Raw genomic sequence first — 72,089 nt, forward strand, 5'->3', positions numbered from 1 at the left:
TGTTAAGTGAGTTTTATCCCACTTTATGACCTTTCCTTCCACAGTTGCTAAGTGAATCACTGCAGCCATCAAGTTAGTAACACGGCTGTTAAGTGAATCTGGCTTCTCCACTGACTTTGCTTGTCAGAAGGTGGCAGAAGAGGATCAAAGGACCTTGGGAAAGCAGCAACAGTCATAAATAGGAACCAAGCTTCTGCATTTTGATCATTAGTCCATGGAGATGCTGCAACGGTTGTAAGTGTGAAAAATGGTCATAAGTCACTTTTTGCAGGGGCTTTGTAACTTTGAATAGTCGTTAAACAAATGGTTGTAAGTGGAGGACTACCTGTATTGGCACAGCCAGGGAGGCTACATAACAATGGGTAATATATAGACCAGGAAAAACAACAAGATCCTGGTCTTTGGAGCATTCATACGAGCAAATGTTTGAAAGAGAACTTTATATTTTCTGGCATTATATGAATAGCATATAAGTAAGATTGGGCATCATTATTCAGAAGATATATGAGGTATATCTGCAAGATGGCTGGTGTGAATTGCAATCAAAAGTACTGTCCATTTGTTAGGGTGTGTGTGACATTAAAGTAGGATTTTAATCCTGGTGCCCAACTGGCCATCTTGCAGAGTTGACCCCTTCTCTTCATTGGTTAGCAGTGGAAGTTCTTTGGACCTCATATGCAAGTGAGACCAGCAGTTCCCTGCTGAGCATTAAAGTAGTCGTGTCTATTTTCAGGATTGCATGAAAGTCTGAAAAAAAAGGCGCAGCTACTTCAAGGAGTTGAGTCATTAATATTTTTTGAGGCACAAACAGAAGATAAGATGGAAGGGGATAGAAGTAGGATCCAAGTGTGTTCTGAGGCCAAGGCTATCCTAGCTAGAACTGATTGATCATTGGTAGATAGGTTCTCTATTTAAAGTAATAAAGCAATCTAATTGTGTTTATAATTTTTTTATTCTTTAAGCAATATCACTCTCCATCACTAATTAGTGACATTCTATAACTAACAGTAACATATTGAATTAAAAAAATGACAATATACAATTATCACCATCTACATCTAAGTTTCAGATAACTCCTCAATATATTGAAATAAAGCACACATTTCAGTATTAATTTCATCCAACATGCAACATAAGGGTTGCCAAATCTCTCCAATAGGATAGGAATGTTTCAAATTGGTTAACACTTTGGGCAATGTTCCTATTGTAATCTACCAGAAGCTAAGCTACATATAGCGAACCAGAGCTGTCCATGAGAAAGACAATTGTGTCATCATTTCATGATACAAATAACATGACTTGAAAACTTGCATCAGATATTGTGACAAAATTTTTACTGTTGTATCTTTTATGTGTTGATAAGACACACATCTTTATTTTGCTGTTAGCATGGTTTACTGCAGCAGCTGTAGCATCTGAAAAACTTAAAATTACATGGAAAACTAGTTTTTCTTATTGAAGGAGTATATGATAAAGAAGTTTCTGGTTTCATTTGTTTCTGCTCACCCTTCCCAAACACCATTTTGGAAATCTCACTGAAGAGAATCTTGCGAGTATAAAACAATGTGAAGACTCAGGTGTTTCCATGTTTTTATATACAGCTTTTCTCAGAATTATGTGCGGTATGAATTTGATTAATTTCTTTTTCTTAAAATATGGCAGCCATATCTGTCTATAATGATTTGTTAATCATTAATTTGATGGTAGGAAGTTGATTAACATGCCATCACTGGGGTCATTACCTATGGCCAGATGATCTGTCAAAATATGAAAGGAATGGCAACAATAAAAATATTTCCTTCCTTATTATTATAGACATTTTTCAATTTCACTGTGGTAATTAAGTGGATATTATTATACAGTTTCATAATTTGATGGCAGTAGAGTTAGTTGCATCTGGAATTTTCTTTTGTTTTTATTTGTATCCTATTATGTGATACATATCCATACTCAAGTAGGACATATTTTTCAATTGAAAAGAGCAGATTCCCACCCTAGATGGCTGTCCCTTCACAACAAAAGATGGGCCAAAGTTTACTTCTTCCAATGAAGAAAGTGAAGTTGAAATGACATTGCATTAAAATTACTACTACATCCAAAGGTACTTGCGTCTTACTTGTTCACCTCATGTATTTATTTAGTTAATAAATTTTTAGGCTGCTCATCTCACATTCATGACTCAACTAAATGTGTTACTAATTCCTGTGGTAACTAGATCTGTATGAATTTGTGGTACTACACTTTGACAATGTGGCCTGCAATTTGAAGGCAAAGCCATTTTCCTCAGGGAAAGAAACAAGTGTCACAGGTCTTCTCAAGAAGATTTAGGCCCCTCAAATCTGAACGTTGTTTTAATAGCAGTTCCTCCTTCTGATTTTCAAGATTCTCTACTCCCTACAGCAATTATTTTATTATGGGTTAAATGTGAAAGAAAGGGTACATAACTTCGGAAAGCCACACAAAGTTTAGTGAAAGCAAAGTTCACCTTTTTAAAGCTTGCGTGGTCTGCGCAATAAGCTCCTTAGGAAATGATCCTACGTGCACAATTAACAATTAAAAAGGACAGAGCTATCTTATCACACACATAATGTACCAAAAGCTTAAAGTTTGAATGAAACAGAAAGTTGAGTGAGAATAATTACAGGTCATTAATGATTTAATTAAATATCTAATCCTTAAGGAGGATCATGTGTTATGGAAAATATTTTAAGTCTTGGAAAATAAATCTCTGGGTTTTAATGACGCATTAGCAAAAGCCAAAGGTTTTTTATTTGCCAGCTATTATGTATTGCATGGTATAAAGATGTGTATATATTGTTGCAGAAAATTAAGGGACTCAGACTTCGGGATCAGGAGAAGTGGCTTTATTGATATCAAGGTTCAGACCAAGCTATGCAAGACAGCCATATGAACATCTGAACAACAACTTATAGAAAAGACAGTTCTTATATACCGTGTTTCCTCGAAAATAAGACAGGGTCTTTATTTTCTTTTGCCCGCCGAAATAAGCACTTGGGGGAGTGGGGGAGGTCTTATTATTTTTGAGGTGCAGATGGCAGCGTGGTCACCTCATGGCTGCTGCTGTGTTGCAATATTTTCAGGGATGGCTTATTTTTGGGGAGGGCTTATTTTAGCGCATGCATTCAAAAGCCCGATTGAACTTATTATGCAGGAGGATCTTATTTCCAGGGAAACAGGGTATCTTTCAAAAGCAGCAGAACACGGGAATGTAACATGTTCCTGTTACTAAATATCTTGCCTAAGCTTTTCCAGTAACTTTCTGTGGCTAGCTTGTACTCTTGCGGTTAGGCTTTTAACATTTCCTGTTCTTGTACATGTCTTAAAAGCAAGTCTTTATTCCTTCTTTCTGTCATGTCTTACTTTTATATCCTGATTCACTTTATGTCCTGCCTCATTCCGATATAAATATAATAATAGCAACTCAAATGGAATTGTGTCACTGAAGAAGTGAGCTAAATAGAATAAAAGAGTTTTTTAAAAATCTCTGAAGCATCTCCTCAGTAAAGCTGATACTTAAATTATGACTTTATAGAAAATGGCATCGTAATATTGCAGCTTTCCTCACAGCCTGAAAATCAGGCTTAATCTCTCATTCTCTGTGTCATTATTTCTTAGTTGAATTTATGATAGCCCATGAGCCTGCTTTTTTTGTTCCTAAGGTTACCCCCTTTTTTTTTGTTCCTGAATTCTAGGTGAAATTGGCATCATTTATAACTGAGAAATGCTTTTGCTCTACAGACAGGGTTTTGAGGTTCAGCTTGAGCTTGTAACTTTTGAAGAAGAATGCCTAAGTGAAACTTTCTTACAATTGAAATAAGTTGTATTGTTCAGCAGAATATGGATCTGGTTTGAGTTTACCACCACCAGCAACTATAGACTTAGATTCAAAGAGCTTGGAAGCAGCTCTTCATCCTCATGATCATTGTATTCAACCCTGAGTTGCTCTATGACAGAATGGGCTGACGATTAAAAATCAGCAATTTCATCTCTTTTCCTTGTATTCTGAAAAGACCTTCCTCTCCTCAATGGCCCCTCTTCTACTGTCCACAGTGCCAGACTAAAGAAGATTTTAGAGGTGTATATATGCATAAAGACCAAGCAGGCTTTCTGCCAAAAAGACAGTTAAGAGATAATGTGAGGGCTATCTTAAATATCATATTTACAATATCATAATGAGAATACAGCTGTCTTAATCTTTTTAGATGCAGAGAAGGCCTTTGAGAATCTAAATTGGGGCTTTATGTTTAATGTGCTGGAAGAATTAGACTTTGGGGTGAATTTTATTCAAGGAATTAAAGTGATTTACATGTCACAGAATGCAAAAATTGTCATAAATGGAATTTTGGATATAATGTGATGCTTAAGCAATGGGAAAATATGTGGACAAAGGGTAATTTACATTCTACTATAATTTAAAAGAGAATTTCTATAAGATGATGTATCGTTGGGATTTAACACCAGATAAGTTATCTAAGATGTATAAAGGTATATCAAATGTATGTTGGAAGTGTAAAAATAATGAAAGGACTTTTTACCATCTGCAGTGGACATGTGACAAATTAAAAAAAATTGGACTGTGATTCATATTTTAATACAGAAAATCCTGAAAATGTAGATAAAAATTACACCAGAACTTTTCCTCTTGGGTCTAATGGAAAAAGAACTGGAGAAAAAAAATGGAACTTTGTTACTATGTATGTTGAAAACAGCATGACTATTGTATGTGCAAAAATGGAAGCACATGTCAATTCCTACTATGGAAAAATGGTTGCAGAAGTTGATGGAGTTGGCCGAAATGGCAAAATGGCTTCCTTGATTAAAGAAAAGAACATAAGTACTTTAGTTTCACATGGAAACCATTTCTGAACTTCATGCTTGATGTGGAAAAGAATGAAACTTTGATCTTGGGTTTTACAGATTAAATTTATAGATCTTTATAGAAATGACTTGTTCATACTATTATGGAAAAGCAAAAAGCTGTGATTTGATGTTAATGCCTTATTCTACTGTAGCAGAGAGAGTCCAAAGTCAATGCTTTTTTTTCTTGTTTCCCTATGTTTCCTCACTTTTCCCCCCCTTCTCCCTCATTGTCCTCTTATTTACTTTTGTATTTTGTGTATTACAATACTTTATAACTGAATTAAAAATGTGAAATGATTTTATTTGTTATTGGAGATGCAGTGAAATTTAGATTTAATTTTTTTTAACTTGACAAAGAAAATAGACCTGGAATCAAAAGACTTATTGTTCAGCACCAGAAATGCAAACATGACTCCCAAAAATTCATTACTATAGATCAGCTATTGATTACGATATGTCAGCTATGGATGTATGCAATGAATTATGCCATCAATTTATTGTTTGTAAATATAAATCTTGTATGTGGTTTCTTCTGTTTTACCTTTTTTTTAAAAATGTGTATGTTTGTTGCATTCAGGTAATAATAATTTTTAAAAAGTAGTTGATCCTACTGTTGGTCATCCATACTTCTCTAATTTGGTGTGGGTTGGACTGGACAGTATTTTTATTATGAGGTCTCAGCACAATGAATAGCTATCACATTTATCACACAAACTAGCTAAACAGCAGTCTAGATTGTTGCATAAGGCCACCCTCTGTTATTAAGATTCAGCATGTTGGATGGATTAAATAATGCCTTCATCATGACTCACCTTAACACAGGAATGCTTTCCATTTAAATGCTCAATACAGATGCTCCCTAAACATAAGAGATTTTCTGTCATTTATTCTGATAATCCAAAAGGCTCTGCTGTGGACAGAAAAACAGGAAGAAAAGTACACTGTATCACAGTAATAATGGCCATGCAATCTATTGCAGTTTATATATCAACAGCCCAGGCAGAAAATAAAGGGCCGTTGCTATTCAGTTTGAATATTGTGTTTGTCTTGAAGGTTTTTTCCCCCAAGAGTAAAATGCAAGTACAATATAGTGGAGCAAGAGCCTTACTGTAGTTTACTCTGCCAAGCACAGAAATCTCTCCAGTTCTCTCCTCTGCACCATTTTTCTTTCTAAATTGTGCATATTTCTCCAGAGATCTCCCTGCTTTCTTAAGTTCCATTAATTTTTCTATGGCATTTTTCTTGTTAGCTAATCCTCTGATCCCACCAAACTCATCAACAGGATTTTGTACTGACATTGTTGCCAATATTGAAAAATATTGAATAACAAAACTCTGAGTAGTCTTCATTCAGCCCATCAGTTTACTTGGCTTTTCCTTTGTGAGGTGCTGCTTCATGATGGTGCTGGGAGGTAGATGAGCTCACAAAGGAGAAATAAATAAAATCTTTGGGTGGGCTGAATGAAACTTGCTCACTAATGAGTTTTAATCTGTGTGCACGTTGACTAGTGGTAGTTTAGATCAGATTTTGGCTTTATTTAACTTTTCAGTGTTTATTTGTTTGCTTACTTATTTTATTTAATATACTTATTTAGATTCATTTACACACATTTATTTGTTATTTATTATATTTACTTATCTTTATTTATTATATTTATTTATTTATCTATTCTATTTATTTATTATATTTATAGTTAATATATTTCATTTAGGATTAGTGTAGTTTAGCGCATTAGGGATGGAGACTTTCCTATTCTATGCAGGGAAACTCCTCTTTGAGGTAAGAGATCCTCTGTTTTATTTATTTATTTACTTGCCAACTTGCATGTGTAACTATGATTAGTTCAGGATTCAAAATTCTATCTGCTTCTTTGGCAATTTCTTTATTGAAATTGTTGAAAAAGTGGTGGGGCTCAAGACTTGGGCAGAAAGAGCACTGGTTGCCCCTGGTGGATGGTTGGGGAAGTGCACCTTTCTTGGTTCCTTTACATTTCTAGGGGCTTCAAAACGGAGATCACTTCCGGTCACTGAAGGCAATGGACGTTGTACGCAGTTCGTCTCTCTGGTGGGCTCCTTTTAGGAGCACAGGGGGCCTCGGAGGGGCCACCTGCCGCACAGTTGCTTGCTGGAACCCCCGCTGGATTCGGCGGCAGCCGGCGGGAGTGTTTCCAGCCTCGCCTCAGGAGCCGGAGAGCGGAGGGGTGGCATGGAGCAGCATCTGGCTGTCTGCCCTTTTGCTGAATGGGCTCCGGGAGGAAGGAGTTAATTAAGGAGGAGCGGCTGGAATGCTGGTGGGGGGAGATCCGCCTAATCTCCTTAATCATCGTTAATGGATAAGCAACAGACTATTGTAAATTCGTGTTCAATCTATTTGAAGCTGGAAGGTTAGAGGGGGGTTTTCTTTCTCTTTACCCCCTTGGATAAAGCAGCATTTGAATTATCTCTCTCTACATCAGAATGGAGAGAGAATAAAGGCTGACTTGTCACCTGTATTAACTATGTGAGAAAGATTCATATCACAACTGCAAGAGGTGATTGCTGAGCTGTTTTCTTAAAGGGAAAAAAAACTTTATGGAAACCTTTGTTCTTCTCCCTGTGAAAGGAGGAGCCAAGATGGTTCCCCTCCGTCTTCATCTTTGTACTTACAAATGAAGTCTGCATTTTGAAACTACAGTTGAAAAAATTGCTGGCATTGTATTATTACCCCCCCCCCCCGAAGGACCCCTGGACCTCTCCTGTTATATCTCCTCGATATTGACTATTTGATTTTCCCCTTTCTGGTGTGCCTCCGTGCCTTGGAACTGTGATGCAGAACTAACTTTTCACTTTCGGATTTGCCTGCCTCCTTGGATCGGCATAGCTGTGTACTCCACTGACGCCATTTCTTTTGTCAAAGATTTATACCATCTCTGAACGCAGATAAATGGGGCCCAAAAAAACCACCAAAGGGCAAGTCATTCTCGGCTCTCACATCTTCCACCTCCAGGCCAAGTATGCATCAGATGAAAATTACTTCATTGTTACAACAAGAAGGGGCTGGAGAGAACTCAAAAGACCTCAAATGTTTCAGGAAATTATGAGGGGTCAAAATGAGTTGAAAAAGGAGGTGTCAGATCTCAAAGAAGAACTCGGAGGTGTACAATACCATATAACAGAAAACAAACAAAGAATTAAGGTGTTGGAGGAGGGGGCGGCTGGGCTGGGGGAGGAGGTTAAGGCAGTCCAGAAGGGGAATTTAGAATTGGAAAATTTTATGGCAAAAATAGAACTTGAAAGAATGTCCTTTTTTCTCAGATTCCAGAACCTACCAGAGACAGAAAATGAAGACCTTAAGGATATTATGAGTACAATTTTAGCAGAATATATTAAGAGAGACAAAGAACAGTTGTGGTGGGATATGGATCTGGTTTACAGGATTAATTCAGCATATGCCAGAACACATAATGTTCCAAGGGAGGTACATGTTAAATTTCTTAGGAGGACTATGAGGGATGAGGTGCTAGGGGCTCAAAGGGGGGGACCACTAAAATATAAAGACAAAGAAATTACCATTCTTAAGCAAATTCCAAAAAAATGAGAGAAAAGGAGGAAGTAGTCTTCATTATCAAAGAAAGTATATAATAAAGGAGTTTGGTTTAGATGGTTATTGCCAGAGAGAATGCTGATCTTTTGGGAGGGAAACAGAGTTAGAATTAATACAGTGGGGGAGGCAGAATCCTTCATTAAAAACACAGTTCTCTCCTAGATGATGAAAATATGGGAGGCAGTGAAAAAGGTAGTAATGTTCAAGATATGAAGGAGGGAGGGGATGTGGCTCCATCTGGGGACAGGGAGGAGGGAGCAATATCGAAAAGGCTCAGGTCACAAAAATAAATGCATTTGAAATATTATTGTAATTGTTGATATACTAGAAAGTGACAAAAAAGTGATGATTGAACATCATAGTTGATATAATGTAGAACAAGATTCTGTTTTTGCTTATCTTTTATACGTTGTCTTTAACATTGTAAAAATTGTGAGTTTTGGAGGGATTTCTACCACTAGCACGGGAGCTGCCAAAATTTTCTAAGTACCCTTTTACCTTTCTCCATAAATGTTTAAAAACCAATAAAATTCTTCCAAAAAAAATATTATTCACCAAAACATCCAGAATGCTTGAGAGCAACTTGTAATGATTCTGCTGCTTCCTGAGTGGATGATGATTGGAAATAAAGGAGGAGAGAAGTTATCCAGTGCCTGCTCACTTGAGTACATGAAGCTGTTTAGGGGAAGTCATCCCTCAGTTTTGGATGTAGGATCACTGCTATTCTGAGGAAAACCAAGTGCGCTGAGATGTGCCAGGGGTATGGTGAAAGTCCTGACCGAGGGTTTGGGGCTATTAGGCTCTAAATGAAGCAGCTGAGATAGGGCGTTGGTACTTACCTGATAAGCCTCTTCTGATAAGGTGGAGATAGCATCCATGTATGGGCTAACACTGTTCTTACTCTTATTGGACTGAGTCTGATTACTAATTAATTAGTGAGCCTTATAGCCCCCTCCTGGAGTGGCTCCACCCAGTTTTCGACGAAGGAAATAAAGACAGACTCAGGTGTTATCCAACCACAACTTTAGTAAATAACTCTGAAAATGTACAAAGAAGTCATAGAAACTGCAAAACAGGAAGAAACAGTACCCAACACAAGGACCCAGCTAGAACAGCACCCGATGGGAGGGGCTGGATGCTATCTCCACCTTATTAGAAGAGGCGTATCAGGTAAGTACCAACACCCTTTCTCAATAAGGGTGGAGATAGCATTCATGTATGGGACATACCCAAGCCAAAACAATCTCAAGGGTGGGATTCAGACTGTTCTAGCCTGTGACCTTCTGCCCTAACCACCTGCAAGACCCTGCGTCCAAAGGCTGCATCTGCTGAAGCGAATTTATCCAATTTGTAGTGTCTAATAAAGGGCAAAGGGGACACCCACGCTGCAGCTCTGCAGATCTCCTCCAACGAGGCTTGAGTAGCCCATGCTGTGGTGGAAGTGGCACTCCTCTTGGAATGAGCTGTGGTACCAATTGGAACCGCCTCCCCCACAATTCATATGCCAACCCAATGCAATGCCTGACCCACCTGCCAATGTAAGGCACAGACACCTTCTGACCAAGTGATGGTCCATGAAAAGAGATAAAAAGGGTCTCCGTTCATCGTAGCGGAGACGTGCGATCTATGTAGATTTTAAGTGCTAGGCGCACATCTAGATTGTGCCAAAGGTTCTCCAAGGGGTGAGTTGGAGCGGCATAAAAATCAGGCAACACAATTTCCTGGGCACGCTGAAACCAGGATCCCACCTTTGGCGCTGTCTGCTGGGATCCCGAAATCTGAGGCCTTGGCCTTAGTTAACAACGGCTTGAATAGAGCAGGGGGAAATAAGCCTGCACATGTGGGCTTCTCAGGGCCCGTGTCTTCCCCGTCAGACAGGTCGGCATCTCTGATTTCCCCCTCCTCAGAGACGGGGGCAGGATTGTGGAGTGGTTCGGTCAGGGACAAGTGGGCAGATGGCTCTGTAGTCACCCCTGCTCATGGTGTGACCCGGGGCCCCCCCGACTGCGCCCCCTGGGATCTCTACTGGAGGCCCGCCACAATGCCCTGCCTGATGGCCTTGACGATGAAGTCTTGGATGCCTGGAGTCATCGAATGGCATAATCGGCATCTGACAGGCCAAGGGCGTGATGGTCCACTGACCCTCAGGTCTGAGACCAGCCGCAGTCGGGGTGAAGGTGGCCTCTGCTAGCTTGCTCTGTGGTCTGGAGACTGCGCTGCCCCAAAGCCCGGATGTATCTATTGGCAGCATCAGGCTAAAAGGCTGATCTCAAGTTGAAGAGGTTGCAAGGGGCTGGGGTAACCCACTGGGGTGGGTAAATTGTCCAGGTGCTGTGGTGTAGGCTCAGATGCCTCCCGATGAGAGGATTTGGAGCCCAATTTGGATGCTTTCTTGGCTTTGACCCCTTAGTACAGCGATGGCGAACCTTTTTTGGCTCGCGTGCCATAAGTGGGGGGAGCGCAGGGGGGTCGTGTGTGGGTGTGCCACACCCATAATGCAATGTGCGACCCCCAGTGCACATGTGCGCACTACAGGTGCTCACTCTACCATTTTTACATGCTTTTTTCGCCCTCCCCAGGCTCCAGAGGATTTATAGGAGCCTGGGGAGGGCGAAAACAGCCTCCCCCGCCCCCCAGATGCCCTCCGGAGGCATCAGGGAAGCCTCCGGACTGTCCTTGAAGCCTTCGGAGAGCTCAAAACGACTCTCCAAGCAAACCGGAAGTGACTCCGGTTTGCTTGGAGGGTCGTTTTAAGCATTCCGAAGGATAACCCGACTGTCCCAGAGTGGACTGAGTTGGAAACTGGGTGGAGCCACTCCAGAAGGGGGTTATAAGGCTCACTAATTAATTAGTAATCAGACTCGGTCCAATCAGAGTCAGGACAGTGTCAGCCAATACATGGATGCAATCTCCACCCTTATTGAGAATGAATCTATGTTGTTTGTCAATTTAACTTCACTATACACAACAGTGGAACCAGAACAGTAGATGTAGCAATGTCTTCTCTGATAATTGTATCGGAGGGAAGATGGATAGAAGCTGGCTCAGGCTGACTGATTTAATAGCACTTTTATATTGTTGGCTCCATAGGAAGTCTTGACAATTTACAAACAGCTGCATAACATCCATACAACTAGTAATTACAAGGCTCAGAATCACCTTACGCTAATCTAGAGATGGGAGGATCCCAGCTTCAGACCATGTTGTCATCAACATTATCTTAGAAGCCCTATCAATTGTTTGTACAGCAATGTTTATGCTGGAAGAAGAGTGCCATTAAAACATCACTTTGACAGAAGAGCGACTAAAGGCAGCTTCAGCTGTCCCTGCAGTTGGCTAGAGGGGAAATTCAGGTGATGTCATGTGGGTTGTTGCTTAATAATGGTTAGTGAGGGTCTTCAGGCTATAGTTAGAGGGACAAGAGGATCAACTAGCTGAGTTGATTCCTCTCTCTAAATAAGATTAGGATACAGGATCCAATGGAACTTTTTTTCCTGTTAATCTATTTTCCATAATTGGGAAATTCTACTATATGTGTATTTTTAAAAATACAAGTGGCTTTCTCTGTCCAGAATCTTTTTATTTTCAAAATTGAGTTGACTTGCTGTGACCATCAGAAGAAAAGCCTTGGAAGTATAATTTCCCAGAATTATTATATTTCTCAGATTTAAAAAAATCAGAACGAAGACATTTGCCAACCATTGATTTGTGCTATCACAAAAATTAATGAAAGCATGGATATAGTCACTAGGGGGTCTCACTCTCTCCCCCCCTCCCCATCTTCACTAACTAGGGCAGTATATATCAACCTTGACCACTTGAAGATGTGTGGATTTTTACTCCCAGAATCTTCTTGCCAGCATGAATTCTGGGAGTTGAAGTCTACATTTCTTCAGGTGGCCAAGGTTGAGAAACACTGAGCTAGTCATGCTAAATTTGGCCCTAATTATGAGACAGGGTTTTATAAGAATGAGAAATATTATGAGGCAATGCTTGCTTTTCTGCTCTAGAAATGTTGCACAATCTTATTAGGCAGAACAGAGTTTGCATTTATGTATCCATATTAGTTACCATCTTAGACCAAGCCAAGTCCAAAAACATGAGAGAATTCCTGGAAGCCTGTCACTCAAACTGGCCCTCAAGAGGCACATGAACATAAACAACATCAACACACTGTGCAAAAAAGACAATCAACAAGCAATTGCAGCCAGTGTGACTGTATCCACACTATGATTTATAATACTCGGTAAATTTGCCTCCTCCAGTTGGTTTGTCCTCAGGTGTTGAAAATGTCTTCTTTTGGCAGGTGTGTCTAGAGAAATACAGACTATACCAAAGAGACCAAAGTAAGTAACCAACTATTTTGTTTGTCTGTAGCAGGAGCGGGGAGACAAAGACAATCCTCCCTCTGCATCAAACCGGACCCTTCCTATTTAATGGCCAGTCTTGAATTTCAGTGTTCTTGGTGGGTTAATATGTAATGTCCTTTGTGAATATTGGTTAAAAGCACAAGTGTCTTTCCATAAAAATGCAGAAAAGAAGCAGAAGGAAGAACCGATATTGATGAATGAAAGGGAGCTGGAGGAACACAATCTCGCTGTAAGAGCTGTAAGTCATTCATTTCCCTTACAATGCTGTTTTAAGCGCCTCTTTTAGTTCATGTATTTATATTATATGACTGATGTTTGCTTTTTGTAATTTCTACATCTTAGTTGGAAGAGATCTACCATTTATCCAGCAAAATGGCTCTCCTTATAAAGTTGAATAAGGAGCTGGAGAACAGAACAAAACACAAGATAGAAAGTGAGTATCATTTTAACTTAACATTTTAAGGAAACGAAGACAAATACAATGAAGCCAGGACAAACTGGAGAAGAGGAATTAAGGCGGCTAAACAGAAATACAAACAAAAGGTAGAGAAGTATCTGGAAGAAAATAACTCAAGACAGGTGTGGCAGGGGCTACAACACCTAACCAACTATAAGGGCAATACGAAAAAAATAGCCAATGCTAATGCCCTGCTAGTAGAGGAGCTAAATAGCTTCTTCACCCGCTTCTTCACCTGCACTGACATCTATAGTGATGAAGTGGTTTGAGAGACTGGTCCTATAACAGGAAGGTCTTCTGGACGCTTGAAGAGTCTTGATGACCTTGTCAGGAAGATTTAGGTTCCTCAGGAGCTCCCCTCATGTGCCAGATGGCTAATTGGAGTCACTGGGGATCCGGATGGCAGACGCCCCCCTGGCTGAGGGAGATCTGCTCCTGAGGAATCCTCCATGGTCTCTGGATGGAGAGGCTGACAAGGTCCGTGTACCAGGACCTCCTGGGCCAATGTGGGGCCACAAGGAGGATCTCCGCTTCTTCTGCTAGCAGTTTGGCTACTACTTGCGGAATAAATGGGAGGGGGAAAAATGTGTAGAGTAGTCCTGAGGGCACTTGCACCTCAGAGCATCCGTCCCCTCCACCTGGGGTGAGTGGTAACGGGAAAAAGAACCTTGGCAGGTGTGTGTTGGCATGAGTAGCAAATAGGCCTACTTGCAGTTGGCCGAATCTCCGAACTATCTGTTGGAAGAGCTCTGGGTGCAGACATCATTCGGAGTTGTCGATTGTCTGCCGGCTCAGCCAGTCTGCCTTCACATTGCTTGTCCCGGATATGTGGTCTGCTCTGATGGACGCTAGGTGGCATTCTGCCCACCTGCCCAGAGACTCCGCCTCTGTCATGAGTCTCCTGGAGTGGGTGCCGCCCTGCCGGTTTATGTGGGCCTTTGTTGCTACGTTGTCTATTAGTAACAGTACATGGCGGCCCACAATCTGCAACCCATGCTTGGACTCTCCAAGCAGCGCACAGGAGAACAAAGACTTCCTGATGGATCATCCACAAACAGTAAGAGTTGGGTCCTTTACATCTTCCATGCTGAAGCTCAGCACAGGCTCCCCTCAGGGCTGTGTGCTCAGCCTAGACCTGTACTCGCTGTATACATATGGCTGCATATCCTCTGATCCATCCAACATCATAATAAAGTTTGCAGATGACACAACAGTGCTGGGGTCTCATAACTGGAGGGGACGAATCAGCATACAGGGAAGAAGTCCAGAAGGTATCTGCATGGTGCTCAAGAAACAACTTACATCTAAATACTAGTAAGACAAAGGCGATGGTGCTAGATTTCCAGAAGCACAGAGAGGAGCCTGCCCCATTGTATATCGAGGGAGGCTGTGTGGAGAGGGTTTCCTCTTTTAAATTCTTGGGAGTGCTTATTAGTCAAGTTCTCACCTGGAAAAACAACACATCTCTGGTGATTGGCAAAGCCCAACAGAGACTTCATTTCCTTAGAGTCCTGCGAAAAAATCAGGTGGAACAATGGCTGATGACTTCTTTCTATCGGTCCACCATAGAAAGTGTCCTCACATATTGTATTACAGTATGGTATGCTGGTTTAACAGTTGCGGACAGGAAGGCACTACAGAGAGTGATCAATTTGGCACAAGAAACCATTGGTTGCCCTCTGACACCACTGGATGACATCGCCAGATCTCGCTGCTTTAGCAGAGTAAAGAAGATACTCAGAGATGATTCACACCCTGGTCAGTGTTTCTTTGCACTTCTACCATCAGGCAGAAGACATCAAAGTATAGCCAGACGAACAAACAGGTTTAAAGATAGTTTCTATCCTTGGGCTGTGAAACTTTTAAATACAACCACAATCACTCCATGCACACGCTAGTTTTTTTCTTTTTCTTTCTTTTTTCGTTTCTGCTATAATTTTGTACCAATGAAGTTAAAACCAATTTCGTTGTATTTAAGTACAATGACAATAAAGATTATACTTATACTTTTTTCCATTGAAATACTTATATATTTTTTCAAATTAGGAAGATCTGGTTTCTCTTCAAATGCAGTCCTCAAATACAGGATTGTAATAACATGATTCTATTCTAACCTACTTCTTCTTAATCATTTCAGTAAACTCAGTGAAACTGTACTAATTTCTGAGACTCCTTCTGTTCAGGCTTCTCTCGGGCTCGTTCTCCCTAGCAGCAGACAAGAAAATGAAGACTGTTCTTGATTGGCTGGCCATCTGACAGCTCAATATAAAACAGCTGTCAGATGGGTGTTTCGGCTACTGTTGTGTTAGTTGAAAGCTACTGGTTAGCATTCTGTGTTAGAGTTAATGAACCTGTTAGCCTTCGCTTTGCCTATTGCCTCAGTCTGTTTCCCAATGTTCTGGATACAGAATACCCTCTATTATGGCTTAATCCAATGAGGGACAACCAGGACTGGCTGGATTGCTGTGGCTAAGAGATGCAGTCATGTGGCATCACATTTTGCACCTCTTCATTTAACGACAACAGCAGGAACCTTGCTAGGTTTCGGAATTCCTGGATATTTGGAGGAAAATAACCAGGACTCATGGCTTCTGACTGAGTAACCAGGGCCAATAACAAAAATACCATATTTTTTGGACTATAAGATGCTCTGGACTATAAGACACACATTAGCTTTAGAGGAGGAAAACACGAAAAAAACATCTGCCTCTGCCTCCCAGCATCCATCTGGTATTCATCTGGCTAGCGTCCTTGCAGCAAACAGAAAACAGCCATGTCAGCTTCAGCAGATTATCGCAGCCCCAGCACATGGCTCATCAGGGTTCCACTCCGTTGTGCCCAACACCAGTCAACTGAGCTGAGTTGCTGCTGCCGCCAGGGAATGCTGGAACCTATGCTGCCAAGCAGCTGATTGACAATTTGATTTGCCTCCTGGAATACTGCCGATCAGCTGTTCTAGGTGGCGGGGATCATTGCCGCCACGGCCCATTCTCTGCTGCCATGGCTTGTTTGCCATGGCCTGTTTCCTGAGGCCCATTTGCCACAGCCTGTTTGCCACTGTCCATTTGCGGCCATGGCCCATTCACAGTGGCCCGTTCAAAGAATATCTGAAGGGTAATGAAGATGATACATTGAATATCAGGAAAGCTTACTGAGTACTAGAGAGACCAAAGAGGCTTACAAGAATGACCAAATGAAGAACAGAAAAGAGATATGGAAAGACAACATATTACATGGCCATTATATTAAATAAAACAGCACATAAAGCAGATTGTAACTAGCAACAAGCAATGACTGAGAGCAGGAAAGTTGAAGAAAGAGACAGAACTGCATAAGACCAAGCCTTAAGAGCAAATGCATATAAAGGCAGAATTAAGACTGGGGAAAAAAATCACAAAATACAAAGATCCTGCAAATAGAATTGGAATAACTGTAGTGAAAGAAAGCAGAATCTCCTGTCTTTCAGGGACAGATTTTGCTGAAGGACAGGAACTTTATATCATGAATTCATGTTACAAGAAAAAGGCTTGCAGAAAATGGACATGGAAGAGTCCGTCTGGGTACACAAATGAAATTGATTATATCAGGTCAAGTGATAAAACCATATTTTGCAATTGTGCTGTCATCAATTGCTCTAATGTTGGAAGTGACCATAGAATGGTACAAGCTAAAGTGAAGATAGACTGTTGAAAAGAGTGCATGAATATAAAGATGTCACAAAAAAACAAAAATAAAGAGTGATAAGCTGTTAGAGAAGAGCAGTGATTTTGAGATTAATTTATCAAACCACTTTGTTCTATTTCAAGTTTTGGAAAAGTTGGACATTATGGATCAAAGTGAACAAATAATCAAAAATGCCTTGAAACTGCTATATTTATAGTACCGCTAAAAAACCAGTTGCATAGTCATAAATCTCTAACGAAACTATTGATTTAATGTAAAAATGACAGGCAATTAAGAATAATGGAAGTTTCTCTAATAAACAGGAGTACATTGAACTTTCCAAGACTATCAGAAAACATATTCAAGAAGAAACATGTCAGTTTAACATGAAGCTTGTGAAAAAGGCAATTGAAGAAGAGCAAGGGACTAATACAGCAAAATGGAAGATTATAAATACAAGGAAGAAGGTTTTGGCATTAAAATGTAAAGATGGCTGTGCATAGAATAAATCAGGAAATGTTAGAAATAATTTGGAAAATTATATTCAGCACTATACAAATATCAAGATCAACTCAAAAGTAACAACACCCACGAAAGAGGAAATGCCAGAATCTTAGCAGAGGAAGTATCAAGTACCATACAATCAATGAAAAATGGCAAAGCTTCAGGAAATGACTTTACAGTTGCAATGCTGAAAACTGGTGGCCACAAGATACTAGCGAAACTATACTCAAATTGCCTCAGAGAAGAAAAAAATACTTGCTGCATGGAAAAATGCTGAAGTGATTCTTATACACAAGAAAGGAGTGCAAGATGATTTAAAGAAATATCACCCAATAAGCCTTCATTCAGTCATTTACAAAGTTTTCACCAACATAATAGCAAAAAAATATATATTGAGAACATTAAATGATGCACAGCGAAAGGAGCAGGCAGTACAATGGCTCACATGCACCTTGTTCATCAAGTCATTAAAGGCACAATGAGTATACCATGTCTCTGTGCCTGGCTTTAATTGACTATGAAAAGGCATTTGACTCAGGATTCCAACAAGCAATATAATTACTGCATTGCTCAGCTTATTGCATAGCCAGGCAATTTTGTCCTTACATTTTTCCCAATATTGAAAAATAAATAAAACTCTGAATAGCATTATTCAACCAATCGGCTTTTTATGGATTTCTTTCATCCTTCATAAGTCTTTTTAAATCTCTGACAGGGTCTGGGTGGATGTATGCCTGAAAGATATTCCATTAAACCCAAGTGGATCTATTTGCAGAATGTGTTAATTTTAAATCTATTTGGATTCCTCTTCTAACAAAATCTTGTCTGACAAGCATAAATAAAGGCCTACCACTGCTTATATGTAAGCAATGGTGTGTGCAAATACAACTCACCAGATCCATTTACAAACACATCTGAGAAAAGAAGCTCCATTGCTTTTCAAGTTGCCTATCCATTCCTTAATCTGTTCAGATGCAGGAATACAACTCTGTCTCTCAAATTTTAATCAGTGACCCTTCAACAATGATGTATACAAAACACTGGTTGGTAGGTGGGTGGCTACAGAAATTGAATGATTGCATGAATGAATGAATGAATGAATGAATGAATGAATGAATGAATGAGGCCCAAGCAATTTTTTCAGGTGTGTAAATCATTTTGCATATTTGTAAAATCAGGGAGGGGCATGTGACCTGCTTAACAAATGTCATGACTTACCTCTGTAGCTCTGGGGTCAGTTAAAGTCATAAATCGACTACCTGTATATAATAAATGTCAACATAACGGTTTTATAGCCCTATTTTCTGCACTTGTTTTCTTGTACAAAATATTAACACTCCATATATTGAGCATGAAGTAAAATACATTTTAAAATAAAATATATTATTTCATTCTTATTGAAGAAATATATTCAAATAACGATCTTTTGAAAGGGCAGGAAAGGTAACCTAATCCTGAATTCACTTTAATTCATTGCACTGCAAAAGAGGCCACAAAATAAAGTCCCAACACAGGGGAAGTTGTTTCATTAGTAATAACAACAATTCAAATTATTATTGTTATTATTATTAGCATATGGTGTTATTAACAGCAGCCAGGAGACCACAATTCTATTGCAGAGTAGTAACTTGGCTTGCCAAGGTACCAGCCCTGTTATCGGAAATGCTTGGGCACTTCCCAAGGTGCCCTACAGGAAGGCAAGCTGGCTTCTCACCATAGAGAAAGATGAGCGGCTCTTTCTGCAGCATCACACAAGACCCCCTCCCTTCCCAGAGCTGCCTCATAAAAGGGCACGGCAACCAGGAAAGTTCACAGCCACCAGGAACCTAACTGCCTGCACAGAGCACCAGCTTGTCTCTCCACCGAAGTGGTACCTATTTATCTGTTCACATAGAAAATGCTTTTTAACTGTTCGGAGGACAGAAGCTGAGGTGAGGGACAGGAGCTCCCCCTGCCACACAGATCTAGGGCTCGAACCCACCAGAGCTGAGACTGTCTCTAAAATCATTAAGACACTGAGACACCTCGCCTCCTACAATTCAAATGATCCAAACAGATATGAGTTAACAGTGTCGAAAATAGGATTAAAATATGCAAGTAACAATTAATAGCTGAAGAAATGGGAGTGGGGGTGGGGGGAGAAAGGGAGAATTGCTTCTTGAATGCATTTTTTATAAAATTCCCCTTTTTTGCTTTTTAATTTTTTAAAAGAAATTATTTAAGGATGTACATGCAATTCTTTTTTGTTTTTGTTTTGCTTTCATATCTTAGCCAATAATAGATTCTCCCCTCCCCCCCAAATCAACAGATGTTGGATTAGATCTTTTTCTTTGATTTTTAGACAAAGAAAATAGACTTACTGTTCAGGACTAGAAATACAAAAATATGACTCCAAAACATTCATAGAATTGATCATTTTAGATCAGCTATGGATGTCTGCAATGAATTATGGTTTCAATCTATTGAAATGTGTATGTCTACAAATGCGTATCTCGTGTGTTTCTCTTTCTTTTACTTTTTTCTCCCTTTTATAATTTTGTTATTTTCTGGTAGGGGTTTATTTATTTATTTATTTATTGCATTCCATTATTTTTTAAAAACTGTTCAGGCTATCATTAGTCATCCAGATTTTCCTAATTTGGTATTGGTTGGGCAACATTTTTGTTGTGAGGTCTCACCATAATAAATGTGTATTAGATGCTGTTTCACAAACTGGCTAAGAAATACAAGCCTAGATTGTTGCATGAACCTACCCCGTGTAATTAAGATTCAGTGTGTGAGATGAATTAAATAATGACATTATTGTGACTCAGTTTATCATATGAGTACAGTTAGTAAGAGCTAGTAAAATGGACACCAAAGTGTTTTCATGAAATACATATTTGATATAAAATGTATGCTATATATTTATGAAGTGGGGGAATAATCTATTGGTTCAACTTGAGCCGCCATCGATGGCAATGACATCATATTTCAAAGTACCAAACTCCATATTCGCCACGGTCCGATTGTTCCACACACGCTGCAACCACACCCCAGTGACTGCTGGTACCATGAGGCCACACCAGCCGTGACCGAAGGGCAGCATCCGAATGTAGGTGAAGTTTTGCTTTGCTTGAATGTCTTAACAAGGAATAAAAATTTAACCATTTAAATTTTTTAGATTACAGCCTTTTCAATTACAATAGATATTTTGAAATTGTTCAGCACCAGAAATGATTCTAAAAAATTGATACTATAGATCAGCTATTGATTATTATATGTCAGCTATGGATGTCTGCAATGAATTATGGCATCAATTTATTGTCTGTAAATATTCATCTTATATGTTGTTTCTTCTCTTTTAACTGTTTTAATTTTTTAATTTTGTACATTTTCCTTTGTTTTTTGCATTTAGTTAATAATAATTTTAAAAGTCCAGGTTATATCGTTGGTCATCCACATTTCTCTAATTTGGTGTGGGTTGGCCAGCATTTTTATTGTGAGGTCTCACCACAATGTATTGCGTTTGTCCCACAAACTAGCTAATAAACACAAGTCTAGATTGTTGCATAAACGCATCCTCTGTAATTAAGATTCAGTGTGTAGTATGGATTAAATAATGACATCATCACGACTCACCTTATCATAGGAATACTTTCTCTTTAAATGCTCAATACGCTGATGCTCCCTAAAGGTAATAGATTTTCTGTCACTTATTTTCATCATCCAAAAGGTTCTGCTATGGACAGAAAAACAGGAAGAAAACTGCACTGTTTCACAGTAAATAATGGCCAAGCAACACATTGCACTTTGTATATCACCAGTTCAGGCAGAAAATAAAGGGCTGTTGCTGAATTAAGTTTGAATACTGTGTGTGTCTTGAAGGTTTTTTATTCCCCAAGAGTAAAAGGCAAGTACAGTATGGTGGAGCAAGAGCCCTATTGTAGTTTACTCTGCCAAGCACATAAATCTTTCCAGTTTTCTCCTCTACACCGTTTTTCCTTCTAAATTGTGCATATTTCTCTAGAGATCGCCCTGCTTTCTTCAGTTCCACTAATTTTTCTATGGCATTTTTCTTGTTAGCTAATCCTCTGATCCCACCAAACTCATCAACGGGATTTTGAACTGACATTGTTACCAATATTGAAAAATATTGAAATATTGAATAACAAATAAAACTCTGAGTAGCCTTCATTTAGCCCATCAGTTTGCTTGGTTTTCCTTTGTGAGGTGATGCTGCATAATGGTGCTGAGAGATAGATGAGCTCACAAAGAAGAAGTAAATAAAATCTTTGGATGGGCTGAATGAAAGTTGCTCACTGACGAGTTTTACTCTGTGTGCGCGTTGACTAGTGGTAGCTTAGATCAGGTTTTGGCTTTCTTTAACTTCAGTCTTTATTTGCTTATTTATCTTATTTAATATACTTGTTTACTTAGACAATATTTATTTATTATATTTACTTACATTTATTTATTATATTTATTATATTTAATATATTTAGTTTAGGATTACTGTAGTTAAGTTCAGGGCATTAGGGATGGAAACATTCCTCTATTATGCGGGGAAACTTCTCTTTGAGGTAAAAGATACTTTGTTCTGTTTATTTATTTACTTGCCGACTTGAATGTGTAACTCTAGCATTAGTTCAGGATTCCAAATTCTATCTGGTTCTTTGGCAATTTCTTTAGGGAAATTGTTGAAAAAGTGGTGGGGCTCAAGAATTGGGCAGTAACAGCATTGGTTGCAGTGGTGGGTTTGTACCAGTTGTACTACCAGTTCGAACCAGGCCGAACCAGGAGCAACCCACTTCTGATTGATTGCCCCTGGTGGGTGACAGGCTCAGGACCTGGTTGGGAAGTGCACTTTTCTTGGGTCTTTTATATTTCTAGGGGCTTCAGTATTATTCACCAAACCATCCTGAATGCTCACAAGGGTAAGAAGTTGAGAGCAACTTGTAATGATTCTGCTGCTTCCTGAGTGGGTGATAACAGTTATTGGAAATAAGGGAGGCGAGAAGTTATCCAGTGGCTGCTCACTTGAGTACATGAAACTGCTGAGGAGAGGTTATCCCTCAGTTCTGGATGGAGGATCACTGATATTCTGAGGCAAACCAAGTGCCCTGGGATGTGCCAGGGATATGGTGAAAGTCCTGACCAAGCATTTGGGGCTGTTAGGCTCTAAATGAAGAAGCTGAGATTGAATCTTATGTTTTTTGTCAATTTAACTTCACTATACACAACAGTGGAACCAGAACAGTTCATGTAACAATGTCTTCTCTGATAACTGTATCGGAGGGAAGATGGATAGAAGCTGGCTCAGGCTGACTGATTTAATAGCACTTTTATACTGCTGGCTCCATAGGAAGTCTTGACAATTTACAAACAGCTGCATAACATCCATACAACTAGTAATTACAAGGCCCAGAATCACCTTACGCTAAACTAGAGATGGGAGGATCCCAGCTTCAGACCATGTTGTCATCAACATTATCTTAGAAGCCCTATCAATTGTTTGTACAGCAAAGTTTATCTTGGAAAAAGAGTGCCATTAAAACATCACTTTGACAGAAGAGCAACTAAAGGCAGCTTCAGCTGTCCCTGCAGTTGGCTAGAGGGGAAATTCAGGTGATGTCATGTGGGTTGTTGCTTAATAATGGTTAGTGAGGGTCTTCATGCTATAGTTAGAGGGACAAGAGGATCAACTAGCTGAGTTGATTCACTCTAACTCTCTAAATAAGATTAGGATGCGCGATCCAATGGAACTTTTTTCCTGTTAATTTATTTTCCATAATTGTGACATTCTACCATACGTGTATTTTTAAAAATACAAGTGGCTTTCTCTGTCCAGAATCTTTTTTTTTCAAAATTGAGTTGACTTGCTGTGACCCCAATAGCAAAAGACCATCTGAAGAAAAGCTTTGGAAGTGTAATTTCCCAGAATTATTATATTTCTCAGATTTTAAAAAAATCGGAAGGAAGACACATGCGAAACATTGAGTTGTAGTTCCACAAAAATTAATGAAAACATGGATATAATCAGTAGGGGGGGGTATCACTCTCTCTCCCCCCTCCCCATCTCCACTAACTAGGACAGTGTATCTCAACCTTGACTAGTTGAAGATGTGCGGATTTTTACTCCCAGAATTTTCTGCATGAATTCTGGGACTTGAAGTCTACACTTCTTCAGGCAGCCCAGGTTGAGAAATACTGAGCTAGTGATGCTAAATTTGTCCTTAATTATGAGACAGGATTGTATAAGAAAGAGAAAGATTATGAGGCAATTCTTGGTTTTCTGCCCTAGAAATGTTGCACAATCTTCTTGGGCAGGACAGTGTTTGCCTTTATGCAACCATAGTATTGACCATCTTAGACCAAGCCATCCAAAAACAGAAGAGAATTCCTGGAAGTCTAGCATTCTGATAAACTGGCCAACAAGAGACACATAGTCATAAGCAACAACTACATACTGTGCAAAAGAGACAGTCAACCAGACAAAAAAGGAACAAAAAGACCAAAACACTTCCCCATCAGAATCAACACTTAGATGAGCATAGACTAACACTAAACTTAACATTCTGCGAACAATCAAAAAGTAAACAATATCGCAATCAAGGAAGTACCAAACAAGCTAAAGTAAATAGCCCAACAAAAAATCTCCAAGACCACTCCCTCCAACAGTGACAGGACAAGCCACTAGAAAATAAATTGAGAACAAACCCCACTCCTCTCCAGCCCTGTTGATGTTACCTAGTTCAGGATATGAAATATCTGCAAGAAAGGAACCAAGCTCAGAAAGCAACAAGGACCCCTCATTTCTCATTTCTCATTATTGTCCTTTTTGCTCAAGCATGTTTCTGATGTGACTTTCAGCAGCAGTGTGCATGTTCATAAAGAAATAGGATTGGGAGTGTACTTAGAGTGACGCAATGCCAAGCGTCTCATCACGCATCTTTGGAAAACTGGGCTGCCTGACCATGTTTTGCATTTCCTCAGAAGTACAGGCCAGAGGCAGGAGGTGCGCTAGGTCTCCTTGTTCAGTTATACAGAAATAGCCTGCTATGTTCAACTCAGAAACTTTTTCTTCAACATAAGGCATCGTGTTGATTTTGACTTCTAGAAAGATGGCAAAGCAAGTAAGCAAATATGATCAGAGCAGTGGTGGGATTCTGCTGGTTTGGGCGGTTCGGGCGAACCGGTAGTAAAAATTATGGCTGGCCATGCCCACCCTGCCCCACCCCCAGTCACTCCTCATCTCGTCTGCTCAGCCGGCATAGCTGCTGCTGCTCTCTGTCTGGTCACTTGCCTCGACCACATGGTCTCAGCGGACCAGCCAGCTTGCCGGCCTTTGCCACAGCCTCCCACGTGGCCGAGATCCCTGCTGAGCCTTCCTTCGCCATTCTCCGCTGACTCTGACACAGGGCAGCTACCTGCCTGTCTGGTGAGCCTTCCTTCACCTCTTTGCCGGCACGAAACAGCCTGTTACAGGGCATTACTAGGGCTCGCCCGGCCTCTTACAGGCCGAAATGGAGGGTCCCTGGGCCCGATCCGTCTTCTCCACCCCATTTCCCATGGATTTATGGTACTTACTTTTTGAAGAGCTGCAGAAGAGGCTGAGTCACATGGCAGAGAAACCGAAGTCTTTTATTCAGAAGCCGGTGGAGCTGTAAGAACGTGAGATGTAAGAAAAACAGCTTTCCCCATCTGAATAAAAGTCTTCAGCTTCTCTGCCATGAGGGCCTGCAGGCTTAGTTTTTACTCAGTCTGGTCAGGCTTAGTTTGGGCCCAGTCTGCTTGCTGCTGACTGGCTAGTTTGAATGAGCAACCTCAGGGATTGTGGCATGGCAGCCAATCAGCAAGGGCCTTGCATTTCAGCCCTATGACACAAAGGAAACTACCTCTCCTTTCAGTGGCTGCTGCTGTTGCTGCCTCAATCCCTGAAGCTGCTGCTTGCAGGCCTAGGCCTGCTGGCCAGCCAAAGTGTTTTATTCAGAAGCTGGTGAAAATGTTTTCCTTAGACTTCATGTTCTTTTTTTTTAAAACAAAGTTTTATTGGTTTTTTTGAAAAATAACAAGGAAAAAGGTAGTGGAAAGGTTACAAATTTTGGCAGTTGCGATGTGCGGTAGGTGCCCCCTCCCTCCATACTCATAATATACATTTACACAAAATTCATTACTGAATAGTAATATATAGTCAGCATATGAGTTCAATTAATAATTTTGATCAATTTATGTCAAGCAGATTTTCTTATTCATTTTTGTGATCTGAGTTTTCTCGGTATTGCCCCATCTCCCTCCGCCAGCAGAGCTCCGGCCCCTCCTGTGTCCTGTATGTCTGCTGTAGGGTCATCTGGTTTATCTAGGAGTGCTTTATTTTTTTCCATAAAGGCCTGCACCTCTATGGGTGTATTAATTCTAACTCTTGTGTCTTCCCAGAATATTAGCATACCTTCAGGCATCAACCATCTGAACCACACCTCCTTCTGGTATAGTTTCTTCGCTAATTGCGAATAGGTTTTTCTTTTCTCCCTCACTTTCTTGGGGATCTGTTTCAGAATGGTTATTTCCCTATCTTGATATTTCAAAACTTGCCCCCTTTGTGCACTCAGAATTTCATCTCTTGTAGCTTTTCTAAGGAATTTAATGTGAACCTCCCTGGGTACATTGTGTGTTCTAGCATATGCAGAGTTCACCCTATAAACCAAATCTAGTTCTCACCCCATCTGTTGTTTCTCTTTCTGGATGTATTCGGCCAGAATGTTTATCATGATGTCCCTTATGTTTAGACTTCATGTTCTTATTGCTTCACCATCATCTGAATAAAACACTTTGGCTTCTCTGCCAGTGGGTTAGCCTCTTCTGCATCTCTGAAGAGCTTCAAAAAAGTAAGATCTTAAAAAGTAAGTTACAAAAAAAATTGCATGATTAACATTTCCATTATTTTCAGTGGGAAGTAAAGGTAATTAAGTAAGCATATAAAAGAACTATGTGTTAAAAATGTCCCTGATTTTTGTTTTGATAAAAGAAAAAGTGAATATTCATTGAGAATCAATCTGTTTCTTCAGAGTAGTTCCTTTCTTGCCATCCTCTAAAGCTCTACTCCTTAAATGATTTTTCTTCATAATTTGTCCATTTAGAATAACATAAAGGAAGTAGAAAAAAAAGGCAACAGAATTCCTAATGGAGCAAAATGCCTACAGCTAGAGGCTCTACAGTGGTCTCTAAAGTGGTCTTATTACCACAGTAAAAAGCTAGTACAATGACTTTAAAATACAGCTATTAGTGTTTATATATGTGTGTGTGCGCGCACACACACATATATACCGTTAGTTGCTAAAAGTTTAGAAGGTACCTATGTTAACAGATAGCTGCTTCCATTAGCAGAACAGCTTCCAATATAGGGGGAAATAATCGCAAATCCAGCAAGTTTTTATATTTGCTTGAGAGTATGTGAGAAACCTTTTGCTAATGTTAGAATGAGACTTCATTGAACAACTAATGTAGTTTTGTCTTCTTGGAATCCGTATCACAGAATTCAGTGTTTCAAAGGTACTCATATCATTTTAGCCATATTTGACATAAGATTGCCAGATTTAAAAATTCTGAGTGTTTAAATATTTCATGGAAAAGTCTTTTTATAATGCTACTATCAAACATTGTACATTAGGCTTGTCAAATTTATTGTTTCTGATCTGATTGTATTTCACAATGCTTCAAGTGTATCAGTTATGGTTTCTTTAACAAATAATAATTAAAGCGATATGAACCATTACTGGACTTTTTGTGAGAAACTTAAATTAAAAGTTGATCTGTGCTTTGATGATGAATTATGGCATTATGGAAATAATGTAGACAAATGTTAGTCTTAGAGTCTTCTTCTTCTTCTTAGTCTTCTTTCTTTCTTACACTTTCACTCTTTTCCCTTCCTGAGCCTTTTCTTTTTCAAATCTGTTTTTTATTTGTTTATCCCTTAGTTTTGTATTTTCTTGATGTATGAAGGATCAAAGGATTAGCCATTATAATTCTACTTTCCTTATTTACAGATATCATATTAAAATTTAGAATGAAGTCCACTGGGAGCCATCTCATATAAGGCAGGCTCTGAGTCTCTCTAACCAAAAAGTGTTTATTGATAGAAGAAAATATTTGTAGCTCAGGGTTGAACTGTGGGGTTCTTGGTGTTCTCTGAGGTGGATGGTTTTCTTGTAGATGTTTCTTTACCAAACTAGGTAACATCATCAGTACTACAAAGGGAGTGGAGTTTGCTCTTATTTTCATATACTAGTGGCTTCCCCCTATCAGTGTTGATCAGTTGCTTCACAAAGTGTTTTGATAGGTGCTAGGTCTCTACAGACTCAGGCAGAGATGGGCTATTCTGCACCCCTCTCTCAAATGTTCTTTAAAATACAGAGTTTCCCAGCATTCCTTTAGGAACCTCCAACATGCAAACTCGTTACTCATCCTAAAATGAATCCTCTTTATCTGGAGTTTCAAAATTTGCTGTATGCGGCTTCCGGTTCCGGTTGTTGAGAGCGACGGGCGTGTTTCATCTGCCATTTGCGCTTTTGGTGGGCTCCCCTCGGCCAGGGGGGGCACAGGGTGCCTTGAAGGGGCGCCCTGCCGTATGGGCGGCTAGCTGGGGGTCCCCTGCATTGGTGGCGGCCACGGGGGGCTCCTTGCATTGCCCTAGGAGCCAGGAGGCGAGAGGGGGTGCGCGACGGAGCTTTTACGCTCCCGCGCGCTTTCGCATCGAGACAGCTGACAATTTGAAGGCTGCAGCTGCTGTGTGGTGAGATGAGAACTCTCCCCGATTCCCTTTTTAACATCTAAATGAAGGATTGTCAGCTTCTTAAAGGATTTTCAATCCCTGCCTGGGAAGTGTGATTGGAGGGAGGGGGATTTTCCCCCTCCCCTCGGAAAAGCGGCTTTGGACTGCTCTCCACTCTCGGAGGAGAGAGAGAGAGTTTTAAAAAGAAATCACACTGATTACAAGCAAGCAGATGAATACCCTGCTGTAATTGTGAAAGAGAAGTGATGACCTGATTATTTAAAAAAAAGCTTTGAAAACTTTTGGTTTGTTGCTTTCTGATCCCGGTGCTGGCAAAGCAAGATGGCACACTTCCGTTGTCTCTACGCACTTTGAAATTTGACTCCACCTATGGAAATTGCTGGCATTGTGTCTTTGCCTCCGTGACACTTAGAAATAACTCTTGATACACTGTATCCTGGACTTGGAATAACTGATTTTATTGTCTGGACTTGAACTACAGAAAAGGTCCCCATTTCTATCTGGACTGCCTGCCTCGTGATCTCTCTTGGCTATCCCCTTTTATAGCTGCCACTTCATTGCATGGACACAGACACCTCTGAGTTTTCTTTATTAAAATGACTCCGAAGAGACCACCACCTGGGAAACCAGGTTTTGCTGGTTCTGCTCCAACATCTTCAACATCCAGCCCCAGCGGACAACAGACATTAACATCGCTATTACAACCTAAAGCTCCTGAGGAGGACTTAACCCATCAGTTGCTCCAAAAGCTCTTAAAGGGGCAGGAGGATTTGAAAAATCAATTGAAAGAAATGAATGAACAGCTCAGAGAGAATCAAAACCAAACGGCTCAAAACAAACAGAGACTGGAAGTTTTGGAGGAGGGGACGGCTGAGATGAGGGGGGAGGTGAGGGGGTCCAGAGAGGAAACCTAGAACTTGAGAATCATATGATAAAAATGGAATTTGAAAGGATGTCTTTTTTCCTTAGATTTCAAAACATAATTGAGACTGACAACGAAGATCTGAGGGAGATCATGACAAAATTATTGGCTGAATATATTAAAAAAGACAGACAGCAGTTAGGTTGGGATATTGATCTGGTCTATAGAGTTAACTCAGCTTATGCTAGAACACATAATGTCCCAAGAGAGGTTCACATTAAATTTCTTAGAAAGGCTACAAGAGATGAGATTCTGGGTGCACAAAGGGGGCAAATGTTAAAATACAAGGATAGAGAGATAGCCATCCTGAAACAAATCCCGAAGAAAGTAAGATATAAAAGAAAAAAATATGCGCTTTTAGCGAAAAAACTATTTGAAAAAGGGTTTTGGTTTTGGTGGCTTTTGCCAGAAGGTATGCTGATATTCTGGGAGGGCGGTAGAGTTAGAATTAATACAACTACAGAGGCGGAGGCCTTCATGGAAAAAAACAAAGCTCTCCTAGATAAAGCTGACGATACCACACAAGACACGGGAGGTGCCGAGGCTTTGCTGGCAGGCGGGGGGGAAGAGGCAACATTGAGAAAACTCAGATCACAGAAGTGAGTTAGAAAAATAATGCAATTGCTGACACAGGGAATCTTTTCTGTTCGATAAAAAATAGATTGAAATTATTGGAAGATATAAGGTAAAAATAAGCTGTCAAAATATAGCTAAGTAATAATCATTTTGTGTACTAATATGTAAAAGTTATGAGAATTGGGGGGAGTGCCATTTCCTGCATAATGTAGCTGTCAAAATTTGTAACCATATCCATTACCCTTTTCCTCAAAATTTTGTAAAACTAATTAAAAAAATTTATTAAAAAAAATTGCTGTTTGCTAGGAAGATGTGTAGCTAAAAGTCAGTCTGCATTTAGTGTACATCTGACTTTGGGGATATTTCTTCATAACCAAACAAAAGTGTATTTTCTGTGCAGTTCACACCCCTTGCTCACTGGGTCTGGATGTCAAAAAGCAAAGCCCACATTTTGTAATTAACCCGTGCCCCGTTTTGACTGGCAGACTGCTGCAGGAGGCTGAGCGCTGTCACGCCCCCTGGCCATACCCATCCACCCACCCACCATTTTCACTTGATGCAGCATTGCAGCATCGCAAATTGAAAACAAATTCCAGCATTACTTCTTGCAGTGCAATTTTTTTTATTGTGTAGAGAGTTAGAAACAATATACTTTAAGAAAGGGTTCAATCTGGCAAATTGTAGTATCCTCTTTTTCCAAATGCATTATTTAGGATACATCAATTAAAATGCAAAAATAATATAAATTTTACCACACAACATATTCTAGCTTCAGATCTTCTGAATCATATCTTAAACTTTTTTAAATTACATATCACATATACAAAATCAGCTTTTTTCCTGCTTACATCCTACCTAGACTACTCTTCTAAAACATGGCATTCCTTTCTCAAACTCCTTGTTCTACATGCAGTTACAAATCAATAACTTTCGTACAAGCAAAGCATATACATTTATGAAAATCAAAGCTGTAAACATGGCAGCTATGCTTATCATGCATTCCACTTATCTCTTATAATGCATTTTTCACATACAAAGGCAGAATCTGATGGGGCTAATATTAGTTTTAATACCGGTATACTTTACACTGAAAAACAAGCTTTTGCTGGTCTGTGGGCTTGCAATTTCTTCCTCTTAATTAGCTCATGTGATAAGTAAAAAAGTAAGTTAACCAGGAAGTCATTAAAGAAACCAGCTGACTGAAGTTAGGACTGATGAAATTATCTACCAGACTGTCCTTGCAGCATTGACAAACAAATTACAGACAGGAAATCATATTTGACCAACACACTTAACACAAGAATTTTCAAAACAGAACTCTTGACCCATTGCTAGTGGAGAAGGGACAAGAAAAGGAAGGAAAAGGAGGAAAAGATTTCTCTCCACATTGCCTTGTTGGCCAGGCAAGCCAAGGTGGAAAGATTATTCCTCACAGATTGATTTTCATAAAGAGATTTAGAGGGAAGAAATGTTTAGCAGTTGCAAAAAGGTTAGAATAGGCTGCAGAGTGGAGAGGGATTAAAGTCCCCCCCCCTTTCCTCTCTCAGCCTCCAGCTTTTACCTAGAGGCTGGTAAATGCAGGTAAAGTGAAGAACAGAAAGAAATATATTGCTTTCTGTGGGTTATTTTCATAGATCTTCAAAACAGGATAATTAAGTTATCTTTTTACATTTTCTTACCTTAAACATAAAATTATAATATGCATACCTGCACAATGATAGTAAAACATTCTCTTTCAATTAAAACTTGTAGAAACATTCATTTACTCAATAACAATTTAACTTTGAAAGAAAACAATTCTTTTAAGGGTTTTTTCTTTACTTTTTCTTTTATTACAATTGAAAGTACCTTTGTTTTGTCAAATTAAATTAAACTACTAGTCTCATCCCATATCTTAGTCTACTTTTTAAAATATAAATCCTGTCGGATTTTGTTTTTTTATTTCTGTCTAAACTAGGCATCCAGAAACCTTCCTAATGGAGGTTGGGGGAAAATGTGAAGCCAAACTTCTCTTTTTCTTGTTCCCTCCCTGACACATGAGTCCCTATTGGTTTGGGGTGTATGCATACACCCAGGAGACCTCCTAAGTGAGATACATAGCTCCCCTATCTTTACCTGCCATTAAGTTTTCAAACCTTTCGCTTGGGAGGACTGCTATATTTGGAGCAGTATTGACACCTACTCCCACCTAACTGTTTTTTTGAATGGAACACCTCACTCAAGAGGACCTTTTTTAGATGTGAGCCTGAGAGCAGAACCCAAATTTATCCAGACTAGATCTGCTGGCCAGGTTAGTCTTGAGTCCCTTTGTGGTCACCATATTGTCAGAATAATAATTTGCGGTTTCAACTCGAGCCGGGGTTGCACAAGAATAAATAAAAATGAGATCCAGACAGGTGTGAGGAAAGAAAAAATATTTATTCCTAAAAGCAAACAGTTTGCCTTTAGGGGCAGCTGCCAAAAATAGAGTACAGCAGCAGATTTTTATAGAGAAGCTTGTTAGAATGCAGCCAAAGGACATTGTAACTGGATATGACTCTAGAAAGTGGATTGCATCCTATGTCAGCTTTGGTGCGCCCGCCGTCCCGGAGCTGCCATTTGGGCCCGACACTCTCAACATGCGGTTGCCAGCCCAGCTGGGAATCGGGCATGGACATGGTTACTGAACAAACTAGTGTTCAGAGGCTATGGTGGCTGGCCTAGCTGGGAGACTGATATATGCACCTTTGCACTTCCGTGTCACATGGGGTGTAGCTGGAATGGGTGGGGCAGTGAAGAGTAGTTAAAAGGTGGTGGGGAGCACTGGGCAATTAGCCCTAACAAGGGATTCATTGCGGTCTGATTCCTGTGATTGTCAGTTTGTGCCAGAAGGGGAGTAAAAAAGAATTAACAAACCAGGTTTGTGTTTGGAGTCTTTTCTGCCTTTTTGGAACCTGACATCCACACTATGATTTATAATACTTAGTCAATTCACCACCTCCAGTTGGTTTGTCCTCAGGTGTTCAAAATGCCTTCTTTTGGCAAGTCTGTGTCCAGAAATACAGACAAAGACAAAGAGACCAAAGTGAGTAACCAAATATTTTGTCTGTGTGAGAACCTGCAGCAGAAGTGGGGATAGAAAGACAATCCTTCCTCTCTATCACAGTTAACTCTTCCTGTTTTTTAAAAGACCTTCATGAGAAAATAGCCAGCACCCTTCAGAATTACTGTCTTTGGGAGAGGCTCTGAACTCCATTTAAGTTAATGGGAAAGGATGCAAGAAGAAGTGTTTCCCTGCACTGACATTGCGATTTAAATGGACTGTGCCATTTGTAATCACCAGACCTAAATTTATGTGTTGTTGGTGGATTCATATATAATGTCTTTTGTGAATATTGTTTAATAGCACAAGTGTTTTTCCATAAGAATACAGAAAAGAAGCAAATGAAACAACTGACATTACTGCATGAAAGGGAGCTGACAGAAAAAGATCTCGCCATAAGAGCTGTAAGTCCTTCATTTCCCTTACCATGCTGTTTTTGTCCATGTGTTTATATTGTATGACTGATGTTTACTTCGTGTAATTTCTGCATCTTAGTTGGAAGAGAACAACCATTTAGCCAGTGAAATGGCTCTCCTTATGAGGGAGAATAAGGAGCTGCAGAAGAAAATGGAAGGCAATCCAGAAAGTGAATATCATTTTAACTTAACTTTTTAATTGTTTTCATTCTAAAAAGAAATATGATTTATTTCATCTTAAGTTTGACTGTACAAGTTCTAGTTCTTTTGTTATTTTTTTGCCAGGAGTTGCTGACAGAGAAGAAAGGGAGTATGAAGTACTGAAAAAGAAATATTTGTCTGCAGAAATACAGACATTAAAGAGCCCAACTATTTTGTTTGTGTGAGAACCTGTAGTAGGTGTGGGTATACAGAGGCAATATTTCCTCTGTATCACCGCTGATCCTTCCATTTAATGGCCAGTCATACATTTCAGTCTTGTTGGTGGGTTAATATGTAATATCTTTTGTGAATATTAATAGCACAAGTGTCAAGCCCCACCATACCTGGTGAGGGAAAGGGGGAAAATCGAAGCTGATTGATTGGAGGTTGGAGGCCAGACAGAGACCGGAAGCACAGGCACGGATGGTGGACTGCTAATGAGAAACGGAATGCTGACGTCAGATGCTGGTGGGTAGAAAGGGGCGTGGTATTGCCTATATATAGAACACTGGGAGGCAGTAACTACCAGTGCTGACTTTGCAACTGTCATATACTCATTTGTGCCAGGCCTCAGGTTTGAATAAAATGTTACCAACCGTTTCCAGAGCATGTTTGTTTTCTGAGTTCATAAGACCTTGGGACTGCACACTTGAGAACAAGTGTTTTTCCATAAAAACACAGCAAAGAAGCAGAGGGAAGAACTGATATTGATGAATGAAAGAGAGCTGGAGGAACAAGAGCTCACCATAAGAGCTGTAAGTTATTCATTTCCATTACAATGCTGTTTTAAGCTCCTCTTTTTGTCCACATATTTATATTATATGACTGATGTTTGCTTCTTGTAATTTCTGCATCTTAGTTGGAAGAGAACTACGTTTATCCAGCAAAATGGCTCTATAAAGTTGAATAAGGAGCTGGAGAACAGAACAAAACACAATCTAGAGAGTGAGTATCATTTTAACAACATTTTAATTGTTTTTATTTGAAAAAGAAAAGTGATTTATTTCTACTTAAGTTTGACTGTAGAAGTTCTAGTTCTTTTGTTATCGTTTTGCCAGGAGATGCTGACAGAGAGGACTACGAGGTACTGAGGGACCAATATGAAAAGTTCCAGAAAGCTATAAACAGAATGAAGATTGTAAGTATTGTACATGATAATAAGAAATTAGAACAACCTCTTTAAGCAAGATTTTATAATGCATTAAAAGTTAATTTTGATTGTACTTCATCAATTTCTTTTTACAGAAGGTCTCAAAAGAAGCAGAGAAAAACAAAAAAGTGATAAGGGCTCAGGACCAGGCAATTGATGACATCTGTTCTGATCTTGTATCCCTATCCGTCCGGGGAAGACCAAGACGATAAGATTTGTCCTTCCGTTTCTGGGAAACAAATAAATATGTTTCAGTTGTTAACTCTCTACTTCAGGAAGTCACTATTGGGAATGTCATCTCTTCATCCTCCGTCACTAAAATTTTAACCTTTCAGCAGCAAGCTGTCTTTTAAATACATCAAATATATTTGTTTAACACTTTTCAGTCTCTGTGAGAAAACAGTCATAAGAAAAACTTGATTGCATACAAAAGGTAAATGATATTGCTTTTAAGACATTACACATTTTTATTCTGTAGAAAGGTTTTACAACAGTTGGTAGTAAAAATAAAATCAATCATCACAATGTTTATTCTTTTACAGTATCTAGGTGTCAAGTGCAACCATGTCACTTTGTATCACAATCAAGAAAATGATGATTCCCAACCAGGGATCATAGTGGAGACAGAGTAAGTATTTTGATATGCTTTGCTTCATTCTGAATATGGTTAATGATTCTGAATGCTAAAGTAATGTTTATACTTTTTAAGCTTAAATTGATTAAACAACAATAATGCAGAAAACAATATTGTATCATTGCCCTTTTTAAAGAAACTCATCAGGACTTGCAGTAATTTTGCCACCACGATTTTTGTATGCCAAGTGTTTAATATTTGCTGCTGTTAAAACAAGTGGACTAAAGTATGAGTCCCAACATTTATTTGCCACTTTAAAATAGGGATTGATTTCGGGGTGAGTAGGCCTCAGCTGTCTTATGATCAGATTTGCACTACACACTGAAAGTTTTCCTTGCAGTTTGAGTGACTGGGGCAAAATCCATTCGACTGACAGCTATATTGTAAGTGAACTTTAAAAATCAAATAAAGAGGATCACTGAAATTCATATTTAAAGTCCAAGATGAGATCTAGTTAATTAAATGGGAAAATGTTAAGAAATGTTACTAAATTAAGATTTCATATTGGAGTGTTTCATGGTTAACTTACATTTTTCCTACTATCTGTACTACTGCTACAACAGCGAAATCTTCCATGTTTAGAGGAGCAAGAAAGACGAGAGCAATTGGAGTCTAAGTATATTCCCAGGATTTCCCAGGTATACCTATTCAAAAATATTTAACCAAATATAATATAGACAAACATGAGGTACCATGTTTATTGAACAAACATGAAATAATCATACTGAGTGGCAGTTGTTTCATAGGAGATTTACATAGGAGTCATGCAAAAAAAAAATCTGTCTTAATTTTTCTATTAGTTTTTCTGAGATTTTCAAATTCAAATTAGGCTATACCATTCAGTCATAAAATAAGAGATTTTAGACAGAATGCCTTCTTTTGTGGCATTGTAAACAGAATTTAGAAGGCTTTTCTTCATATGTTTGGCTGAATTGTTCTAAAGGCAAATGTGATGAAAAATCTTGCTAATATTCTGCCTGCTAATTTTTGTCAAGAAGTTATTCATCAGATAAATTATTGCCTCTTTCAACTTGACTAGTTTTCATTGGACAAAAATTCTGTTTGATATATAATTTAATGTGTTAGTTATTTTTTCATTGAAATATTTATTTATTTATTTTCAAAATAAGATCTTCTGGTTTCTCTTCAAATACCATCTTCAAAGAGCAAAATGACCTCTTAGCTAGTAAAATAGTGTGCCTTGTTAAAGAAAATAAGGAGCTGTAAAACAAACTGAAAGAAAATCCAGAAAGTATCATTTTAACAACTTTTAAATTATTTTCATTTTAAAAACAAAAATGATTTATTTCATCTTAAGTTTGGTTGTACAAGTTCTAGTTCTTTTGTTATTTTTTTGCCAGGGCCTGCCTATTTTGACAGAGATGATAAAAGATGGTACAAGGAGCTAAAAAGGAGATATGAAAAATACCAGAAAGCAACCAGTAGCATGAACACTGAAAGTATCTTACATGATAGTAAGAAATTAGAACAACTTCTGTAAGTGAGATTTTAAAATGCATTAAAAGTTAATTTCAATTGTACCTCATCAATTTCTTCACAGGAAGTCTCAAACGAGACTGAGAAGAAAAGGGACCTGATAACAGCTTCAAAGCACAGAATCAATGACTTCTGCTCCCATCTTGAATCTCTACCTTTCCGTGTAAGAAAGGTGGCTGACCATGATGGTAAGATTTGTCCTTCCATTTCTGGGAGAGAAATAAACATGTTACAATTGATGATTTTCCACTTCAGGAGAATTGAGAATGTCATCTCTTCATTTTCTCTCATTAAATTTTAACTGTTTAGCAGCAAGCTATCTTTGAATATGTCAAAAATAGTTATATTATTAAGTTATATTATTTAACTTAAGCTGATAAAACAAACTGTCAGAGCTGCCACCTGTGCTTCCCACCACCTTTTATAGCTACATTGGGTAATTAAGATAATTCTTTCAACTCCTAACTAACTAATTCGTAGCTCCCCAGATGCTGTCTCCATGGTAGGGGGCCACATGTCAGCTCCAGACAACCCAGCGGCCTGGAGCTGCCATTCAGGGGAGAAGACTGGGCCATCTGCCAAGACTCACCATCCCACCTCCACAAACTGAAGAAACTTCTGCTAACAATCCATGATTAATTGCCGAGTGGTTTTCGCTCTGGGTCACAAGGTGATGGGTGTGTGCACGCGCGGAGTGCGGTTTATCTTAATTACCAATGAAGCTATAAAAGGTGGTGGGGAGCACCGGATGGCAACTCTGACAATTTATTCATTGCCTTAGTGCTTTGTTGGTCAGTTCGTGCCGAAGGAAGAATACAAACTGCATTTACAAACCGTTTCTGTGTTTGGCTGGTTTCATTAACCCTTCGAAACATGCCACAAACAATAATACATTGAATTTGTATAAATCCAATTATTTTGTATTTTTCAATTGGAAAATAAGCAATTGTTAGAATATAGGTAAAAGAAATCTTAGTAAATTGCCTTTTTTCTTAATGTGATATAGCATGATAACAATGAAATATCCAGATAATACTGTTCTAAAATATTTATTTAACAATTTTGAGACTGCAAGACCTGATTTTGTAAAAAATGTAGATGATACAGTTTTTAAGCCATCACACATTTTTATTCTGTAGAAAAATTATCATACATTTGGAAGTAAAAATAAAATGAATTTTGCAACACTATGGCTATTTTTTTTTCAGTATCTAAGTGTCAAGTGCAATAAGGTCACTTTCTACAACAATCCAATTAACAAAGAATCCCAATCACAGATAGTGGATGAAACAGAATAAATATCTTGATGTTTTTGTTTTGCTTCGTTCTGAATATGGTCAATATTTCTGTAATTCTGAACTCTGTAAACAAACTCCACCTTTTAACAAATTTGTCTATCTTTTGGTTAATCTAAATTAGGTTGTTTTGATGAATTTCTAAGTATTCTATTTTTAACCATTGTACTGAGGAAAGCAAAGCTGTTTCAGCAATTTTGAAATTTGTGTTATTAAACATTACAGTGTGTTTTCCGATTTTCAATGATCAGTCATTCCATTAATCAAATTTACAGTATTAACCCAGAATGGATGCATTATTAGAAAAGATCCTAAAATATACAGAAAATTTGTTATAGTCATTGTTACAATATATACTTATGAAAATATTTAGATATAAACTAAGTGTGGTCTATATATAACAGCTCTGCTTTCCACAAATGTTAAGGTATTATTTATACTATTTAACTTAATCTGATAAAACAAACAATAATGCAGAAAATAATACTGTATCATTGCTCTTTTTAAGGAAACTGTTCGGAGATCTATGGCATAATCGAAGACAATGTTGACCAGTGGTTAGAAACTGGGAGAGGTTAATATCAAGATAGGAATATTTCAAGGAGATTAGTTATCACCACTAATGTTTGCCATTGCACTGATTCCTCTATCAAAAATACTGAATAACCCAGGCCATGTCTCTCAAACATCAAAAACATCTGCCAGATTATTCTACTTCCTTTATATGGACAATCTGAGGCTTCGTGGAAAAACACCATCTGAAATAGAATCACAGCTCAACACTGTCCATATATACAGCCAAGAAACTGCAATAGAATTTGGACTGGACAAATGTGCCATCCTCACCATCAAACAGGGAAAAATAGTGAATACTGAAAGAATCAAGATGCCCTATGGAAGCAACATCAAGAGTCTGGATGAAGATGATCACTACAAATAACTGAGCATCCTTCAAGGTGACAACATCAAGCATTCTGAATTCAAGAAAAAGGTTGGAAGTAAATACATCAAGAGAGTGAAGAAGATCTTAAAGTCCAAACTCAGTGGAGGAAATACCATCAAAGCAATCAGTGTCTGGGCAATTCCCATCATTAGATACAAAGTTGGAACAGTGGACTGGACTCAAGTGGCCCTGAGTGGGAAGATCAGGAAAATAATGACACTGAATCATGCCCTTCATTCACGCAGCAGTGTTGACAGACTATTTACCAAGGAAAATGGATAGATAATATGGAATATTGCAAGTACACCAGAAGGTTGAAGAAGAAAAAGCATTTAAGTATATCTGAAGGACAGTGAAGAAGATGCACTAAGCTAATACAATATAATATGAAGGCTTACTGAAGCATACAAAGTCAGTAAGCTAGCCATAATAACATTTTATCTGGACTTTTAAAATAGGTTTTGGTCAATTCAAGGCAGCAAACATACCTATGCTCGCATGCTCACATTTGCAAACCAGTAGGGAAAGTAAGTGAATACCACCGCTGGTGGTATGGCTTTGTTTGTCCCCACACCACTCTGCTTTCTACTAACTTGCATATCAAAAACAATTCCGGTACTATTTCTTCCTATCTCTGTCCTCTTTTCCTAGCAGTCTCCTACTGCTTTACTACTTTCTCCCAGCTTTGGCTTTCTTATATTTGATTTTTCTCTCTAAACTGGGTAGACGACACAATTTTGAATTCAGAGATTGATCAATCTTATCTGATCCATCTGTATCTCAGCCAGCCAGCTAGTATATTGCTTGCACCCTGCTAAAGAGAACCATACCCATTCCTCTCATTTTCACAATAATCCCATAAAGAAGGTGTTGCCAGAAGAGTCATTGGATTCATATAGTATGCTAAGATATAGTAAGCAAGAAGCCAAGTTCACTTTCCCTTACTGTCTGTTGCTTCATGACATAAATGGCAGTTGGAACCTTCCAACTGCCATCAGAGCCTTCCAGTGAGAGTGTGGCTTGGCAGTTCCTATGACAACGGCTTCATGCCTCTCAATTAGCTCATCCCCTCACCGCAATTTCTTCATTCTTGCTGCTCTTAATGCTGTTGCCAGAAATAAGGATGGTGGCCTTCACCACAGAGGTGGATTTGGTGATGGGATGGTACCTCGTTGGCCTTGCTTTTCTGAGGCTAGAGGAGCCTTAGCTGAGGCTAGAGGAGCCTCCTGCACACGTGGCCCCATTCCCCTCCTTCCTGACACCTGAGTCAACATGAAGGGGACCACGGAGCACTCCCATTCCCGACCACATGTGCAGAAGGCTCCTCAGCGCCTTTTCCCTTTTCCCTTTTTTTAAAAATTTTCATGATGAGAGCGGTGAGGCCCTGCCTCCCCTGACCGCACGTCCCTGGTGGAAACGTATGACTAGGTTTTCTTTTTCTTTCTTTTCCTTTTCCTTTTTTTTTTTGAACAATTTTTTTTATTAGTTTTACAGAATTTTAAGGAAAAAGGGTAATAATGGGTAAGGTTACAAATTTTGACAGCTACATTATGCAGGAAATGGTACTCCCCCCGGTTCTCATAACTTTCACTTGTTAATACATTAGATAATTATTACTTAGCAATATTTTGACAGCATATTTTTACCTTATATCTTCCAATAAATTCAATCTATTTTATATCAAACAGAAAAAATTCCCTGTATCAGCAATTGCATTGTTTTTCTAACTCACTTTTGTGATCTAAGTTTTCTCAATGTTGCCACTTCCTCCCCCCACCAGCAAAGCTTCGGCACCTCCCGTGTCTTGTGTGTCTCGTGTGGTATCATCAGCTTTATCTAGGAGAGCTTTGTTTTTTTCCATGAAGGCCTCCGCCTCCGTAGTTGTATTAATTCTAACTCCACTGCCCTCCCAGAATATCAGCATACCTTCTGGCAAAAGCCACCGGAACCAAACCCCTTTTTCAAATAGTTTTTTCGCTAAAAGCGAATATTTTTTTTCTTTTATCTCTTACTTTCTTTGGGATTTGTTTCAGGATGACTATCTCTCTATCCTCGTATTTTAACATTTGTCCCCTTTGTGCAGAATCTCAGAATCTCATCTCTTGTAGTCTTTCTAAGAAATTTAATGTGAACCTCTCTTGGAACATTGTGTGTTCTTTTCTTTTCCTTTTCCTAATTACTTGCTTAGGGATTATTCTTTATACTATTTACGCTGTTTGCATTTTTTTGTCATGGATTGCACCAGTGAGGCTAAAACCAATTTTGTTGTATACATGATGTCCAATGACAATAAAGGCTATATTATACCTATACACTTTCCCCCTTTCTCAGCAGCATTGGGGTGAAATAATTCCTGGAGAGGCAGTTAAGTCAATGTTGAGTACTGGCCCGGGGTTTGCTCTGGCAATGAGCTGCCCTTTGCCCAGGAAAGCTTACTCCTCATGTAAACCTAGCTAAGATTAAAGCTGTAGTAGTCAAAGTTGTATTGGGAAATGCATTTGCTACGATAGGAGTTCAGCCACTGCAACTGTTAGGAGACCCACCGGTTGTGGGTCAGTGGGGCGAGCTGTATAGCACTGAAGCCCAATTGCTTTCTTTTTACTTAGCAAAATGCAATATATAGTACACAACTTAGCCATGCTCTTCTAGTACGAGCAACACATTCAAAAAGTTACGGTTATTTTAGCTATGCCCATCAGAACTGACTAGGTCGGAAACATGTCAACGAAAACTCCACCATAATATTTCAATACTTTTTTTTTTTGCAAACAAAACCCAGATGTATTAATGCTGGCTTTGTTTATGCAGTGTTCGGATGTTATAGAAATGTGTGATTTCATACCTTAAATACTGGTGGAGTGAAACCGATTTGCAATTTCATACTAGGCCTGGGCCTTTAGGCCTCATCTCAAAAAAAAAAAAAAATCATGGCAATGGACCCAAATTTATTAATCTGAGGCGTTTTTTTGTTACATCCAAGTAACTTCAACAGTTAAAATACAAAATGGAGTTAGGCAGAGAGTTAGAGAGTCGTTGGAATGTACCAATTCTTGCCACACCAACTGCAGGGGTTTCTTTCCAAAATGTATTGAAATATGTCAATGAAAATTCAATCATCCAGGCCAAAAGTATCTAAAAAATGTTAAATCATGGCAACTGGACCAACGTTTGTTAATCTGAGATGTCTAGCTACTCATCCAAGTAAATTAATCAGTCAAAAGTTTAAAAAAAAACACACCTCAGAGTCGGAATGTACCAACTCTTGCCACAAGTTTTCAAGAGTTTTCATAACTCTGCATAAGCTAAATCAGCATTAATATATCTGTTCTTTTACAATAAAGAAAACAGAACAAAACCTATTCATCTGAACCACACAGGCAGGATATTTTTTATGAAAACACAGCTAGGAAATGCTGCTTCTTGTTTCTCCTGATTAATGCCCTTTAATTCCATTGCCTCCATCCTGGACAATTTGGGACAAACTTCCCCAGTCAGACAGTAGGAAACCATACATACCTGGGCAAATCTGGACATAACCATTTGTTAAATCTAATTACGTACAGGTAGTCCTCGATTTACAACAGTACATTTTGTGACTGTTCAAAGTTACCATGGCATTGAAAAAAGTGACTTATGACCGTTTTTCACACAACCCTGTACCATCCACATGGTCACATGATCAAAATTCAGACACTTGGCAACTGATTCATATTTATGACAGTTGCAGTGTCCTGGGTCACATTATGCCCTTTGTCACCTTCTGACAAGCAAAGTCAGTGGGGTAGCCACTTAACAACCATGTTACTAATTCAACAATTGCAGTGATTCACTTAACAGCTGTGGCAAGAAAGATTGTAAAAAGGAATATAATTCACTTATCAAGTGTCTCACAACCTACATTTTGGGCTTAACTGTAGTCAGAAGTGAGGATTGCCTGTTAATGTTCATACAACACTTTAAACTTAGGCTAAAACTCAGAGTTACGTGGTTTCTTAATATAGTGCATGAAAATGTTTATTTATTAGAATAGAATAACAGAATTGAAAGGGACCTTGGAGGTCCTCTAGTCCAACCCCCTGCTTAGGAGGCAGAGAATAGATGGGGGCAGGGCCAATCAGAGGTGGTATTTACCAGTTCTCCGAACTACTCAAAATTTCTAGTACAGGTTCTCCAGAACTGGTCAGAACCTGTTGAATACCACCTCTGCTCAAGATCCTTCTGTATCTTAAGCCTATCTTCTGGAGTGTTGGCATTTCCTGTTAGCTTGATGTCATCTGCAGATTTGATAAGTTCCCCATCTATCCCATCATCCATTAAACTAATTTTAATATTAAACTATATTCTTCAACAAACAGTTTAGTGAAAGATTCCTCTGATGTGGTAATTAACAATAACATTGAATTTTATATTAACTGTTTGATGCCATTCTTACCCATAGTTAAGTGAAAAAGCAACATTTACGTCAAATAGAATTTGTCTCCTCCTAGCTTTATTGGCTATGCACTTTTCATAACCAAATTATAGAACTCACCATTGCTGTGTTCCCCTTCTTTTCTTTTCTTTTTTTTTAGTCTTTGTAGTCGAATTTACAGCCCTGGGCTTTTGAGTATCTTTCCTTTAAATACTATTCAGGCCTTAACATTTTAAGATTAGCCAAAAGTTCCTTTGCACTAACAAGTGTAGATGCTGTATCATTATGTTATTATTATTGTCTCAGACATATATCAGCATTTTATATAAGAAAATATGGTGCTTCATGTAAAAGAGTCAGTATATTATGCTCCAGTAATGTAATTGACTAAACAAAAGTCAGGTGCAGTGAGAGATGTTGATGCTGTCTGCTTCATAGATGTGGCAATTGATAGATTGAAACTGTGGTTCAATAATTTTTATGTAATTTTCTAACAGGTATAAATTAGAGAATAAATTTCTCCAAATAAGCATAATTTGAAAGATAGCAGAGTTGTTTCAGTGTGCATATAAAGAATAAAATTAATTCTGAAATTATTATTTTGTTATAATAACTTGCCTTATTTTTTTAGGTGATTTTGGTGTTTTGCTTGATTTATGTCCGCAAGTAACAGAGTAGGTAGGAAAGTAAAGTAATTTTTACCATTACATCCATTTTTGCTTTGGCAATTGAACTTATTACATCAACTCAACTTCCTGTGGGCATTTTTCTAGTTTCTTATGTGAAGAACAAGAATGGAATATTTAAGATATTTATTCATCCCACATTTTCTATAATTTTTTATAACAATTCCTGTTCCTCTGGCTTTCTTTGTGGTTTGTAAGACTGCAGTAAGACTGATTTAATAATGAATCATATTGTGGTGTTTATATTGTGATAATTAAATTGCTGCTTGTTTCTTTTTTTTAAAAAAATACTTGTTGCATATTACATATGGCTTATATTAAACCTTTCAATCTGAATGGTTGCCAGAGTTAAAAGTCAGAATAGAAGCTAAATTCAAAGATCAAAATGGATGTCACCAATGGATTTGTAGCATATCATTATGTCTATGGGAATCAATGTTTCCTCTAAGGTGCGCGGCTGATTTTCTGTCCTAGTTAGGGTTAGCATGGGCACGGGGGTGGGGATGGCGGCAGGAGCTTATGCAGCACGGCTGGTCTCCTAGGACCTCCTAGGGGCCGACTGTGCCACTCAAAGTACCGTCAGTTGCCCCGTGTTCAGCAAAACAAGTGCGGGGAAGTCCTTTGCAGGTAGCTAGAACTGGCTGCCCGCAAAGGACCTTCACAGACTTGCTTGGATGAGCATGGGGTGATTGACAATAGTTTGCGCTGGCCACGCCTGCTCAAACTACTGTCAGTCGCCCCGTATTCAGCAAAGCAAGCCCGCGGAGGTCCTTTGTGGGCGGCCAATTCTAGCCACTTGCGCCTGGTGCTGTGGCTGAGGTGAAGCCGCCAAACCCCCCGCTGCCACTGGAATAACTGCTGCTGCCTCCTCCTCCTCCTCCAACAGCACTGCTGGATTTGTTGCCCGGCGCTGCGCCTGAGGTGAAGCTGCCAAAGCTCCCGCCAGTGCCCCTGCCCATGGCAGCGGCGGCGGTGCCTCCCCCTCCATTCGGAGAACCTGAGCTGGGCCCCACATTACCCTTGCCGCCACTTCCTCTGCTGCCGTGCTTTTGAGGAACCATGAGGCCTTTTTTTTCCTGTGGGGCGGGAGCTGTACGGCAGGTGCAGACTGACTGCAGGAGGGGAAAAGGGCGCTGGAGCCCTGGCAAAAGTGAGGTGGCGAGCAGGAATGCAATGACAGCACCATCGTGGGAACCAGTAGGAAAGCGGCGGAGGGGGCGGGAGCAGAAAAATAAGGCTTCATGGCTTCTCAAAGCACGGTGGCGGAGGAGGAGGCGGCAGGGATAATGTGGGGCCCAGCTCAGGTGCTCCGAGCGGAGGGAGAGGCACTGCCACTGCTGCCATGGGCGGGGGCACCGGTGGGAGCTTTGGCGGCTTCACCTCAGCCACAGTGCCGGGCAGCAAATGTGGTGGTGCTGTTGGAGGAGGAGGAGGCAGCAGTTATTCTGTTGGTGGTGGGGGCTCATCGGCATCTTCAGCAGCGGCCCTGCCCCGTGAAAAAAACGAAGATGGAGCAGATCCAGGCTGATGACGTTGCCACAGCTGCCAGGTCCGGATGGAGGTAACCAGAGTGATGCTGAGGTGAAAGAGCAACATAACTTGAGGAATTCTGGGAGTTGAAGTCCACACGTCTTAAAGCTGTCAAGTTTGAACACCCCTGGGGTTTTTTTTCTAAAGGGTTGGAGTGCAAGGGTCTTGTAACTTGACAGCTTTAAGACTTGCACACTTCAATGCCAGAGTTCCTGAGCCAACATGACTGGAGGAGGAATTCTGGGAGTTGAAGTCCACAAGTCTTAAAGCTGTCAAGTTTGAACACCCCTGGGTTTTTTTCTAAAGGGTTAGGGGTGCAAACGTCTTGTAACTTGACAGCTTTAAGACTTGCGCACTTCAAATGGCAAAGTTTCTGAACCAACATTTTGGTTGCTAAGCAGGAGCGTTGTTAAGTGATACTGATATTATATAACACTTTTAATTAAGCGGGTACCTTGAATAAACATAACTTTGAGTTTCAAATAATACTGATTTCGTTGTTGTCTTAGGTGACATCTGGGAAAAAAATTCAGGTACTCAGGCATGAAAATGTGCCACTCAAACACTATACTTTTCTGCTCACACTGAAAAAAAATTAGAGGGAACATTGATGGGAATGCTCATTTTTCTATTCTGTCCTATCTATCTTTCATGGTAAAACACATGGCAAAATCCCACTGGGGGGGCAAACCTACTTAGAGTTACTGTCAGTGAATTCAGAGAGCAAAACAGATGTCACCAGTGGATTCATAATGCATCAGTATGCTTAGGAGGGCACTCGCTTTTTGAGCCCACCCTATATCAGAGCTGGTATTCAGCAGGTTCTGACCAGTTCTAGAGAACTGGTAGCGGAAATTTTGAGTAGTTCAGAGAACCAGAAAATACCACCTCTGACTGGCCCCACCCCCATCTATTCTCTGCCTCCCGAGTCCCAGCAGATCAGGAGGGAATGGGGATTTTGCAGTAACCTTCCCCAGGAGTGGGAAGGGAATGGAGATTTTACCGTATCCTTCCCCTGGAGTTGGGTGGGAATGGACATTTTACAGTATTCTTCATCTGCCACACCCACCAGGACCCACCCTTTGGCGGCAAACTGACTTAGGGTTAGGTCTCTGTTCTGACCCCCCTCCGTCCGGTAATGAACGCCGACACAGGCTTAGCTGTCTACAACACTTTACTGACAATACTATAATCTTGTTGGCTGAAAGCCCAAACACGACTCACAGACAAGATGTTGGCAGCAACCCAGACTCCAACAGATACAAACAAGAGCTTCTCCAGCTTGTTATAAATAGAAACAGAAGGCAGATCAGACAAAGAATTCTACAGATTACTATGAACAGTTGTGTGCTGCAAAAAGCCTCCTCCCAAAGTCCCTTCTTATATACGCTCTTGGGAGGGGCCACGCCACAACCACCTGAGCTTGATTATCTCTTAGGAGCTTGTCTCCGGAGCAGCTGTTGCCTTCGTTTCTCTGCCCTTCTTAATCTTGTGTCAGGGACAAACTCCCTCCGATCCTCCGCACTGCTCCATGCCTCAGGCGCCCCCTGGTGGCCAACCAGCCTCTCTGGTCGGCTGTTCTGCGTCTGAACCCTGCCCAGGGTGCTCCACTTCTTCCATAGCCGACTCATAGGTTCGTCGCTATCTGAGTCGCTCAGCAGCTGCAAGGGATCCTGCTGGGTCACAACAGGTCTCCATGAATTCAGTGAGCAAAACGGATGTTGCCAATGAATTTCTAGTGCTTTGTTATGCTTAGAGGGGGCTCTCCATTTATGAATCCCGCCCAATCTACATTCCTAGTAAAATAGATTAAAAAATACCACTTGGGGGCAAACACACTTAGGACTAGAATTAGCTCGCCATAAATTCGGAAAGCCAAACGAATATCGAAGTTAGCAGAAGAATATGTAGCACATTTGTATGCTTAATAGGGAGTTCACTTTTCAAGCATGCCCTAACTACATTTCTTAGTAAAACACTTGGAAAAATATCTTTTATTGGTAAAATTCATAGAAAAATGCCATATGGGAAATCCACTTAGGGTTAGGGTAAGGTCTCCATGAATTGGGAGAGCAAAACGTACATTGCCAATGGATTCGTAGTGCATTGCTATTTTTAGGACTATAACTATGCAAGTCTACCTTGCTTATCCTGAGAAAATACATGGGAAAATCCCTTTGGGGGACAAACCTACTTATAGTTAAGATCAGTTCTCCATGAATTCAGAGAGCAAAACAGAAACCCCTAAGGGTTATGTATTGCATTATTATTCTTAGGAGGGTTCTGACTTTTTGATCCTGCACTATGTTACCTGGTAAAATATATAGTAAATCCCATTGGGAGTCAAACCCACCTAGGGTTAGGATTAGGTCTCCATAAATTCTGACAGCAAAATTGAAATCTTCAAAGGATTCATAGCACATTGTAATGTTTAGCAGAGACCTGAGTTTGCGAGCCCACTCTAATTAGTTTTCCTGGGAAAATACATGGGAAAATCTCATTGGGGGTAAACCCCAATTCAAGGACACCTAACCCTAACACTGTTCGCTTCTACTCTTATGGGATTTTTCCCTGAAATTACTAGAATTTCCTTACTGCTACTTCAGCATGCCCATGAAATAACACCCATGTGCTTCTGAAAGCAGAAGTGGGTTTCATCCTTAGTGGAAAATCTGAGTTAAGACTTTTTTTTGAACAGTAATGAGTTGAATTGTACAGTCATTCATGAGAATTGGAAATATGCCATTTAAGTCAGGTAAGAGTGGGTTTATCCTTTAATTACTTTACTATTACCAATGCAACCTTGACTGATGAAAACTAACAAGGGCTTGAAAAGAAACACATTTCTCCTTCAAGCATCTGCATGTACTGAAGTCAAATTAGAGAACGAATGAGTCAGAGTAGAAGGATCTACATATTGAATAGGTCTGCAAATAATGGGATATTCTTCCAATAAGCACATTTTTTTTAAAGAAGGGGAAGTAAAAATGGTATACTGGATTAGTTCTTTCATTAATTTAGCATAATAATTAAACTCCCTTTCAGAACAGAACCTAACTAACTTGGTATACATAAAAAAAAGCAGTCACAGTCGATGCAAAACAAAACACGTCAACAATTTCCCAATTAAAATCCTTTCCACAAATGAAAATTAGAACAAATACATCCATACAATTCAAGAGAACACCAGTTATGAAGTTTACCTGCAAAATTTCACTAAATCTGTACTACAGTGCAGATCAATATTATTTCATTCATTGGAAACACATTTAATGATATACAGGAATTTAATCTGCAAGTGCAGTTGGAAGTTATGATGGTTGTAAAGCAGGTCGCTACATGTCTGCACTCAATTTTATGACTTTTTTGCAGTGGTCATTAAGTGAACATGATTGTTAAGTGAATGCCAGGGTCATTAAACTAGCCCATTGTTTGCTGTGGGGTACTTTTTGATGGAAATACCAGATGTCTAAAATTGCAGTCATGTGACCGTGAGATGCTGCAAACGGCTTATAAATGCAGCCCCCGTAACCTGGTCATGTGATTTCAAAGGGAAGCAGAACATCAGAACTTTGAATATGGGTTGTAGGCAGTGGTGGGATTCAGCTGGTTGGGGCTGGTTCCGGCAAACCAGTAATTGTGACTTGCCGGTGGGCCCAAACCCTGGGGCTATGCCCTGCTATTTAGCCACATTTTCTAAGCCGCACCCATGTGTGCAAGCTGGGTGCGTGAGCAAAGCACATGCATGGAAGACTGCATGCATGTGCGGAAATGCATATGCAAAGCGAGCATGCATGCGCACATGCTCACATTTGCGATGTTGGGTGAACAGCCCACCTCTGGTTGTAGGTAGTTTTTTTGAGGTCCATCATAACTTTGAGCAATCACTAAATGACCAGTCATAAATTAGACTACCTGTATAAACACAGATGTGTTTGTATGTGTATATCTATAAACTGAGGTCTCTTTGTTAGACTTTGAAATGCACTCCTTTTCCCATCATCCTTATAAAGAAATTTTATGCAGGGCCAATTATATGCTACTAGAATACCTGCACATTTTAGGAGGTATTGAAGAGAAGTTCAGCAATTTCATCACCCCTTCATTCAGAAGTGACATTTGTCTGTTTTATATCTGTCTCCATTGTCATTCAGTCTTGATGGTATTTGCTTTTCACATATAAAGCCAAATCTTAATTTTGAAATCATGGCATTATTCAACCATGCTCTGGCTTTTGATATTTATAGAGCCCAATGTCTGCTTTTAAAGAAAGAGTCAAAGATTCAACATTATATATACTAAAAGTCTGGGGATTTTTATGGCCACATTATTTTAGACTGAAAAGAAGTAAAAGAATCCCTGTGGAAAGGTCAAGGAAAATAGAATCAAATGTGAGGCAAAACCTCATAAAAAGAATGTAAACATTAATAGAATAATAAAATAGAATAGAATAAATTTAATTTGTTAGCCGCTCCCTCTCCAAAAGGACTCGGGGCGGCGTACAATAAAAACCCATACATATATACATATACATACAAATACATATACACATACATACAAACACATACACGTACACAGAGGAGGTAACAATCGTTAAATGCATACAATAGTAGTAATAGAATTAAAATTAACAATTAAAATACCCTCAGTTAAAATTACAAATTTAAAAAGACTGTCAGGAGGAATGGGATAAAACCAGTGACATGCGGTGAGGTTTATGACTGGTGAGGCACTGACACAGTGCTGGGTTTCAAATATTTTTAGACTTGTGGACTTCAACTCCCAGAATTCCACAGCCAGGCATGCTCAGTTCCAGTTTAAAGTGACAGCATTTGTTTTTCTCCTTTGCTCCTTCTTTCTTTTTCTTCTTCTTTTCCTTCCCCTCCTTCCTCCCTCTCTCCCTTCCTCCCCCTCTCTCAAACACACACACACACACACACACACACACACACAAGTTGGATTGGACTATCTCTCCTACCCCTTCCCTCTCTCACTCACTCTCAAACAAACCCCCCCACACACACACAAAAGTTGGATTGGATATCTTTTCCAGTGGCTTGAAAGCAGCTCCTCTGCCACCTCCCCCCCCCCCCATTCCCCTGCTGCCTTTCCCAAACACCTCCACCATTGCAAATGCAGCCTGCTGTCTGGGTGGGAAATGCCTGGAACACAATAAAGCCCACCTACCACCTCCTGCTGGCAGGCTGGGGTGAGAGGAGAGGCAGAGAAGCCGGAGGGGAGCCAAGCCGAGCCTTCCAAAAGAAAGAGGCTGGGGGGAAGTGTGTGTACTACAGCATGGCTCTTTGCCTGGCTTCCTGCCTCCTCCTGTGGTCTCCTCAGTGCTCACTTGTGCTCTCCCTCCCCAAGGGTAGTTTGATTGCAGGTGGAGCCACGTTGCCTTTTCAAACTTGTAATCAGTGAAGCTGGGCTAGATTTTTATATAGTTTTATCCAGCTGTGTGTGTGAGAGAGAGAAATGAATGGGGGCCTGGGGAGGAAGTCACTACACTTGGGGAGGTGGAGCACCAGTGAGGTTAAGCAGAGTCATCCACGGTGAGGCAGCAACTAGCTCAGCTTTTTCCTTTTCCTTTTTTTTTCATGATGAGAGTGGTGAGGCTGTGCCTCACTTGCCTCACCTGACTGCACGTCACTGGATAAAACTATGGTTGAGCCAGGCCAGCTAATTGAAAAAGGTGGGTCTTGAGCTTTACACGGAAGGAGCGGAGATAAATAGCTTCAGACATGAATGAATTTCTTTTTTAAAAATTAGATTATAAAAATAAAAATTTTAAAGTATGATATAGGGATTTAACTCTAATTATAATTTTCTCATTTAAAAAAAATCAAGTCTTTTCTCATTCCCTTCAAGAGAATGGTAGTGGAAGATTTATCTGTTACTCAAATGTTTCAGGCTCTTATGCAGGGACAAAATGAGTTGAAAAAGGAGGTAGCAGATTTTAGAGAAGAGCTTAAAAGTGTGTAGCAACAAATAACAGAAAATAAACAGAGAATTGGTGTGCTGGAGGAGGGCACGATTGGGCTGGGGGAGGAGGTTAAGGCAGTCCAGAAGGGGAATATAGAATTGGAAAATTTTATGGCAAAGATAGAATTTGAAAGAATGTCCTTCTTTCTCAGATTCCAGAACCTACTGGAGACAGAAGATGAAAATCTTAAGGATATTATGAGTACAATTTTAGCAGAATATATTAAAAGAGATAAAGAACAGTTGTGGTGGGATATGGATCTGGTTTATAGGATTAATTCAGCATATGCCAGAACACATAATGTTCCAAGGGAAGTACATGTTAAATTTCTTAGGAAGACCACGAGGGATGAGATTCTAGGGGCTCAAAGGGGGGGACCACTAAAATATAAAGATAAAGAAATTGCCATTCTTAAACAAATTCTGAAAAAATAAGAGATAAGAGGAGGAAGTATTCCTCTTTATCAAAGAAATTATATAATAAAGGAATTTGGTTTAGATGGTTATTGCCAGAAGGAATGCTGATCTTCTGGGAGGGAAACAGAATTAGAATTAACACAGTTGTGGAGGCAGAGGCCTTTATTAAAAAACATAGTGCCCTCCTAGAGGACAGAAATATAAGAAGTAGTGAAAAAGACGACAATACACAAGACATGAAGGAGGGAGGGGCTGCGGCTCCTCCTGGGGACAGGGGGGAGGGAACAATAATGGAAAGACTCAGGTCACAAAAATAAATATATCTGGAATATCATTCTAATTGTTGATATATGAGAAAGTGGCAAAAGAGATGATTGAACACATGGTTGATACAATGTATAATAAGATGCTTATCTTTTATCTTTTTTAAAAAAATAAAAGTTGTGAGAATTGGAGATATTCCTACCTCTAGCACGATGGAGCTGCCATTTTTTTTTGTTATATCCACCTACCCTTTTCCCATAAAATTTAAAAACCAATAAAATTCTTTAAAACAAGAGAATGATAGTGGCATGGAGGAATTTCATGAGTTACCTATTTCCATAGATGGAATTACCATTTTTGCTGGAATTAATGGGAAGAACAATGTGCCTGCTTTAATTTACACAGCTCTATGAAATGACCTCTGTCTCCGTGAGATCCCTTCTGCTTCCTATGAGAGGAAAGATAAGTGAGTTTTGAGCCAGTGTGGTATAATAGTTCAGGCATTTTCGTATCCACCCAGAGTCACTTGGCTGAGATGGGCAGCTATAGAAATTGAATAAATAAAATAAAATAGATTTGGTCAGACTGAAGTTCAGCTCTACTCCAGACCATATAGTGTTAGACCAGTCATTCTTTAACTCATTGGTTTGTTGGAAGAGAGATTGCTAGGTAGACGTTTTGAATTCCCTAGCCAACAAATACAAAGGAGAATGTTTGAAGACAGATAGTGAGATCAAATCTCCCCTAATTCTCTGTCTGTTTCTTTGGTATATTCTTGCAGTATCCAAACTGTTAAGGAAGTGCTTCCAACCTGGCTAAGGTAAAAGCCCTACAGAATTTTGATACTGTAAGAAATAATAAATAGGAGGTTTTGAGTTTTCAGAGTCTGGTATTCTGCTAAGAGGAAGAGTAGGAAGCAAACGAGAGATTTTCTTGAGCCATAAAGCTGGTTTTTTCACAGGCCAGTTATTTTTAAAATGAAGCTATCTCCATCTGATGCAATTAGCTTCCAATAATTTTCTACAGCAACATTTCCTAACCAAGTACCTTCTTTCCAGAGGCCTTGGATTGTAACTCCCATAAACCTAATGAAATACATTCATTGCCCAGTGTTCTGGGTTCAATTATATTTGGCGTCTATCAGGCCCATTTTTCCATGAAAACTGATCTTGATTGTGATACATTAGGGGGAGATAACATTATGATTAAATATGAATGCAATATGATCCCTCCAGGGATTAAAATAATTTCTTTCTTAATCTAATGTGTAAAGCAATTGGTTTTCATTTCCTTCTGTCTTTACAGAAATAAATGGAAATACATTCTGAATCAACTAGACCAACATTAATTAATTAACAATAGTGAAACATTCCTACTGTAGTATAAATTATTACTTATAGGGGCAAATTGTCAAGACCGTGTCTGTTCAGTATTTCAGTATCAGACATGTCTTGACAGTTCCTTAGCAGACATTAGAAGAATGACACTCATTTTGAAATCACTATGATAAATGGTTATTTTAACAAAATAAATTATTTATCAACTCATTTTTATAGGCTCTTTATGAATGTTAAGATCAGATTGGACATTAAGTATTAACATTTGGAGACAAAAATATGAAAAGAGTACAATTATCTCTCCCACAGCTAGATCTGCAAAGTGGACATTTTTAAAACTCTCATAAGAATTTGGTGAAAGTGAACCTTCAGTGGGGTTTCAAGGACAACTACAAAAATGAATACAGGTAGTCTGCAACTTTCCATAGTTCAATGCAGTGAAAAAAGTGATTTATGACTGTTTTTCACAGACATGACCGTTGCAGCATCCCCATGGTCATGTGATCAGAATTGAGATGCTTGGCAATGGACTGCTATTTATGATGGTTGCAATGTCCTAGGGCCATGTGATCACCTTTTGTGACCTTCTAACAAGCAAAGTCAATGGGGAAGCCACATTCGCTTAACAGCTGCTACTAAAGTCATAATTGCAGTGATTCACTTAACAATTGTGGCATGAAAGGCCATAAAATGGGGCAAAACTCACTTAACAAATGTCTCACTTAGCAACAGAAATTTTGAACTCAGTTGTAGTCATAAGTCAAGGACTACCTGTAAAGGTATCTGTGCAGATAGCCCCAGTTTAAGAACAAGTTCCCTTCCCAAGATCTATCCTCAAGTTGAATTTGTATGTAAGAGAGACAGAACAGTATTACTATATAATGCCATATAAGTAGTATTGTGCTATGCGCTTGACCCAGCGTGTATTTAAAATGGCTCATTGTATATTTAACTCAATTTTCGCTACAATAGGCTCTGCTCTTAATTATGGGTCGTCCTTAAACTGGGGCATTCTTAACTCAGGGACTTGCTGTATTAAAGTCAAAATAAATCCAGAGGACTTGGCCTAGCCCTCATTTGAATTTAGCTTTCAGACACCATCTAGTTAAATATGAAAAGTTGCATATCCTCATGAGAAAACTCAAAATGAGGGCAAGATTTCCTATCCTTGTGCTGCATCATCTCTGTGATGTAACTATATAATCAAAACGTTTGTGATATAACAGCATCACCAGATTGCTTCAAGATTATATCAGTGGCTTTCTGTTTACACAATTTACCTTTCCTTCTGCTTTTCTATCATAGTGGATGGTTTTGAAAACTAAGTTAAATCAGTTGTGGAGACTTTAAAAAGGTACAGGTTCCCCTCGCAGATAGGTGCTAGTTGTTCCCAACACTAGGAGGCAGTGCTCATCTCCATTTTAAAGCTGAAGAGCCAGCGCTGTCCGAAGATGTCTCCATGGTCATGTGGCCGGCATGACTAAATGACGAAGGCTCACGGAACGCTGTTACCTTCCCACCAAATGTGGTCCCTATTTTTCTACTTGCATTTTTTACGTGCTTTCGAATTGCTAGGTTGGCAGAAACTGGGACAAGTAATGGGAGATCACTCCTTTATGCGGCGCTAGGGATTCTAACCGCTGAACTGCTGACCTTTCTGATTGACAAGTTCAGTGTCTTAGCCATTGAGCCACACGTCCCTGTGGAGACTTTACATCTATTGCAAATCTATCGACTAGATTTACAAATCTATTGACTAGACCGGCAAAGTGAAAAAAACATACCTTAAGAAAAGCAATAATAAACCATTTCAGATGATTATAAAGAAAATTACATGGATTTGTCCATGTTGCCACCAGAAGTCATATGTAACCAAAAGTGACTTTTCTTCTTCTGTTTTTCCTCCATGCAGGCTCATATTTCTGGTCTGGGCCAGAGAACCTTGATCATTTCTTTTAAGGAAAATGCAGATACTTGACAGAGAGGAAATATTGTTTCTTCTCTATTTTCTTGGTGGAACTTTTCAGAGAATTCATCATTACTGTTGGGATCATATCAGATAAGGCCAACCCTATTGTGTTTTGGTATTTAAAGATACCAATGCTTGTGTTGTGGCCCTCCAGCAGCCTGTGGAACTGGCAGCAGATTTGGACAGTAAGGAGGTTTGGGAGGAACATGGGTCTGGGGAAGGCTCTGATGAGGGCTCTCTGTTGGAGGCAGAGAGGGGGCCAGAGCCGTATGCCAGCTGTCAGCTGCCTTCAAGGTCAGACATCAATGAAGCAGACGAACAGTGTGCGCATGCACAGAGTTGCCAAAAGAAAGGAACAGCTAAAGAACAGGGGTCGACTATAAAAGAGGAGCGAAAGGGGAGTGGAATTTGCAGGAGACAATTAGTTCGCCAATTGGTCAGTGACTCTCCGAGATCTGCAGATATCGGCCTGTCAACTCTCCAAGCCAGATAAGGTGTGTGACCATAAATCCTCCTTTGAAAGACTTTGCTGGTAGTGAATGAGCAGAATTCACTGTAAATTAATAAAAGATTTTGCCAGGAGAAGGAGTTTGTTTCATGCTCTTGGGACAAGGAGTTTGTTTCATGCTTCTGGGAAGCCTCAGTCAGAACAGCTCTGTGGATGGGTATGGAGGAAGGGGTGTGCGTGGTGGGGGGAGGGATAGTTTCAATATCATTCAAAAAAATAAGCATGGGTGCTTTCATGAACCTTTTTTCAGCACCACGTATAACTCCTTTAGCTTTAGAGTGTTAGAAACTGATTGTGAGAAATTGCAGGCTGGAGAAAGCAACTCTGCTGCATTGCAGATCCCTAGCTTACTTGTTCATGAAAAAAAAAGGCAGACTGCAGAGAGAAGGGCAGGAACAGCCAACATCTGACTATTAACTTGTGTACTATAAAATTAGATTTCGGAAATTGCCCTTCATCTGCATCTCCCCATATCTTCTACGCAGACAGCTTAATCTATTTTAAGAGTCCTGAAATGCTTTCCATGAGCAAAGTATTCAAACTAAATGGCACAGGAATCCTACAAGCCTGATGCCAGAAAAATCACCCAAGTAAATCAGAGGTTGGGACAGAGCTTTAAAACGATGCCAGTTCCTTGAGGAAATGCTTTCTTAGCTCCCAGCAATGAAGTTAACTCCACACGACTGATTAAAAATATTGGAATGAAAAATAAATACGTCTCTGTCGTTTATAGTTCTCCATTTGCCATTTAGAAAAACCACTGGGGTTCTTATCCAAACAAGATTCCATAAACATTTTACTTGCTATCTCTCTATAACATGCTCTCCTTATATCTCAGAGCTGGGAAAGCTGTGGCCCTCCACATGTTGATTTAGTACAACTCCCATCAGCCCTATTCAACATGGCCAACAATGAGGAAAACAAAGAATCTACCTCTTCTAGACAACCACATATCTCTCACCACAGCCGTAAATGATGAATGAGCAAAAATAAAGCACTGGTCAAGATGGGGGTGCCCCCGTAGGGCAAAATTCAAATCATAAGACAATTAACTTTGCCAGTTCCACCTTGATTATAAATCTTATATAGAGAAAGAAACAGAGATTTATGGCAACAAACTGCTATGAATTTCTTCACTAGCTTTTGATATATTTTCAGAGGTATCTCTCTGGGAAGTCATAAATGAAAATGACTTGCTAATTTGAACATTCTGGTCACAATCCATGTACTTTTCATGTTCTCATAACATTTTCTGTTTTTTTTTTCCAGTTTGGCTTACTATCTAGTAAGTGTATTCAACGTAGTCACCTAAAATGAGCAAATACAATCAAATCCCTTGGGAATCTTCATTTAATAAGCAAGATTGATTACAGCCTGGATGTTGATAAATGGCAATATTTTATGGGCAGCAAAACATTATTGCTGTTGTCCTTTAAAAATAACAGACTAATCATTTGATCCAGCATATGCCTTCTATTTCTCCCATTTTAAGTAGACAACGAAGTTTCAACTGGCATTATCCCACATTGGAGTTCATAGATTTCTCTGAGAATGTGCATGCAAACAATGAATCATGTGTCTTGATGTCATGATGCAAAAACTATGACTTATATACTTTCATTAGGTTTTGGGACATATATGCAGACCTTATATTATGCCACCATTTTGATGAAATACTAGTTTCCTGAGAACCTCTATGCTAGGGTTATAGAATTGTCATTGCTTCTGAATTTGTCTTAAGGATCATATTAAACTGATTTTTGCTTTCTAGAGTGCATTGATTTTCCTTACAATTGAACATGTGCATAATGTCCATTGAATAATGGGGCCATTATTGAAGAGGAAAATCAAATAACTGAACTGCCAGATGACTATAGAAGTGGCAATATTTGTGTTTTCAAAAAAAAAAAACTTAGGCATGGAAATCATACTCAGTCAGCATGTTATATTCCAACAGTTATTTGAGAGATGCTATCCAAGCAGCTTACTTTCAATCCAATTTTCAGTGCAAAGAGGTGTCAGTTACTGGAAACTTTACATCTTTTATATAAACACACTGCGTAAACACACTACCAAATATTCCACATATAGTGCCTCAAGATGTACCTAGGTTGGTAGAGTGAAACTTTCTAATGTCCCTGTATATTGACAATATGCATTTGTCATAAACCATAATGAGTCTTGGGAGGCTTTGAAGTCTCTTTCCCAGTTTCCTGATTGCTTATTGTACCCTACGACTGTCATTAAGTGTTGTACCTTATGATTCTTGATGAATGTATCTTTTCATGTTTTTTTATGTGCACTGAGAGCATATGCACCAAAGATAAATTCCTTGCGTGTCCAATCACACTTGGTCGATAAAGAATTCTCTTACAATGACATCTACAAAGAAACTATTGAAAGCCCAAGATAATGGACCTTGCCAAATGGCCCAAGTTGGTTTGGGAAGGTTGGTTTTTCACTCTTCAGTGAAAACAAAAATAGATTATGCAACGCTGATCACCCGGATTAAATTTAGCCATTCTGTAATTTCTCTTGTATGCACGCCGCACGGGGAGGGGCTGATAGCTGCTGCTATTAAATTACTTCTGACAAAATCATCAGCACAGCTTTTATATAGTGTACAACTGGGCCCCTATCCTAATTATCGAGTGCTTGAAATGGTACAAACTGAATTCCTATGAGTAATCTGAAAGCTTTCTGGATGTATCCCCAAAGCAACCTTGTAGCTAGAGATTGGTCTTTGGAGAGTAGAAACCTGTGTATGATTAGCAATCGCCAATTACCGATGGAAAAATAAATGCTTTCCAGTGGGATTACTTCCTTGTATATTTCATGATAATTTTCCATCCAGGAGTAGCGGACTAGATTTTTAAATTTTCATTTTTCTTTATCTCTTCCAGAATATCTATTCTTTTTGAGTGATGAGCAAGTTGGAGTAGCAAAAAGGCAGTGAATTCAGGATACAGATCACTGTTGTGGGTTCTTCTGGGGAGATGGCTTCACACCAGAAAACAGACTGAAAAAGGATTTTGTTATAAAAGGTATGCTTTAAAATAATGATTTTTTCTAGAATGGGAAGACAATGCTTTGTTTTTATTATTCCTAAGGATTTTTTTTTCTTATTTTATCATGTGTTGTTATATTTCACTCTCTAATTCTACTTAATTACCATTATACATCTACTTATAATGGCTCTGCATTCATAAGATATTATTTCTCTCTCCTGCCATCCCTCCCTCTCACAGACGCACCATTGTATCTTACATAGTCCAGTCTATTTTCTCTTTTCACTCAGACTTACTTCCTTGACCCCTTCAACTGCCCCCAGGCCAGTAGTAGGTTCCTACCGGTTCAGCCAAACCAGTAGTAGTATGGTGGCCTGAGTTACTGGAACCAGCAGCAACCCAGGCCCACCATGCCCTCAAACCAGTTTTTCAGTCATCATTTAATTGAATTGTGCATGTGCGCACTTTGCGTATCCAGCATGCACACAAGCAAACCGGCAGTAAAGCCAGCCAGAACCCATCCCTGCTCCAGGCTGTCCCACGCATTCTGTCCACGATTACACGTGTGGCTTCATTTGGTTGGATACTGAATGGAGGCTGATGTGGTTTTCTTCCTTGCTTCTTAAAGACTGTACCTGTGGTTTGGATTAGCTTTCTTGATCACTGGTGGTTGTGATGTCTCAGGCCTTTGCCCTACCCAATTATTCACCTTCCTGCCTTTGACTATGCTTTTTTGTGTTGAGTCCTGAAGCTTTTAAAATATTGCTGATATTATGATGGCAGATAGTAAGTGTTATTGCACTTGCTGATGCCTGTTTGTCACTAGGTTTTGTCATAAAAATTCATCTTTCTGTCCATCCCATTTTCCCAAGTTGTTTCTTCCCAGTGTAGCTTCAGTTCTTCTGGCCTTCTTCCTTCTTATTGCTCTTTAATGCTGCTGGATCCCCCAGGGTTGAGGAGAAATCTTCACACACACAGAGAGATTGTTTTGTTATGTTTCCGTTTCTTTCTCTCTCTCTCTCTCTCTCTCTCTCTCTCTCTCTCTCTCTCTCTCTCTCTCTCTCTCTCTCTCTCTCTCTCTCTCTCTCTCTCTCTCTCTCTCTCTGGAGTCACCTTTTCTATGGGGCTTTTCTCTGTGGGTCTGCCTGATGGTCTCCCTTCATCTAAGCTCTGGCTCCATCTGCTGCTTTTCCTTGCCTTGGTGTTTTGAGCCTGGCCAAATTCCTGCTACTGGGGAAAACCACCGAAAAGGAGAGGAAGGCTAGAGTAGGAGGATTGCCATCAGCCCACTGTTTTCTCCTTTCATGATGGCCAACAAGGATTATGTTCAGTGGTGGAATTCAATTTTTTTCCTACCGGTTCTGTGGACATGGCTTGGTGGGTGTAGCTTGGCAGGCATGACAGGGGAAGAATACTGCAAAATCCCCATTCCCTCCCGCTAGGACTCAGGAGGCAGAGAATAGATGGGGGTGGGGCCAGTCAGGGGTGGTATTTACCGAATCTCCGAACTACTCAAAATTTCTGCTACCGGTTGTCCAGAAGTAGTCAGTACCTGCTGAATGCCACCTCTCATGTTCTCAACATAGGACATCAAAGAGGGTTTTATCCATCTTTGAAGGAAAACTGTCAGTCGCTGTCTCTCACGTCTTCTCCCAAAAGGTAGAAGGGTGTTCATAAACACAAGAGTTGATTTGTTTCCATCAACAGGATGACACAGCAGGTTTACAATATCCGGTGTAAGAAGCATCCCTGTTCTTCTTGGGTTAAGATCGATAGAGAATGTTATGCATGTTTTATTATACTCTACTTCTTACGCAGAGTGCCATGCTAAGGATATTACGTTCTTTTGCTGCAATTTCCAGGCTGTTCAGTACAATTTTATGCTTCTTTATTTCTGTCAGATATAATGAGGCAAAACGTTGTGTGATTGCATGAAGAATTTGACAAGGGACATTATCTGGATTAGCTTCCCTATCAGCCGGTGACTGACAATGTGGCATCATTTAATTTTTGTTTGCTTTGGGTGCCTTGTACTAAGCAAGATAATAATAATAGATATTTTATATTATTATTTGTAAAGCATTATTTAGCTGGCTTATTGCATAAACAAAGCATTACACTGTAGTATGTAACTTCAATAAATCAACACAAATATTTGTTGCCTTCATAGTCCAACATAACATTTAATAGTTTATAGAGTTTAGATTTATAGGGTTATTTACTGGCACTTTTTAATGTTTCAAAACTGAAGTAGGTAGCTATACACTTTAAGCATAGTGATTTCATTTCTCTAGATTCTTTTTGCCAGTTTCTCAGCCAGAAAAATATAAAATATAAATCTGTCCCTTGGGAAAAAATAATATTGATATATTTGCTTACTTGTATACATTGATACAGTCCTGTACTTCAAGTTACCTGGATAAGGTACATTAAAAAAGATAATATACAATATTTAAAAAGCACATAACAAAGCATGAATAAAACCACCCCTCAATGATGAAGACAATGCCAGATATGCAGTCAAAAGTAAAATCAGCGGCAAAAAGAAAACTAAGATCTGAAAGTCCTGAAAAGGCTATGAAATGCTGCAAAAGTCAAAAGGCATTTTTCTCTGTCCTGAAAAAGTAACCAGGTACGCCAGGTGACACTCTCTGGGGAGGAAGGGCCCAAATAGGCTTCTGTCACTCAGGAAGCCCTTGCATTTTACAGCTCTACAGTTGAGCTCATTTAGAAAGGAGACCAGCAATAGGACTAGTGATTTGAGTATCCAAGCAAACAAATAAAAGGAAATCTGCTGCTTCAGATAATCTGGCTGGAAGTTATATCGGGCTTTAAATGTGAAAACTAATACCTTGATTTAGAAAGGAACTGGCATACCAAGCATATTACTGCTAGACCAAAGATAAGGTGAACACCATTAAATCAGACAAAGACTGCCAACCTCTCCATGTTATCTGCAGTGAGCCCAGTTCATTGGCCAAATCCAATTAATTACTGTGATCAGACAGAGGAACACCAACTATTTCACTAGGATTAAATGAAAGGAAAGTAGAAGTAGGGGTCATTATCCAATTGATGATAACGCAACTTGCATCGCTAGACATTCTTGTTCTATCAGGAATTTGATGTAGATTTGAAAAACACAAGGAATAAAGTAGAGCTCTAAAGGACACCATAGTAAAATTGCCATGGGAAAGAGTAATAACTGTTCAGCATCCCTTCATCCTGGAATTGGTGATCTGAATAGAAAGGGAGCTATTGCAATCCAGTATCTTGACATCTTAATTCACACACTCTATCCAGTAGGATACTATGATTAATTAGATTGATCACACATGGGAAGAAGTTTTAAAGTACCAATTAAACTACCTTCTCTCCATTTCTATCCCAGCACAGGTCTTCCTGAAGAATGACCATGATCATGTTTCCCTTTAAAACCAATACTCAATCCATACGGAACATGACAGAGAAAATAGGTTTATCTATAATTGCCTAGAGTCAATATGGGCAGCCAATAAAGTGGATAAATAAATAAAATATGTTATCTTAAAAATATTTCTCACATGCTTGTAAGCACTAAGTATAGTTCTCAACCATCGAAAATAAAATCAATCATTAAAAAGCCTTCATTTTAATTCTAGATCTAAAACATAGCCATTAATAAATTAATATTGATTAAATTAATATTAATTAAAATCCTAAATAATATTCAAGATGTATGAAAAAATCCAAAAATGACAACTCAGGAAAATGTTTTAATTGTAATACCCATTCCAATTAAAAGTTTCCTTTAATCTCTTTGCTATGGCCTCTGGCTAATTCTTCAGCAGGATGATGAGGTCATGCAATGTTTCAATATAGGACCTTGAGTGCCAGGATTCCCTTAGGCACCATATCTCAAGTGAAACTATATTTGGATAATTAAAAAGAATGATGGATTTGCAGTTCTTTTTTTATTCACATCATTAAGTTCAATCAAAATTTTATGGGAACAATTTAGAGTCATGCAGTGAAGATTACCTATGGAAAAGATAGCCATCTCCTACCAGTAACCAAGAAGAAACTTCCTATATTTAGACTATTTCCAAATACAGGTATGTTGAATGTTTTATGTAATGATTTTTTTAAAAACTCCAGGACATATTGTACAAATTCCATATATCACAAATGTTATTGCATTTATTGTTCTTAAAGGGTTTGATCCCGTCTCTAGTGTGATATTGATGGTTACAAACTTTACCATAGTAATATTTGTCACCTTCCTCCCCCCCTCCCTTCCCCCCGCCTCTCCTATTATTGAATACTGGAAATAGAAAAAGGGAAATTTATTTGGACTCTGGAAACCAGCAAGTGGTCATCCAAAAAGGCCCATTCTTTAAGGTAGCGATCCCCAACATTTCTGGCTTGGATAATTCTAAGATAGCGGCAGGTCACACGGGCATGAACGCCTGCCACTCGTGTAAGTGGACTTGCACACACGTGCTTGCTCACTCCTTTCGTGGCCCAGTTTTGAATGGGCTGCAGTCCAGTACAGGGTTGTGGCATGGGGATTGGGGACCCCTGCTTTAGAGTTCTATTTATTTAGTATTCCGGCATGAAGCTGGAACTTGTAGGTTGTAGAAAAGGTCATGGATGCAGATCTCTAGCGTGAACAAAATCTTCATAGAAAGTTTTACCCTGAGCTTTCAGTCCTATGGCAACTCATTCTACATTATCTCTTTCCAATCATCTTTTTTTTTTTTTCACATTTGAAGAAATAATTTGCTTGGTACAAAATTTTAATGGATGTTAGATGGAAACAGTAATAAACTATTGAATGCAGAAAATAAATGATGGAGAATCTATGGGCTTCGGATGTGGTTGAAGTTTAGCTCCCGGCTTTGGCCATAATAAATAGGGCTATTAAAGGCTGTCATTCAGTAGAATAAGAAAAGTCCCAAATACTGGTATAAATCCTATTGTTCTGATAAAGCAGAATAAAATGTGGATTAAAATATAAAAACAAAGACGTGGCATAAGGGACAGTTAAAAGCTTGCTTAAAGGGACAGGGAAATGTCATCAGCCTTCAACCACAAAATGTTCCAGCAAACGTCCTTCTGTCTAAAGTCCAAAACCACAAGGTTCAGTTAAAGTTCGCATAAAGATGCGTAGTCCTATGTCCCAAGACAAAAGGAGAAGTAAGACCCTATCTACTTATAAGGCTTTCCCCCCAAAATGACCAATAAGAAATGAATTAAGTGTTTCTGGGTTGTGCCGCTTGTGAGAATGTATAAGGATGTGTGCTTTGATAATGAAGGTTGTTCAGAACTTGCAATACAAGCCATGGGCTAGCTTTCTGAACTGGCTGTCAATAAACTCCTCCTGTATCCTGAGAAGTCTAAGCCTGTCATTTTCTGCAACACTTACACATAGCAAGAATAGGAATGAAGTGAAAATGAGGCTTTTAGGAAACCAAGATTTGTTGGCATGATCAGATAAACCATAAATTCCAAGACTGATTTTTAACATCCAATCCTTGTACAGAAAATTGAGGATTTAGTATGCTTTATATTCCAAATATATCGAGTGCCAGTTGACAAAGCAGATATAAAGCTGAATTTGCATGTTTGGGTGTGGAGTGTTTGTATCAGGCATATATGTTCAATCTATTATCTGTTCCTTTAAAAAAAAAACATATAATCGAAACAATAAGAGACTGGGTTCATAGCTGTACATTCTTAGATTAATTGACTCACATTCGCATAATTTTATGTTCATAATACTTAAACTGGATATGTGAAGGCTAAATATCATGACATCCCTTTGGAATTCTCAAACATGGGTTGTAGGAATAACTAAGGTACAGCTTAGTCATTCAAGATTGCATATATACATATATATACATATATATATATACATATATATATATATATATATATATATATATATATATATATATATATATATATATATATATATATATATATATATATATATATATATATATATATATATATATATATATATATATATATATATATATATATATATATATATATATATATATTACCATTCAGCTTATCCCTTTGACTTCAAAAGACCAAATCTAACACTATCATCATTTAGACATCCAACATATTTTCAAACCAGCTGGTTTCCTGAGGGAAAGTCTACATCCTACACATCTACGCAATGGGAAAGCTATGATATGATGCATCCCTCTTCATGACATATGCACCCATGATTAAGAAAGTTGGAAGTGGGGAGATCATATTTAAAGAAGAAGAAAATTGTTTGGGCAAATATCATGATTGCTTACTCAGATGACTAAATCAGGTTGCTGGGCAACAGAAGACTAAAACAAAAGAAAAGATTTCCAGTGAGGTCATAAGGCAGCTTATGCTTTCTGTTTTCTTCCTTTGAACGGTGGAAAGTCTAGAGCCATTTTCTAGGGCCATGTGAATAAATGTTCACTAAATCAATACAATACAATACAATACAATACAATAGCAGAGTTGAAAGGGACCATGGAGGTCTTCTAGTCCAACCCCCTGCCAGGCAGGAAACCCTATACCATTTCAGACAAATGGCTATCCAACATCTTCTTAAAGACTTCCAGTGTTGGGGCATTCACAACCTCTGGAGGCACGTTGTTCCACTGATTAATTGTTCTAACTGTCAGGAAATTTCTCCTTAATTCTAAGTTGCTTTTCTCGTTGATTAGTTTCTTTCCACCCATGCCCTCAGGTGCTTTGGAGAATAGCTTGTCTCCCTTTTCTTTGTGGCAGCCCCTGAGATATTGGAACACTGCTATCATGTCTCCCCTAGTCCTTCTTTTCATCAAACTAGACATACCCAGTTCCTGCAACCTTTCTTCATATATTTTAGTCTCCAGTCCCCTAATCATCTTTGTTGCTCTTCTCTGCACTCTTTCTAGAGTCTCCACATCTTTTCTACATCGTGGTGACCAAAACTGAATGCAGTATTCCAAGTGTGACCTTACCAAGGCATTATAAAGTCGTATTAACACTTCATGTGATCTTGATTCTATCCCTCTTTTGATGCAGCCTAGAAAAAGCCTGGCTTTTTGGCAGCTGCTGCACACTGCTGGCTCATATTTAAATGGTTCTCCACTAGACTCCAAGATCCCTTTTACAGTTACTACTGTTGAGCAAGGTACTACCTATACTGTATCTGTGCATTTTGTTTTTGTTGCCTAAATGTAGAACCTTACTCTTTTCACCATTGAATTTCATTTTATTAGATAGTGCCCAATGTTCAAGTTTGTCAAGATCTTTCTATATCTTAAGCCTATCTTCTGGAGTGTTGGCTATTCCTGCCAGCTTGGTGTCATCTGCAAATTTGATGTGTACCCCATTTATTTCCTCATCCAAATCATTGATGAAAATGTTGAAGAGTACTGGGCCCAAAACAGAGCCTGGGGGTACTCCACTGCATACTCCCTCCATGTAGATGCAGTTCCATTGAGGACTACACGTTGAGTGCGGTTGGTCAGCCAGTTACGAATCCATCTGGTGGTGATGCTGTCTAACCCACATTCTTCTACTTTATCTAGTAGTAGGTTATGGTCTACCTTATCAAATACCTTACTGAAGTCCAAGTAAACTATATCGACGGCATTCCTCTGGTCCACTGATTTTGTCACATTATCAAAGAATGCAAAATCAGTTTGGAGATTCAAGTATCCAAGAGGGCATGAATCAGGGTCAGGTTCTAGATTTGTTGAACCTGACACAAGATTATAGATTTGATATCAGAAACAATCTCATTTATATTTATTTGCTTTTTTGTTTATTTTATTTACTTATTTATTACAATTATTTGTGGCACATCTCCCTGTGAGGTGACTTTTGATGGATTACAACAGTTCTATCATCTCCCTAACTATCATCAGTTGTGTCGTCTGTCTGTCCATCCATCCATCCATCCATCCATCCATCCATCCATCCATCCATCCACCCACAGTGGATAAGTGGTTAGAGTGCAATGCTGCAGGCTACTTCTTCTGACTGCTAGCTGCCTGCAAGTTGGCAGTTCAAATTTCACCAGGCTTAAGTTTGACTCAACCTTCTAACCTTCCAAGGTGGTTAAAATGAGGACCCAAATTGTTGGGGGCAATATGCTGACTCTGTAAATCACTTAGAGTGGGCTGTAAAACACTGTGAAGTGATATATAAGTCTAAGTGCTATTGCTAAATCTCCTGGATCCTGCCATCCAGAATTCCTTGACTGACAGGCTCTGCAGCATTCCTCCTTTGCTAGCATGGGTGGTGTGGGTCTGTCCCACTGGATTGAGAGACTATTACAGGTTACTGTATTTATTATTGATTGAATTATATACCATCGTTGTTTTTGATTCCTAGTGTCCACATAGATAGATTCTATGCATGAAGATCTCTCCCTAACTAGTCCTTGTAATGCTGAACCAATCACCACTAAAAAGATCGTTGGTCCTTACCTGAACGTTTCCTTTATGTAGAGTGGTGGTGGTGGGGGGCTACAGCTGGGTTTAGTCACAGCCTGATTGGTCCAAAGACTGAGGGAAATTTCTTTTTTTTAGATGAAGTATTCATTTATTTTATGCATTGATATAAATATATCTCCTATTCTTTTTTTTTGAATATATTTTTATTATTTTTACATTTAAAACAATGCAGTACCGTGAAGTCGGTGACCATACATTCACATTATATACAGCTAGTCTCAACCATTAACAATTAGCCTACTTAATACATTGTCTATTCTTCTGTCCAATCACAATATATACAGTTTGTTCCAGTCTTGCCACCTTGCCTTATATCAATCATAAAATCTGTTCCAGACTTCAAAATATTCTGATTCCCCTTTATTTTTTAAGTTCAAGAGTGAGCCTATCTACTTCCACACAGGCCACCCTCTTTCTGATTATATCTAGCTCTGATGGTGTATTTTCTTTTTTCCAATATTGTGCTTAATTTATGCGCATCACAGTTAGTACATGTATAATTAGATAAAGTGTATCTTTCTTAAACCCCTCTGGTATTATACCTAGGAGAAAAATTCCTGGTTTAAACAAGATTTGGGCTCCCACCATTTGTTCTAACCATGATTGAATCATTTTCCAATATTTTTTGCCTCATTGCACGTCCACCACATATTATAAAAAGTACCTGGTGTTTGTTTTACACTTCCAACAATTTGGGGCCAGATTTTTAAACATTTTGGAGAGCCGTGCTGGGGGGAGATGCCATCTGTAGAACATCTTATAAAGATTTTCTTTATACGCCGTAGCCATTATTAGTTTCTGATTAAGTATCCAAAGTTTTTCCCACTTAGCCAATTCCACATTATAATCGAAATTTTTCGCCCAGGCGACCATAGTTTCTTTGACATGTTCCTCCTCTAGCTTATACTCCAACAAAAATCTATACAACACTTTGATCAGCCTGTTTTCTGTCTGTATCAAAAGTTTATCTAATATTGTGTAGTCTTTGGCAATACCTTCCTTCTTCCTATCCTGTGCAAACCTTGATTGTATCTGTAAGTAGGACCACCATTCTAATTGTATCCCTTGTGATGCCAATTCTAATCTAGTTTTGATCTCCCCTGTCTGTTCAATAACTCTTTATATGTAACTATATTTTCCATATTAATTAAATTTGGGTGTATGTATGCTTCCATCGTAGATAGCCAAATGGGTGGTTTAGTATAGTGGTCATGTTTAATTTTGTTCCATATTAATAACAGGGATTCTCTGATGTAGTGTCTATTGAAATATTTGTGTGCAGATCCTTTTTCATACCAAAGGAAGGCATGCCATCCTACTTGGAGGTCATGACCTTCCAATTTGAGTAATCTTTTATTTCTCAACATTATCCATTCTTTTAACCATGTTAAAGTGGGCGCAGTATAATAAAGTTCCCAATCTGGTATGCCAAATCCTCCTTTTTCCTTAGTGTCTTGCATAGCCTTGAGTTTTATTCTTGGTTTTCTTCCCTGCCAAATAAATTTCGAAACCAATTGATTCAAATCCTTAAAAAATCTTTTTTTTAATTTAATGGGAAAATTCTGAAATAGGAAAAGAAATGTTGGTAATACATTCATTTTTATGACTGCAATCCTACCCATCAGGGACAATTGTAGATTTTTCCACCTTTTTAAGCCTTTCTTAGTTTTATTGATCAGATTAGTATAGTTATCTTCTTTGATGGACACACACCTCGCAGATAAATGTATACCTAGATATTTGACTTTTTTGACAGTTTGGATACCCAATTTCTTCGTTAACTCCCCTTTTGATTTTGATGTCATATTTTTAACCAGCATTTTAGTCTTTGTCATATTTATCTTTAAACCCGCTGCTTTCCCATACTCTGTCAATTCCTCAATAAGTTTCATACCAGACTTTATAGGATCCTCTAACACAAACACTAGATCCTCCGCAAAAGCCTATAACTTAAATTGTTCTTTTTAAATTTCTAGTCCCTTTATCTGTTCCTCTTTACATGCATTCCTGGCTAAAACTTCTAAGGTTAATATAAACAGCAGCGGGGACTTGTACCTTGTCTTGTACCTTTCTGGATTGCTATACTTTGCATTAATTCACCATTAATTATTACTTTGGCTTTTTGATTTGTATATATTGCTCTAATCGTGTTTATAAATTTATCCCCAAATTCCATGTGTTCCAATTGTTGATGCAAAAATTCCCAGTTCACATTATCAAATGCCTTTTGGGCATCGAGAAAAAATAGTGCAACCTGTTTTTCATTATGCACTTCATAATATTCGAGAATGTTCAGCATACTTCTCATATTGTTTTTAATTTGTCTTCTGGGGAGGAATCCATTTTGATCTGTGTGGATGAATGATGTAAGGAATTTTTTCAACCATTCTGCTATTATTAGAGCAAAAATTTTGTAGTCTGCATTTAGCAGTGAGATTGGTCTGTAATTTTGTATAAACATCTGGTCTGTGTCCATTTTAGGCAATAATACAATATTAGCCTCCATCCATGATAAGAGTGTCTTCGCCTCTTTCAACACAGCATTATAAACTTCCAACAGCGTTGGAACAAGCATATCCTGGAATTCTTTATATATTTCCACTGGCAGTCCATCCGGCCCTGCAGCTTTATTATTCTTTTGTCTTTGTATGGCCTCAATTATCTCTGATGTTTTAATTTCTTCATTGAGCATATATTTTATTTCCTCTGATATCTTTGGCAGATCTGACTTTTCCAGATATTGTAGTATTCCTTCCTTTGTATAGTCTCGGTTTTCTCTATATAATTGTTCATAGAACTCTTGGGTAATCCTTTTTTTCCCCTCTAGTTGATAACAGATCTCGCCTTTTTCATCTTGTAATTTATTGATCCAATTCTCTTGCTTCTGCTTCCTCAGCCTATAGGATAGCCACCGCCCTGGTTTATTTGCATTCTCAAAGAAATTTTGTTTTGCTTTTTTTATAGACTGTGCCAATTTTGCTTTTTCAAATATAGCCAATTCATGTTTAATCAATTCCATATTCCTTTTATACTTCTATTTTGTGGTTTCTTTTGAAGTTCACTCTCTAAATTTCTATACCTTTCTTTCAACCCTCTTATTTTTGGATTCTCAATTTTTTTCTTCCTAACTGTAGCTGATATTGTGACCCCTCTTATAAATGTCTTAGTTGTATCCCATAGGTTTTGTATGGATGTGTCTCCTGGCCAGTTTTCTTTGAAGAAAAATCTTAATTCCTGATTAACTCTTTTAATATATTCCTGATCCTTTAGGATTGTTCTATTGAATAAACAATGATAACTGCCCTTTTGTTTTTTCCATATAATCCTCATGGGATTGTGGTCGGCCCATAAATTGGGTTCTATGTCTATCTCCTTCACTTCCGAAATTAATTCCATCGACATCTAGACCATATCTATCCTTGACCAGGATTCATATCTATTCAAGTAGAAGGTATATTGCTTTCAACTGAGGGAAATTTCTTAAAGTATCCTTCCTTCCTTATTGGCTCCAGTTTCCTCGAGGTCAAATGGTAAAAGCTGCAAAACACAATGCAAGAAAAAAAACAGACCACCCGACTGCCCCTCACCCACCCTACCAGCTACACTCTATGTAACTAGGGCGGGATGTAGCCCCTCCCGCCACTCTACATAAAAGAAACGTCCAGGTAAGGACCAATGCTCTTTTTCCTGTAGAGATGGTGGGAGGGGCTACAGCTGGGACGTACTTAAGCTAGGTCCCAGGGAGGGATGAAAACCCTGGGGGGAGGGGAGGTCACCACCTGTTGGAGAACCCGGCGTCCAAAGGACACGTCTGCCGACACGGAGCAGTCCAGCCGGTAGTGCCGGATAAAGGAGGATTGGGACGCCCAGGTGGCTGCTCTACAAATATCCCCAAGAGGGGCCCTGGTGGCCCATGTGACTGTAGTGGCAGCACTCCGCGTAGAGTGGGCTGTGATCCCCTGCGGAGGGGATTGATCTGAGGCTTCATAAGCCGCGGTGATGGTCTGCCGCAACCATCTGCCAATTTTGGCAGAAGAGACACTAGCTCCCAGGGTACTAGGCTGAAAGGAGAGAGAAAGGGCCTCCGACCGCCGGAAAGATGATGTGCGCCTGAGATAGATGTGTAATGCTCGGCAGACGTCTAGTCGATGCCAAAGGTGTTCTCTCTCATGAGAGGGAGAGGGGCAGAAGTTAGGGAGAATGACTTCCTGCGATCTGTGAAAAAGGGAATTGACCTTAGGGAGGAAAGTCGGGTCCAGTCGAAGGACGACCCTATCCTGGTGGAATTGGCAGAGGTCATCCTCAGATGACAGAGCCCATAATTCTGAAATTCATCTTGCCAAAGTAACAGCAATGAGAAATACCCCCTTAGAGATAAAAATCTGAGGTGCACCATTCTTAACGGTTCGAACGGCACCCCTGTGAGAGCCCTAAGCACCAGGGAAAGGTCCCACGTGGGGAACCGATACACCGGAGGAGGGCATAGTTTTGAAGCCCCTTTTAGGAACTGTTTGACTAAAGGAACCTGTGATAGGGAAAAATGGCTGTCC

Source organism: Natrix helvetica (assembly GCF_964273705.1).
Source record: "Natrix helvetica genome assembly, chromosome: 2".
In the NCBI taxonomy this organism is placed as follows: domain Eukaryota; kingdom Metazoa; phylum Chordata; class Lepidosauria; order Squamata; family Natricidae; genus Natrix; species Natrix helvetica.